This window comes from Drosophila novamexicana, unplaced genomic scaffold, assembly GCF_003285875.2.
Source record: "Drosophila novamexicana strain 15010-1031.04,08,12 unplaced genomic scaffold, DnovRS2.1 tig00001062-arrow-arrow-pilon, whole genome shotgun sequence".
Lineage (NCBI taxonomy): Eukaryota > Metazoa > Arthropoda > Insecta > Diptera > Drosophilidae > Drosophila > Drosophila novamexicana.
Window position 1 is genome coordinate 843,764 of NW_020824838.1, and position 72,089 is coordinate 915,852.

The 72,089-nt window shown below is 40.5% G+C and overlaps 1 protein-coding gene and 1 non-coding gene across 2 annotated transcripts; both read right to left on the bottom strand.

The window, feature by feature from the left end:
- Positions 1-4,248: 4,248 nt before the first annotated feature.
- LOC115766209 (dendritic arbor reduction protein 1) lies at positions 4,249-33,446 on the bottom strand. The gene is made up of 5 exons (XM_030710061.1): positions 33,050-33,446; positions 24,126-24,558; positions 16,724-16,836; positions 8,412-8,679; positions 4,249-6,277 (listed from the first exon to the last, which is right to left on the bottom strand). The coding sequence occupies exons 2-5, from the start codon at positions 24,339-24,341 to the stop codon at positions 4,886-4,888; spliced, it is 1,989 nt and encodes a 662-aa protein (XP_030565921.1). The 5' UTR covers positions 24,342-24,558; positions 33,050-33,446; the 3' UTR covers positions 4,249-4,885.
- A 34,584-nt stretch (positions 33,447-68,030) lies between these two features.
- Trnaw-cca lies at positions 68,031-68,102 on the bottom strand. The gene has a single exon. It is a non-coding gene; the product is annotated as a tRNA-Trp (tRNA).
- Between the last annotated feature and the right edge of the window lie 3,987 nt (positions 68,103-72,089).

A 72,089-nucleotide genomic window follows, 5' to 3' on the forward strand; every position in this document is an offset into this window, starting at 1 on the left:
ACATGGGCGGCTAAATGGCACCCGAGACGGCCAAAAACTTTCCGCACTCCAAACATATTTAAACTAGTGAGAGCAGCATGTGCCACGCCCACATCTACACATGGAGTGTGCCTTAACTTTATTTCAGGTGGGAACTCTTGTGCCCGTTATTTAATTAAAAACTATCGCCAGTTGTGCCAAAAAAGTTAACAAACGTGTTTTTCGGCTCATGTCTCACATGTCTTAATTATTTAATTGGGCCATGTGTGAAATTCTAATGAATAGAAGCGCTCTACCAAAAATCTATATACATATATATCTGGCACACTGGGTGCGAAAAGTTTTGATTAACTTAAAGTGGAGAAGAGCACGAAATACAACTCTGTGCAAATGTACAGAATAACTTTTGTCGAGCGATAAACGTAATTAGTTTTATAGTTGGGCAGTGCATGAAATTTCAATTAGCAATTAGATAATTTTCGAAATATCAAATGATTTTAGAACTGACTGTATATAAAAGTAAATCTACAGACACATGATTAACTATCTACATATGCTGCATTACTTTATTAATAACAGCAGAGCAGGAAATTATTTCCAAGAAATATAAGATACTTAAGAGAGTTGATAATAAAAGTGTTGTATAGTTCCCCGAACTCGCTCTGATAACATAATAATTCCGGATGATTTTATTGCGAATGTCATTAATTGTTTAAAATGTCTGACAGCAGATAAGTTCGAGGGTGGTGGCACGAGCTGAACGAATCCGTCAGCATTAAAAGCTACTCCAAAAAAAACTTATAAAATAAAAGATCTCAAGTTAAATATATTTTTTGTTGCCTTGCCACACTTTATCCATTTGCAGTTTTCCAATTTTGGAAGCCGGAGTATTAATAAGCGCTTGAAAAGCGATTTTGAAAGTTTTGGGAGCTGAAGTTTAAGGCTATTCAGTGTTAATAAATGCCGATCGACAAAAATGGACGCCGTTTTTCACGTGTTTCCAAGAGCAAAACTTGATTCGCTATCCACTTTTTTTTCCTAGGTCGGTTTTTGTTAAGTGTTTCGATATGTAAATACATGCGCAATAAAAAGCAAAATATTGAATTTAAATTGGGCAAATAATATTAAATAAAATTGAAATGTTTACCATTTGAACACCTGTCTACGTAATTGCACTATTTTGTTGTCTCTCTGTATGTATGCAGCATTTTCTGCTCTCCGGCTGCTGACTGTCTATCTATGTATGTATGTACAGATGTGCACTGTGTGCGTTTGCTTATATGTACTCAAGGCACCGCAAAGTGCCTAAGTTTTCTTTATGTTTTTTTTTTTTTGTTTGCATACATTTGCGCGCAGTCATAAGGAAATTGAAAGCTGCTCACTAATTGGCATACTTGATAACACCCCTACACACGCTCACTCAGGCACACACACAGACGCCGACTTGCCAAAAGTAAGTGTGCATGTATTTAATTACTCAACAAGCTTTGATGCTTTCATTAACAGCTCACCTTGGAGTTAAGAGTCCTGCAACTGTAACTTGCTCAAGTGCATATCTCGTGCTCTCGTTTGCCTAGCTCTAGCCGCAGCAGAGTGCGAAGGCACACTCACTCACGCACACACGCACCCACTTTGGCACAACCTAGGAAAATAATTAAGTTGTTTATCTTAATGCGAGCATTTCTCTTGCTGCAAGTAACTGTTAATTACACTCAGGGCGCTTTATGCAAAAGGAGAAAATAGAAGAAAAAACATGTGGCAGAAGCGCAATGCAAACTTTCTATTAAAAGGAAACTACCATCAGACGCACACACATACACACACACACGCACGCACGCAGACATATGAGCCTTGTTTCTCGTACCTCCAACTCTGATATAATTTTGTGGGCTCTGCCAGCTCAAGTGCGCATTGCGCAAGCCAATTTAAATTTTAAAATAAGCACATTAACTGCATCGCATCGCATCGCTCTCACTCACTCACTTGTTCACACATTCACTCTCTCTCTCTCTCTCTCTCTCTCACACACGCGCACATATTTATTATGCTGCAGATTTATGTCTGTTGCTAGCTTCCTATTCTTACGCTGTGCAGGTCCCGTTCACAACTCAAGCAGCACAAGCTTACATTATGTTATTAACATACTGTTTAACAGAGTCTCCATCGAGCCTGCTGCTAATACCCTCTTTATTCCAGTTATTAAGTTTGCTGCCTTGTTTTGAATTCATAATTTGATTTTAATTATTATCCATATCTGCTTATAGAGAGGGAAACTAATTGTTAATTGGTTTTACAAAAAATTTATAAACTAACTATATTTGGCATAATTGCTAATAATTTAATTTAATTGATATTAATGTACGATTAACTGGCGTTTAACATTATAAATTCGATTAAATCGTTTTCGCGTTTTCATATAAAGTCAAATAGAATACAGAGCCTCCTTATTATTTTAGTTATACAAAAATTAGTTTCGGTATACTTAGGATCTTGTATAGACCCAATGCTGATATGCTGTCAAAGTTATCATAACAAAATAAAAGTTAACAAAAACAAATTTATTTACAAATCATTTCCTTGTTTTTATGTAAACACAAATGCTTAAAAAGTTATCGATTAACAGTAGAGTTGTATTCCTTATTTATTTTCAATTTAGTTTTCTTTCTTTTCTTTTTTTTTTTTTTTTGGAAGAACTACAGCATTTTGTTTTACGATTTATTATTGACTTGTCATATGTACAGGAGATGTCGATAAAAGTATTTCTGAGTTTAAGGATAGTTTAATTTACGCACAGTAAAACTTGTTTTTGTACTGATATTGATAGTATCGGAAACCAGGTGTGCTATATTACATAAATGCGGGTCTCTAAGCCCAAATCCCAAATTGATATGTAATATTCAAAATCAAGCGATGGGCGGGAAATTAAAAGACTAGAATGTTTGAAGCAGAGCTCAAATATAAGAAGTCTAAGTGTTATATATGTGTATGTGGTTATATTTCTAGTTTGAATATATGTATGTTTACATTTATATGGTTATCTGGCTGCTCGAATTCGATAGCTTTTTTTTGTCACTCGTTCAATGATTGTGCTTCTGCATAATTTTCAATACTTCAACTATTTAGCTTTAGCTTTAGCTCATTACGTTTTTTATTAATTTTTTATTTTTTAGTTAGGGTATTCGGTATGTAGATATCCAAAAATCACAACGACTTGAACTGTTGGAGAAGCATATTCTATGGCAAGGACAGGAATGCTTAGCTGATGAGGGGAATGAGATGTATGCTAATCCTAACTCTTAGTTTTATGGTTCAGATATTTCTATGTACAGCATTGTTATGCTCAAGTTCTAGTTTTATTTTATATATATATATATATATATATATATATATATATGTATATATATATGTATATATATATATGTATAGACTACTAATTATAGGATACATTGCATTGTGCTCATAGTATATGAAAATTTAACATTCGCATCGTACAGTTCCTTAGCATGTCCTAAACTAATGGGTGTGGAGCTCTTATTTGTCTTATTGGTTATCGCATGCTATTTACAGATCTGATACAACCTAGCAAGTGATTCAATGGGCGGGGGCCATTAACATTTGGGTAGCCCCTCACTTAATACTGTGGCTTCACTCGGTATACCTAATGGGTGTTTAGTTTCACACAATTTACAAGTGTGTAATAAACTATGTTAGTTCATATATAATACAGTTTATTGATTTTGCATTAAGTAAATATGTTGTATTATTTAATTTAGTTTTAATATGTAAACAGTCTTGTAAGAGCCTTTTAACAGAGCAAAGGCTACATGAAATGCAATTTCTTAGCTGTAAAACATAAAAAGGGCTGAAAAATATTCGAATGTCAAAAAATAAAATATAAATAAATTAGTATATATGTTAAGAAAATGTAAAATTTACCATTAACATATTGTTAACATTTTGCACCGCCTAAGAAAGCGCTTTAACGCTCTGTTAACTTTTCGCTTTAAGATGCGATCCTAAAAGCATGCTACTTTTTATTGGCAGCAGCGGCAATTCGAAGAAACGGCACTTAAAAGTATGCAACAGTTCTTGAAATGCCATATATATAGAATAGAAGTCTTTAAAAACAACACAAAATGTTAAAATCAAAAGTATTGCTCTAATGAGGTTTGCGAGATTCTTCAGAGAGAGCTTTTGACATCGACGCACTAGCTTAAAGCCCAACCAAAAGCAGACACACTGTAACATGGTGTGCTTTTTACAAGAAATAAAATTTTGCAAACTGAAAATTCGCAAGGGTATAAAAAGCCAATTGAGTTTCAATTTTGTGATATCTTTTAATATTTTGGTATTGTTTTTTTTTTAAGTTTTCATCAACGTTCGTTTTTTTGTTCGGTTTGTTCTTTTGCTTAAAAACTAAAATAACAAACAAAAGCTTATAAAATGCAGTTAAAATTACATAAACTGGACAATAAAAAAGATTAGTTTCTTCATAATTTACGTTATAAATTAGTTTGCTTTCAGTTATTTTCATTATATTAAATTGTAGAATTTGGCAATCACATTGGAAAAACACTTAGGCGCTATAAGTTCTTTGCTTTCTAGAAGTTAAACTGACTTTTAACTTATGGCAGCCCCCAAATAGGATATATATATATATGTAGGGGGCGGGGTTCCTAACTTAGCATATCTAAAACATATGTCTATTGCTTTCACGATGTACACGCAGCGGCGAGAGAACAGTAGAGAGGGTAGAACTACACTTAGTTACATCTCAAATACATGAGCTTAACATCTAGGCTAACTACAAGCTAACTGTACACGTATATTAAGAGAGGAAGAGAGCCTTACGCTCCCAGTTTATATACACGCACGAATGGCTCGGGTCTGGTAATACCTTTCAGATCTACGCCGGGGATAAGCTGGCCGCATTGTTGTTGTCCAGCTGCGAGGTGACCGTGGAGCAGGCGCTGTTGTTGCTGTTGTTGTTGGGGCTGGTCGCCTCGTTGTTGCTGTTACTATTGCTGCTGCTGCTAATAGATGCAATGGGCGTGGCAGTTGTTTTTCTAGCCCGATGCCAGCCAAAGCTCAAGGCGGCGCTCAGCTTGCTGGGCTTAGGTTGCATCTGCGGCTCGGCTAGATCATAATCTTGGCGGCCAATCGAGCTAGCCGGCGTGTGGTGACTGTAGCCTGAGTCGGAGCCAAAGCTCGAGTCGCCGTAGGGTTGCCTGTAATCTGCCGCAGCAGCTGTTGTGGTTGTTGTTGTTGTGGGCAGCAGTGTGGAGGCATAGGGACGAGCCGATCCACTTGCACCGGCACCGGCACCGACGCTATCATAATAATAGTTGGCATTGTACATGGGCTCCGCATAGCCGTAGGCGGGCTCCGTTGCCAGCGGCGCCGCATGGATGCGGTGATGCTGATGCTGATGCGCCGCCAGACGGCGATCCACGAGCCGCGGCTGGGTGCGCGCCCGCATGGTGGCAGCCAGCAGGCCGTTGGCACTGTTTGGCGCATACTGCTGGACGCTGGGATAGCGTATGCGCTCCCGATAGATGGTCGCCAGCGGCGGAACCGGCGCCCGGCTTAGCTGTGCATTGATGCGATTCCGGCGCTCCACCTCGTGCTCGAGCGTGTTATAGAATTGCGGCGCAGTCGAGCGCGCCAAATAGCCGAGGGACATCATGTTGCTGCGATTATCGTAGAGTGGCGCCAGATCCGCAATCTCCGCCGTGGAGCTGCTGTTGTTCAATTCGTCCTGCGCACGCTGCTGGCGGCTGCGGGGAGTGCGGCGCAGCGGGCCGCCGCTTGCCAGCTCGTGGCTGTTGCTGTTGTTATTGTTGATGTTGTTGTTGTGGCTGCTGCTGGCGGATGCACTGGCCGTGGAGGCATCCTGTGCCGTCGAGGAGCCAGAGCTCAGCCCGCTGTGCCGCTCCTGCGGCGGTGGCGGCACCTGCATGCCTGCAGCTCCGACTGCTGCACTACTGCCGCTGCTGCCGGAGGCGCGTTCGTGGTAGGGCGTGGACGCAGGCGCGGTGCTTGTCAGCGGTATGCTGTTGGCCTCCTTGTGGAAGCTGCACTCGCCGGGCAGCGACAGCTCGTCCTCGGCAAAATCATCGTCCGAGTGCAGCGGCGGCTCCGACTCGCCGTCGGAGTCCACGCGTCCGGGTCCCAGCTCCTCGTAGACATTGTCATTTGAGCGATACGGATCCGGGCCGGGTGAGGAGCTGACAAGAAAGGGCGGTGAGCGCGTCATCGGATAACCGCTCGGATAATGTATGCTCTTGCCCTGCAGCAGCTATAAAAGAAAGAGAGAGAGAAAAGGAGAGAGAGTGAGTTAGTGAGAACTTTCATTCGGCTTGTGGGAAGCGTTTTACAGAATAGAACAGAACTGACAAAGCCTCGGGAAAAACTTTAAGACAAGGCGAAATGTGTCGAGACACAGCAGAAGCCATATCACAGTTAAAAAACATGTTCGACTGGCACCCTGTTAGACGATAAGTAACTAAAGGGAAACATTTGATATTTACCAGTCAGAAGCTCACGCTTTAAATTTATCTACCCACTACTGTTCAATGGGGTGGGGTTTAATGGACCGATGTAGAAGGGCATGCTGCGTATTTCGTAAATCATTAGTCAAGTCGACTCGAAGGCACATTGTGCCCCACATATAATTATTAGTGGCCTCCTCGCGGTGACCCTGGGTGATTGTCCGAGGTATATTCGGACAACCAGCTAATTCGAGCGGCGAAAACAATAAGACGACCCATTCTTAGGCCGGTGGAGGCCAAACTGGGTAGTATACATCTACGGCAGTCGACCAAAACTGTAAGTAAATTTGGTACCACGGGTAGCCAGGAGCCCACGGAACTTGTTCCGTCCTGACTTTTTGGTTGCGGCCCTTCGGGGAGTATCGTGGTGGCTGTGGTTTATACCCAAAGCGGGTAGAGCTTGCTCGACGTGGAGTTGCGTTTCAACCAATACATAGCTTTTTTTTATGAGGTTTTAGACCGGCCTCACCTCCCACCAATGAGGGAATGTATTGCCTCCGCCCGGCATTCATTCAATTGGTACCGAAGGGATACTGTTCGAGCAGGGACAGTGTCCTGGAGGGGCGATAGTCCGACGCATTGTTTCGGCTCGTTGTATTTTCGAATACCGTGAGATTAAGCCAACATGGCAGGTGCTCACGTTAAGCCCACTGACTTTTCTGTTCAATGGGGTCTTACAGGGTATTTAAGGGTCAACATATGCAGGGTATAAGTCAATATAATATTGAAAGTCAGAAACCCCAAATATTTGGTTGAGACAACGTCGACCGTATCATGCGTATATCCAACGCTCGCATATGCCTTCACAGGGTATTTGACAGAAAGCAAAGCAAACCGTAAGCAGTTGTTGAAACAGCGCTCAAAGCCGAACAAAGGCGAAAGGCAAAAGGCAAAAACAAATGCCACGAGAAATGAATAATAAATATGCAGAGCAAAACGGAACATAAACAGGACGAAACAGGACAAAAACACGCTTGAAGTAGGTCACTTAAAAAAAAAAATTAGCACGTGCATGTAAAATTATAAGCGGAGGAATTATGTTTAAACACAGGATGTCAGTTGAGTTCAGTAAAAGAATAACAATTAGAGCGCCAAATTATTGAGATTTGGAGCTCAGAACTTGCAGATTACCCCGTTGGAAAGCAAAGTAGAGGACTTGAACGGTTTCATGGCCTAAAGGAGCTGTTTATCAGACAATAAAATAAATACGCACTTCATTTTAAGCGCACACAGGACGAAGATAAGTGGACCATAAAGCGGTATCAAGAAATATGAAGATATGAAAAGCAAGAAGACAAAGAAAATAAAAAGGGACAAGCACGTCATGCCCACCAGCTCCCTTTACTTTACACATAACCAAAGGCGTCGAGAGTCGCAAAAATGGCACAAAAGGCGCACGAATCAGGCCGAAAGGCAAAGCAGATAATGCAGCAGGATAAATATGTTATATATAGTATATACACATATACATATCTGTCTATGAATATGAATATGAATTTGATATGTGCGGCTGTCAAGTTCAAGTGTAAATTGAGTTAAGGAAGGAGCACAAAGCAATAGAACAATCAATGAATACGAAGCAAGGATCAAAGTAGGCACTAAGGAAAAGAGGTATCATATAACACCGTTTTAACAATTGAATTAATGTGCATGTGTGCGAGTGTGCGTGTGTCTTGTGTGTGTGACAAGTTGACAATGACAGTGCAATGTTTTGACAGGAATTGTCGTAATGTTAGGCCCAGCACGGAACCTGACAACGACTCGAAAAAAACACAAAACTTCCTGTACGACAATTAAACAGCTTGCCGAACAAAAAGACATCAGACTGGATGGGTCGAGGTGGGAGAGGGGAGGGGGGGTTGGCATTAACACAATACTAACCTCTGCATGCGGATGCTGCTGATAATGATGATGATGGTGATGATGATGATGCGGATGCTGATGATGCGGATGCTGCTGATATTGATGATGCCGCATCACCAGCGGTCGATGATGACCCAAATGCGCATCAGGATCCTCGTACATGGCATGATGATGATGCTGCCCACCGTGCGATCCACCCCCACCGCCACCCAATGGCAGCGTGCTGCTGAGGGCGCCACGAGTGGGCGTCTTGCAGGGCAGTAGATTCTGTACCTTTCGTTTGTTTCTGTAAGCATAGAAAGAGAACGAGAAATTGTTCATTAATACGTATTTTTGAATACTTATCAAATACTTAAAGCGCAACAAAAACTTAAAGCTATGTTGTGGGAGCCGAAAAAAGAGAAAGAAAATAAACGGACTCGCAACAAACGTATAAAAGTTTAAGATAGATAAGAGAGCGCCAAGGAAAACATGAACTAAATATTTGCATAGAAGGCCGACACCAAAAGAATTCTGCCTGATTTAACACCAACAGCAGAGAGTCAAGCTCAAGTCAAAAGTGACTGAGTTAAAGAGATCCTGGTTAAAAGCTTACGTAAAAACAGGTCCTTCAGCAAAAGCTTAAGACTGTGCTAGAGCAGACTCAAGCAAAGTAAAAAGCTCAGCTGGCTTTAAGTGTCAATCAGCTTAAATGAAAAGAGAGGGAAAGCGGAAATGTTATACAAGAGAGAGTGAGAGAGAAAGGAAGAGAGAAGGATGGGGCGGCTAGTAAAGACTTAAAGCTTAACTTAAAGCTGTTTCGTAAATAAAAGTGAGCCTTGGCAACAGGAGAGAGAAATTGAAAGAGAGAGAGAGAGAGAGAGAGAGCGACGGCATGAGGTCATTTGAATAAATTTGGCAAAGCAGCTTAAGAGAAGAGACTCAAAAGCAGCGAAGCGGAGGTGAAGAGAACCAGAGCAGACTTGACAAGAGCCACGTTGATGACGTTGTTCGAGCTGCGTTTCGCTTAATAGAGCTATAAGTTTTCGGTCAGCAGCAGCAGACGACGAGGACGCGGACGAGGACGAGGCAAGACAAATCGATTTGTAATGGCTGCAAAATGGCAGGCTCAGACATGGGCGTATGGCCTGTTGGGCGTGGCTGGCCATGATAAATGCCAAGTGGCGAATGGGCCCGGGCTTTGGCCAGGTAAACACGCATCAAGCAAAACATCAGCAAATATTTCATTTAGTCTTTGGCAAATAGCACAAGCTGCTTTACTACCAAAGAATGCGACAAAGGCAAGGCAAAAAACAAACCAAAAACAGGAAAAAACATGGAATGTCACTAAAAAGTGTGCCACATAAAATTCAATTTAAATAAGCAGCTAGCTACAGAGAGGAAGAGGAAGAAGGAGAAACACGCTAAGCACACAAGGACAAAGACACAAGGAAGGATGCCAAAACAAAGTCGATGGCGTTTGGGAACCGCGTGCCATGAAAATAATGAACATAATTAAGTGTTGCCCATGGCAAAGACAACATCAGCTAACAGCTAAAAACCACCACCCACCCCCTCTTCTGCATCCCTCCCACAATCCGACGAGCGGCAACCTCTTACAGCTGCCATATGGCAAACTCTCAGTTCCCAAGCGCGCTCAGCATAAGCATAATGAAAAATGTGGAATTAAATTGACGCCGCGCCACGTAGCATGCCCCAGGGCCAGGTATACAAAATGTATGAGTAGTGGTTAGGGGCAGCGGTTGGGAAAGGAGCGAGGTTGGAGGGGGAGAGGGAGGGGGAGAGTTGTCGTCCTTGTAATGTCTTGTAGGTAAACATGTTGCGTTGTCAAACGGAAGTCGCTCGTAAAAACTCGCATGCACAAGCCCCACTCGACCCACAAAATAGAAAGCGAAAGCCAACCATCAGCGCATCTGATTGTCGGAATGGGGCATATATACGTAATATACGCACATATATAATAAATATGCTAGCCTACTTTCGGGCAGCAGGCACGTTTTAAAACAAAGAACCGAAACATGAATGCGCTTTGGCTAAGAAAATAGGAATTCAATTTTATACAAACAAACGTTTACGAATACCGCACAAAGAGGACTTCATAAATTATTAAGAGCATGTCATGCGAATGCCGCATAAAGAAGAGATTATAAAACTGCCAGCTGTATGTTTACGAATGAAGAGCAGAAGATAATCAAAAAGCTTTGAAGGGAATAAATTATTGTGTAACTTCTTGAGCTTGACAGCCAGTTAAAACTTTAAGAAAGACTCGCACGACGGTAAAAGAAGAAACTAATTTAAATACACTCAAGAGAGAGCAAGAGCTCGCTTAAGAGAAAGCGTTTATGTCAAGTTATATAGTTGACTGTCTACATATTTAAAAGCAAATATTAATGAAAATGTCTGCCAGCTGACAAAATCTACAGAGAGCAGATAAAACTCGCACAAAAGCCATCAACTTGCAAATTAACCCCGCTCGAGAAGAGAGCATAGTGCGTGTGTGTGTGTATGTGTGTGTGTGCTGAGGTTAAGAGTCGCTGCTTGAGCCAGTCTGAGGCTGAGGCTGCCTGTTTGCCTTTCGTTTAGCGCGTGAGCGAGGACTGTCAGGCTGTCAGGCTGTCTGCGTGCCTTGTAAAATATTCTTAAAAGTAAATTAAATAATGTGGCATGCCACAATATGACGCACAAGCCAAAGGAGGCGAAACAAAAGCGCAAGCACAGAAGGACAGGGCCTTGCTTTGCTTTCTTCCTTCAGCTTATTTCATTTCATTTCACTTACGAGGCGTAAAAATGAAATCAACGCATGCGAGTTTAAACGCAGCCTCGAGACTGTGCGTGTGTGGGTGTGTATGTGAGCGGGTGTGTGTGTGCTTTAACCCCTTAAGCATCATGTTTGATTTCTCTCAGCATTATGGCCAAAGCTTTTGCAATGGACGCAGCGTCCCAGGAGTGTCGTATAATTTGGCCAGCGCGTACAAGAAGAGTCCAAAGAAACTAAATCTATATATATATTTATATACAAAAGGGGTGAGGGGGTATCCCGTAAGCAGCTGCCCCATGCGGCATACCTTTGGGGCAAGCATCAAGGGTTGCCTCGTGGCATAAGCAATTTACAATAAAATGTAGCCGAGGCAACAATGCGATTGTACGTGAGGGCGGAACTAAGATGGAGTCTGCTTTCGAAGGGGTTGCACAGGGGTAACACGGTATGTGGGGAAGGGGGGGGGGGGGGGGTGGTTACGATGCCCAATTCTTATAATATGCAAGCGTATCTTTTATTTATGAACTACACTCCGTCTTGAGGGTGGCACGTGAAGCAGCCGCAAATATAGTTCGAGGAAAGCAACAACAACAACAAAAAAAGACCAAAAGACAAAGTCTTTGACTTTGATATGCAAATGGGCTGAGTGGGGATTGTTGCGGCTGCCATGAAATCTAATTGTCTGTATCTATTACTAAACACATGTATGTATCTGTAGATATATGTATATGCTTATATGCGAATGTCTGTTAAGTCGTTTGTGGTATGTTCGCGCTTTGATCCTTGCATCAACTGCAGCTGCCACACGCTAAGCCGCAAACCACATTTGCGGCCAACATGCAACAGTGGACATCGAACTGCATGGGTGGGTGAAAAGGGGCGGGGGGCAGGGGTATGGAAAGGCTTTATTAGAGTGCATAGCAGAAAGCCGCAGCAACAAGTCAAATCACTGTACGCGAGACCTGAGGAAAAGCCCGTTCCCAATTTCAAATTTAGCTCATTTTCGCGATTTTCGATTTTCAATATGGACGTGAATAAAAAACATTAAAGCTGTGCCAAATGCAGAATTGAATATATGTATATATGTGAATTTCTTAAGCAGTGTCCACGCAAAAATTTTCCAAATTGCAATATTAACTAAATAAGTTTAACTAAATGTTGATTGCGATTTATGTCTAAAAGTTGCTGCAAGCGTATTCGAAATTCTCGTTTCGTTCTCAGCTGTAAATGAAATTGAGAACATGCTGAAAAGGCTGTTCCCAAGCTCAGATTTAACGCGATTTCATAAAAATAATATATATAATAATGATAATGAAATTGAGAGCATGACAACCCCAAACAAATAAGTTTGCCTGCCTGTTTAAACGTGTATTCTTTAGGGTCTGCACTTGATTAAAAATTGCCAGGGCAACCCTGGCCAACGAGAGGCAATATGTAGACAATTTTGTAGCATGGCCATAAAGCGAAAATAAAAGTAGATGCGGCTCGAAAGTAGCGCAAATTGTGATTGTGTTATTGCACACTGCGTGACAGGGTTGTCATACTTTTGTTGAGAGCGACAAGGGACGAAAAGGGACGCGGCAGGCAAGTGAAATTGCAAGCAAGCGAAATTGATTTTATTTATTTAGCAGTCAACATTAATGGCAAGACACACATACACACACGCATGCAGATACCGCAGCAGCCCATGGGCCATAACTTTTTGGGGGGCCTGTTGCCAGGGTTGCCAGCGCCCGTATCTATTTAATATGCATGAGCGCGCGAGCAAGTGGCATCTCACTTGACTTTAACATGCTTCAGTTGGGCGTGCAGAAAAAAACAACAAAATTAAATTTTAAAAAATCACACGGAAAAAAAACCTTTAACATTGCTCTTCATTTGTAATTATTTGCATAAAATTAAGCTTATTTATTGAGATATTATTAACTGGCGACAATGTTAACAGTTTGCACGACAAGCGCTTCAGATTTTTTCAACTCTTGCCAACAATTCTACCCCCACCCTCTCTCCCTTCACCCAATTGCAGCACATGTTGCATACTTTTTGGTGGCACAGCTCACATTTTATGCAATTAATAAAGTTCAATGTGCAAACATTTGCAAAAAGTTGGTCAGTTGCCGTGTGAAGCGGCAGATTGGAACGGGTGACGAGGGGAGGGGGGTCGGTAGTGTGAGGTTTCAACACACTCTGGCGGTTTATTAAAATAATTAAGGTAATTATGAACAGGCGACTCCATGGACTCGTAATAAATTCCATTTATGATTTTAACAAAAAAAAAAATACTAAATGTTTCGGTATTTCACTTTAAAAAAAACTGTATGTGAAAATGCGACGTATGAGTAAATTGAAAAAGTGGTGTAATTATGAGGGTTTTTCGAGAGAGAAAAAACAATTAGGAAATCCCTGAAGAGTATGTATATTAAAAGCTGGCAGCTACAAAGCCAATTCCAAAAGGTAATAAGCTACAAAATAAAGGTGGGCTTATTGACAGGCACATACAAGTGGACGAATCGGAGGGAACTTCCTGGCTAAGGCTGAATTATGACTGTCGGTAAAGAAAAGTTGCCTTCCCATGGCAGCTATAGATGTGATATTGTGTCGAATTTTAATAGATTTTTGAACATATTTAAGGATATAATATCCTTTACAAGGGCATACAAAAATCCGTTTTTACTAATAATAAACCTTGAATCTTCCTTAATGATTCTCGTTTTACAACACTATCGACTATCGAATGCTGCTACTTTAGCTCCTTTTGCAACACACTTTTATTGGCGTTAACCAAAAAGCAAATTAAATTAACTTGGCTTTAAGCAACTGTCTATTGCCACTCCAACTCCTACTGTATCTGAAATTGTTTTTTTTTCACGCCCCAAAACAACAATACAAAAACAAGAACAACTTTCGGCTTTTATGTGTTGACATTACGATTATTTTATTTCTATTATATGAGACGAAAATCGAAAGAGAAAAAAAATAAAATAAATAAAATTAGTTGCTATTTTATTTATAGGTTTTCTATGTCGCTTTGTTGTCGGCACACGCAACGCGATAACCCAAACGCACATCCACACACACACACACATATACGAGCACACAAATATACATATGCAGAAATGTATATGTATTCACATTCATATTCATATTTATTTGTTGTTGGCGCCCATAAAGGCAAAAGTAATGTGCCACATCATAAATGCCACAAAAATGGCGCTAGACTCAAGTTGTTGTTGTTGTTGTTGTTGTTGTTATTATTGTTATTGTTGTAGATCTACTTTTTTTGCCTGCTTTTTTCCGTTGGACATTCATAGTCATTCACACACACACACACACACACACACACGCGATGAGCAACACGCACATGCAGATAGCAAATGGGGCAAGTTTTCGGGGCAACACTTAAAGCAGCAGCTTTTGCAATGCTGTGAGCGTATGTGTGTGTGTGTGCGTATAATAAAGATGCTCGTCTGCTTTTTCTATGTGTTTGTGTGTGTGTGTGTGTGTGTGTGTGCGTGTGTGTGTGTGTGTGTGCGAGCTTGTGCGTGTCCTGGTCATGGCCATAACCTCAAAAATGATGAAGCACAACAGCACCAGCAGCGACAACAGCAACAACAACATTTGCGTGTGTTTGGTTTGCTCTGTTTGCCTTGCCACACCCCCCTTACCTCCTCCTCCGCTCGCTTCACGACCGCCTCTTTATCCGGCCTGTGTGTTCGTGCGGTCAGCAAACTTTAATGAATATGTATGAAAAGCGCTTGTGGCAACTGCTCAGCAGGCGTCCGCCCACCCCGCCGCCCGACTCTGACGCGCACCCTGCTTGATTTCAGTGCCATGAATATTGCCCACTTTTAGGCGTTACAGCCAAATCGAATGTTGCTGTTGTTGTTGTTGCTATTCCTTTCTAACATGTTACTTCAACACTTGTTGATGCTGGCGAGAAGAAGCAGCACGGGCAACTTGCGTTGAGCGAAAGAGCAAAGCTTTAAGAGCAGCAGCAAAGCCGATGTATATTGTTGCACATAACTTGGGGCGACCTTAAAGGAAATTGTATTTTTAAGAGCGCACAAAGATCTTTCAGCCTATTTCTCTTGGGATTCATTTCCTGCACACTCTAAAGCTCTTAGTCCCGCCATAAAGTTCGCAAACTCATGAAATCAAATAAATGTTTAGCTATAATTCATATGCGCAAAGCTAAATGAAAAAAAAAAAAACACCCAAATTTGGTTAAACCATTAAAACGTACAAACACACGCCGTTCACACTCTCTTACATGCATGCACTCATACACACACACACGCACACACACACACACACACACATACACACAGAGACCGACCACAGGCGAACTTTATGTTAAAGCATGCAAAGAGTTGAGCGGCTACTAACGCTACTCTGTCCCTGTCCCCTCTCCGCTCTTTAGCCACACAAGGGCACTCTATGATGTGCGTGCAAAAGTCTTTGGCTCTGCTCTCCCACACATATGCACTACATACATATGTAAATTAAAGCCAAGCACCGTTACGTGAGCCAAGTTGTTTTTTTCCAGTTTTCCTCACCCTCCCTTTCTCTATCTCTCTTAGTTTGCTTTAGCTGCGGTTATTTGGCTGCAGATTTCATTTGTTTTTTTTTTTTGCAGCTTTTTGTTGGTCAAATTGTTTTATTTTTTCTCTGAGCTCTCTCAAAAAGTTGATGTAACTGTGTGCATGTGTGGGTGTATGGCGACCATTACTAGTGTTTTTTTGCCTTGTGTATTTAAAATTTCAATTTAATTTAGTTTTGGTTTTTAGAGTGAGCGCGCACCCACACACATGTAGGTCAGTGTTGGAAAGTAGACTACATTAATTCTCGTTTGGTCGCCATTGCGTTTTACGTGCTTTTGCTGTTGTTGTTGTTGCGGGGTTTAGTTGTTTGTTTTTGTGACTTTAGCAAATGGGTTTTTACAGTTATAAATGTATGTATGTGTACGTACAGTTGCATAGTTTATATTGTTGCACATTTGACGCATTGCTTGCATTTTTCATGTGGCGCTAAATTGCTGGCTGCCCAACACTTTTATGGCTTATGCATTTTTTTTCTTGTTGCTACTGTGCAACACTTATTTATAGAAAATTAATGCAGTCGACGCTGTGTGGTCCCATCGTTGGCTCAGTGACGCCCCATATCTTGGTTGGCTGGCATATATCAAAAAGAATAGAGAGCGCAACAGCAGCATGCCACATGCAACATGTTGCAACGCCCTCTGCGGTATAAGTTGCCCAGAAGGCGCTCAAAACCGCGATCAAAGCCAAGACAAAACCAGACAAGCAGCCACACAAGGCGTGTGTGTGAGTGAGTGTGAGTGTAGTTCTGCAATCGAGTTATCTTGAGCCACAGGCCACAAATGGTAGCAGCATAGTTTAAGCATAGACACACACCCGCACTCATATCACAGCCCAGACAAGCACCCGCGTTAGTCAATGCAGAACAGAAATAGGAAGCAAAGCAAGCTGCACTTAATTAGTCAAAGAATGAGCAATGCACGCTCAACAAATATCTATGTTGCTTCTGCTATTCTTATTCTATTTCTACTTACTTCCAGACAAACAGCGAAGAGATGAGCACAATAAGCACCAGCAGCAGCGAGAAAACCGCTATCATCGCTGAGGTGGCCAGTGATTGGCTGCTGTACAAGCTGGCGTCCAATATCTGCAAGAGAGGCAAAAAGAAAAGAGCGTTAGTTGAAATTACTTGGCAGTGAGTGGGAAGTAAACGCAAAAGTAAAAGAGTAAAAAAATTGCTGTAGCCAATGCAAATCACGACACAACTCAAACACAAAGCCATTTTGCATGCCAATAGAAAGAAGAGGAAGCAGCGAAGCAGCCTCAAAATTTTGGTAAATATACCTAACGAATAGCAAACAAAAGCGCACGCGGCTGTTAACCTTTTTTTGATTCGCTCAGAATTATTGAAGTTGGCTACAAGTGGGCGTGAGTGGGAGTGAGATGGGGCTACGACGTGCTAGCAATCAACGAAATTAAGATCAAAACATGCTGAAAATTGCCTACACAGAATACAGGAGCTCCAATAAAGATGTGGCAGAGCAAAGCTAAACTGTAAAAAGTGAAGTAAATTCAATTTGGATTCTTTCAAAACTTTCAACTAACTTCCAGCTTATCAAGCTTGCGCTGTCAAAGATAAATTGTCATTTTTATCGCAACAAACTTTTGTTTTCTATAATTGAATATTCTTTTTTTTTTTTGTTGGTCAAAAAAGTTTTCGAAAAACAATGAAAATCACAAGCACCTGTCATTGGCCCCAGCACAAATACAAACACAAAGATAAACATACACACACACGCACACACGCGCCGCACAAATCATTCAAATGCATTGGAAAAATATTTTGGTCAGCTCTAAGAGCGTGAGCGAGAGAGACGGAGAGGGGGGGGGGGGGGGGGGGGGGAGCGAGGCAAACAAAAGCTGCGCTCAAATTGAGGTCAAGCTTTGACAGCTGTGCAAATAATTTCGCCTCTGCCAGTCAGCCAGTGTGTGCACAACTGCATGCGTGCGTGTGTGTGTGTGCGTGTTCGTGTGTGTGTGTGTGTGTGTGTGTGTGTGTGTGTGTGTGTGTGGATGCGCGTATGTAGGCCGCTCTTTAATATGTAATTGCATTTTTGTGCATACACTAATTTATTAATAAATAGTTGCTCGTTGATTTATTTGCGCTGACACAGTTTCCATTGTGCCCGGAAGCGAACAGGGTCTATCGGCTCCCCCCGCCCACTGCATCGCTCACACTCTTTGGCAATTAATCATTAAATATGCCACAGCTGAGCGCATACAAAACAAACAATTACAAAGACTGAAACCCCGCTCCCAATTTCATCCTCAATGCGAGATAAGCTATAAAAATATTGACAGCGTTGCCGTATGGCAAAATTGTTTAAACTACTGAAGTTGGGGGCAAAACGGGTAGCAGCTAACCCCGCCACCACCCCCTTCCACCCATCACAAGCTGTACGCGTTATCATCAAATTTTAAAGAAATTTGTTTTCATTTCTTGTCGTAAATTGTTTTGGAAACCATTTACAGACAAATCCGAAACTGAGCCAAACAAATAAATAACAATAAATTAAACAATTATGCGAGCTGCAGGGCAAAGACAGACCTAGCTCCAGAGCAAGTGTGTGTCAAGTGAGGGGGGAGAGAGTCAAAAGTTACCATAAGAAAAAAACAATGAAAGAAACGAAAAAACTCTCAAAGCTCATTGCGCGTAATCAAATTGATTAATGAGCTGCAGCGTGGCACAGTGTTGTGAAGTGTCAGGCAGGAAGGCATGGCATGAGAGCAGAGTTGAACAACAAGTTGCGAAACTGCGAGTCGTTGGTGACCTGTTGAGTGCGCTACATCAACACTTGAACTTAAGTCGACTTGTCAATTAATGAGAAAATGAAAATTTTCGAATTGATTTGGAATCGTGGTTTCAGTTACCGAGTAGTTCTTTGTTCTATATAGCCCATATGTATTTAAATGTTATGTCCCTTTCCATACTATACTCTGCCCATATGCTCGACCACCTACTCCCCTACACTGCGCTGCTGTACATGGCTGGGTTGGGGCAGCCTGAAATCTTAAAATCTCACTTACAACATTCGATTTTGTAAAAGTAACAAGGAAAGAAGAAAATAATGAAATTTCTTTTGTCTTGTATTTGTTGTATATTCTTTGCTTATTTTACTCGCTTTTCCAACCGCAGGCGGTTCGCGTGTGTGCGTTGATAATCGATAAATCAATGTGAATGGGCGCGGGGCCTGATGTGAGTGCGTTTTACCTATTTGTAATGCTCGTTCCGGGGCAAACAAATTGGTTTCATGAGTAGCTGACAGCGTTAAGTGGGCAGTTGCGGAGGGGTCTTGCAGGGGTTTGATGTAAAAGGCACACATTGCGACAGTTCAACTGCCGCCGGCTTACAATTGCCGCTCGTCAGCTGCAAATAGGGATTAAGCCCAACTGCTCGCGAGTCAGATAAAAACTCAAATAGAATCAACTTGCCCTCACACTGAAAAAAGAGTTGTTCGTCTTATCGATAACAGTCAGCCCGTCGCAGCGCACCTTCTGTTTGCCCAGATAAGCGCATTTTCCAGTAGGAGCTGTGAGCGGGCCGCATGATTGAAGGCTTTCCATCGAGTCGAGTAGGGTCGGCTCGAGTAGAGTCAAGTCGGGCAGCCATAGGTAGCCGCAGTCGTAAATTAATAACAAGAGCCGTGGGTAAACATTGGCCACCAGATAACGATAACATTTTGAACGATTTATGTGTAGGCAAATAGCCAAAAAGTAAATAGGAAAACAAAACGGGACGCTCTTGTGCGATAAAATAATTAAGCCACAAGACATTCGGCCTAAAATGAAGCAAAAATTGTGCTCATCAGGAATTATGGCTGAAAGTTAACAGCATTAAAAGCTGTTCTGTTTAGCTACTTTGCTGCTTCAGGGTTGCCAGGGCTACGAAGTTTTTTTTAAAGAAGAAAAAATCTAGGTAGATTTTGACAGAAATCCAACGTGGCGCTTGCTGTGTTCAGGATAGCCAGGTATTGCCAGTTTGTGCAGCTCAATGGATTGTTGTGTGTTGTGCGTACACCTGCCTTCCCTTCCCGTCCAACCGCCTCCTGCTACAACCTTTAAGCCAACAACTTTGTGCGCAAAGTTGACGCACGCGTTTTCATTGTCCTGATGAAAAACACAAAACTTTTCAACACTGCCGTTTCATCCGCACTCAGAAACAATCGCAAGTGTTGCATGGAGGCAGGAGGCTTGCAGCAAGCACGTGCCACTTCCAGGCTCAGCGAGAACAACAGCAACAGCAGAAGCAGCAGCAGCAACAACAACTTGCCACACTGATAACATGGCAAAAGTTTTCTACATGCGTTGCGTGTATAACGCCTTTTTCAACACTGGCGCAGGCGGCAGCTAACTTCGATTTCATTGCACGTGCATATCGACAGTTCTTTTACAGTCCCCACAATATCCCCCTCTCTCCCACTCCAGCCCACTTTAGAGTGCGTGCCCCTTGTGTGTGTGTGTGTGTGTGTGTGTGTGTGTGTGTGTGTGTATGTTTATGTTGGCAACTTGGCGCAGTTTTGTAACCACTTGACAGTGCAATTGTTTGGAAACAACTCGTGATTGAGATGCATTCCAGTTGTTCCATCTATCTGTAAAAGTCTCCTACCCCACTTTCATGTCGCTCATTCTCGCACTTTCTTTCTGTGCTCTTGTTTAGCTACGAGAAAGCTACAGACTGCTGAAAGTTGCATGCAATGAGTTGAGAAAATTCAACTAACAGACCCCTCAACTTCAGAGTAGCAAAGTCGTAGTACAGCTAGTGCAACATTTAAGGACAGCGCTTAAAGCAAAATATAAACAACTAAACGCTGTCACAAGAAAAACTGCCGGAGAGTGAGTATGTAAGACAAAACGTTTGCGAATAGCACACAAAGCAGAATGCACGAAAACAAATTTTCACATCCGAAAACTATTATTTAATCCTCGAGCTTAGTTAGATTATAGTTGAGCTGCCGCAAAGCTCATCTGGATAAACGAATATTATTGTCTTTAGATTTTGAATGCGTAAATAAATTCATTTTTGTTATTGTCAAGGAAAAACTGCCAGACGATTTTTCATTTCGTTTTGTTGTGCCTGTCTGCAGCTGTGTCTGCTATGTGTCAACTGTAAACAACCTTAGGCCACACCCTTGATTCTCCCCCATCCGCTCTCCCTCCCCGCCTCTCATCTTTTACCATCATCATCCTCAGCTGGAGCGCGCGCCCAAAAAGCAGACTACAGAACTATGCAACATTTTGTAGACAATGGAATGTGCGACTATTTTGTATGGCATTCGCACGACATTTGATATCAATGTCAAGACATTTGCACCCCCGCAGCATGCAGCCCCACCTCCGCCCTTTGGCCCACTCCCCGATAAGCCCCTTCAGTGTTTGCTTATTTAAAGCGATTGTTCGGCAAAGTTGACATATTTTGGCTGGAGCCAAGACAAAAAACAATAAACGGAGGCAGCAGAAAGAAAATCAGAAAGGATTATTTTGCTGCCACGCCCAACTCCAATCAGTGCGAGCTGCTTTTGCTCTTGCAGCTTCTGCTTCTTCTTATTTCTTTTCTGCTTGTCAAATTGTTGTTGGTTATTTTTTTTGGTTGCTCGCGTCGCGCACCAAATTTAATTTCGCATGTTTGACGCGTCGTCCTCGTATTCCTGTTCCGGCCACGGTCCTCTCCTGGCCTCCTGCTTGGCTCTAAAGCTCAATCGGATCCTTTGCGTATTGTTGGCACTTTAAAGATTTTGGTATACCCTGTAGCCACTTGAGTGGGGTATACAGGGTGACGCACAAGATTTTTAAATGTTGCAAATAATTTCTCTATGTAAGCCAGGGTCTTAGCTTACGGTCACTTTATAAGTTTATTCTTTATAGGGTAACTAATAGTCTTGTAAGTCAAAAATTTACTTCGATTTATAGAAATTCTTCATTCTTCATTCAAATAGACCAAATACGTTGACTTAATTCTTTATAGGGTAACTAATAGTCTAGTATACTCAATCATTTCCCACAATATACAAAATTTTTAACGACTTCATGTTTCCTCTCTTTTAACTTGTTAATATTTGACTTACAGGGTAACCTCAAGGTCTAGGACGCCTAACTTTATAGTCTGCTGATTTCTTCTTCTTTGCCTTTGCCAGTTGACAATTACGCACATACACACGTACACGTACACACACATACACCCGCTCACACACACTCTGCCAAATTGGCACAATTCCCGTTAAACTTATCAATTTGATGAGAGAGAATTTCGTACACACACATACACACCACACACACGTACACACGCGATGTAGACGCTGAGACTTCCGACCTGTAGCGCCCACCCATCCCCATCCCCAGCCTCTCCCCATCCACCGTTTCCGTGAGGTTGGCATTTTTTAACGCTAATCCATTAAATTGATGCTGATGGCAATTGAATTTAAGCTGCTCCGCAGAGATTTCCAACGTATTTTACCTGGATGCCAGTTGGTGTAAGCATGAAATTGCATTTCGATAAACGATAGACGCTGTTATCGATATACGGAAAGTGGGACGTAAGTTAAAGCTGACATTAAGTTCATGTTAACATTTGATTTGTCAGCATAAAACAGCAGCTACTCGCTGTCAAGTTCAGATAGGGAGAATCGGAGAGAGCGAGAGATAGAGAGAGAGGGAGACAGTCTCAAGTGCCCACACACACACACACAAAATCCGGATCATCATATTTCGTTATCTGGCGCTCGGAAGACCACACACATTTGAGTTTGCTTTTGCTTTTGGTTTTTTATTTATTGAAATTTTTGTCTGTTACATAAATGTCCAAAATTAAGTGGAAAGCACTTGAGTTTTCCGACGTGTTGGGGCTGCCCCAAAAAGAAATATACACATGCACAAAAATGGATGGAAAATATGAAGAGAGGCAAGCGCTAACACACAGACAAATCTCTGGGCACGTGAGTCTCGTGTGCTTATCGATGTGTCCGCCCTCGGCTGATGTGTTGATGTGGAATTTGATCTTCTGTTTTGGTGTGTTTTTCTAAATTTTCGTCTGGTTTTTCCGCCTGTTGCCTAAACAAACAGTTCAGCGATTAGACCAAGTGCCGGGTTACATTTGGTTAAAGTTCTCCTTGTCCTTTCTCATTTCTCTTTTTTTTTTTGTTCAACATTTTTTATTTACTTTTTTAATAAAATAATTTGTAACATTTTCGTGTAACCGCTGACTATCTTCAAGTTGGCCTTGTGGTTGGGGCGGAGTTTGAATTCGTTACGCCTTGCATGACCATATGTTGCCACGTTACAGCCCCCTGGCCCGCCAACCCCCGCCCCCTGAGCATTACCCATGGCCCGTTGTTGTTGTCGTTGTTGTTGTTGCCAACTACTTGGGTTGTCCTTTTTGTGCCCTGACGCTTAACTTTTCATTGTTATTGTAATTTGTTGCTGTTTCCCGGCCAGCAGGCCTCGCAGCCAGGGCGAGGGGATTGGGTTGGGTTGGCTTGGCCAGCCTCATAATGATGACGTTTTTTTGTATATATATATATGTATATGTATGTATATACATATATTTTGTTTTTTTTGGCAACAGCAACAGCTGCTGTCAGGACTTCAAGAAGCAAACAGCTTTAAAGTGTTGCCTTGTGGTTGTCTGCGAGCCCAAACAAAATATAAAAACCGGAAAAATGTAACTGGAAAAGTGGGAGTCACCTTGTTTCTGGCTGTCTTTGGTTTTAAGTGGGCTGGAAATTTAAATGGCTTTAAAGAGTTCCATGGCCTTTAGTGTTTACAGAGAGTTAGTTAATAGCTTGTGCTAATACTTAAACATTTTCTGTTAAGCTTTACATCTATGTTAAGTAGTTAACTTACGAGCAAAACCTGTTTGACTGTAAATTGTTTGCGCGTGCTTTTACTCTCATCTCAACGTACTGTAACAGCATAAACTGTACCACATTTAATTGCACAATTTTAGCATAACAGTTGTGCCGCGCTCTCATTAACATGTTCACTGGTAATGTTAATTTCTGTTTAACACTTTTAACCTTTTTGGAACAGAATTTTGATCAGATGTCGTAAATCGAGGCACCCAGACAATGCACAACAATCAGCTCAAGTGTCAAACACTCAACTTTTAGCACTTGTGCCACGAATCCCCGACCCGCCCACTGGCCCAGCCCCCTCGACAGAACCAACACCCCAATTACAAGAAGAAAGGGCGCATTATTATTATTATTACTATTGTTGTTGCTCGTATGCATAATGCAATAATTCAATAAGGCAACATACATTTCTGACACCTTCAGATTGCTAAAGAAAATCTCAACAGCTGTGCACCCTAAGCAGGCCCAGCTCATTAGGCACGCGAGGGTTGCAACCCTGGTCGCATGGTAAACTACACACAATACTCACCGGCATGGCCTGGCATACATCGCTCTCCCATTGCTGTTGGGCTAGTTGCTCCTCGTTGCAGTCCTGCGGCACCACCGTGTACTCGGCGAGGGCCGGGGGTCGCGGCGGCGGCGGCATGAGGAACTGCGGCGGTGGCGCCAGCGGCATGCCAGCGCATTCATCGCAATCGAACATGAAGAGATCGGCGTCCATCATGGTATCCAACATTTTCCACATTTGTTGCAAGCTGCGACTTTTGACTTGCGTTTTCTAACTTGTTTTTTGGTTTCTGATTTTGGTTGTGTGAGTTGAGGGTGTGTGGAGTGTTGTGTGTGTTGTGTGAGTGACTGTGCGTGTGTGTGTGTGTGTGTGTGTGTATTAGAGATCTTGGGCTGCGTGTCAAATGCGTTTCCTGATCGCTGTCATTGCTGGACAGCCGTCAACGGCGGCGGCGCTGCAAAGAAAAGAAAGAAAATTCTAAGGTTAGAAGAGGATTATGAATATGTGGCCAGGACATGCAGAGGACATCAGACAACAGCTGGCGGCTGTCTTTTGTCTGGACTCAGTCTCTCTCTCCCTCTCTCACTCTCTCTTTTTTAATTGTCTCTTCCAATTATCTGGCAACTGTACTGCTTGGCACGTAACATTTGCGCTGGCTAATAACTGGCCTGATCCTGGTCACACTTCCTTTGGCACATGCAAAGAGTTTATAGGGATAAACCCCACTTTGCAACTATCAGGATATTTTTGAACTTGGTAGGGGGCTCAGCGCATACACACACCCCTAACAATTGCAACGATCCTAACGTGTCCTCGACAGAATCCACCCCAAGTTTCTAGCCACGGGGCAGCTCTGCCTGTTAATTTTTATTGATTTTGTTTAATGCGTTTCTATTTTTTACGTATTTATTTTTATTTGCTTTGGCTTTTTACTCCTCTTGCTGTTGTTGTTTTTGTTGTTGTGCGTGTGTCCTGTTTTTAGCCCTTCCAATTTTATTACTGTTCAGCTAAATATACATTTTCCTAGTCATATTTCTTTTTTCATCTACCTAAATCTGTCGACTCATTGGCAATTGTTTTAACCCCTCTGCAGTCAGTCCTTTCTGTTGTTTTTTTATTTTATGATTTTTATTATCCTTTTGGCTGCGGTTCTGTTGTTATTTTTCACACATATGCTGACAAAATAATTGAGAAATGGCGAACAGCATGATGGGAATATTCATTCATTTAGTCAGCAAAAGATCGAGTTTCGTGGATTGACTATGTCAACGATAATTGTCAGATTTACATTATGGGATAATTTTGAAGAGCTATCGAGATTCTTTACAATAAATGTTAATCGATATTAAAACTTTTACTTTTGTTAATATTTGCTAACAAATTTATCGTTTATTTCAAGAGAATACTCAAATCGATATTTTGCATTTTGAATATTCAAAGTTAAAGTCTTAAGAGTTTCTATGAATTCTGCTGCTGTTTTATCGATAGTTCCGTCGATGGGCAGTTAGTTATTTTCCTCTCTTACCACCCTCATTTGAAGTGTGATCGATATCTTCTGTTATCGACATTTATCTTTCCAGATACACTGATTTTAATGATATGTTAATTGACAGTTGAGCTGCTTTAGATTCCCTTGGACCTCAATCGATTGCCTACCAGTTATAGATAACTGCCAGCATCTGCTTGCCGTTGAACTTGACAGTCGCATTCAAATTGGTTCCATCAATGCAAAAATGCCAAAGCCGAATCTCTCTTTGCCATAGTCCATGTGGATTACGTTGCGGCTTAAGCTCTCGGCTGTCTGCCAGATACTTGACAGCCGGGAAAACTCAAGAGCTCAAGAGTCTATGTGGCTGCTGCGTGGGGTAACCAGGGAAAGGCCAAGACAAGGCAGGGGAGATATGAGAAAGAGAGAGAGAGAGAGAGAGAGAGCGAGAGAGCGAGGAGGCAAGTGGAGGCAACATATGTTGCCAGTTGGGCCATTTAATTAGCTGCACAGTGAGCTGACAGTTGTCAGAGAGTGTGGCAGAGAGAGAGAGAAAGAAAGAGAGAGAGAGGAGAGAGAGGCAGGCAGGCCAAGTCAACTGATAAGATCTCACAAAAAAAACTACAATTGTTGCTGCTGTTGTTGTTGTTGTTGTTGTTGTTGTTGCTGTTGTCTTGCAATCAAATGTAAGCCGCTGTTGACATTGGAGATTAAAAGATATTAAAAACGAAGACGACGAAGCGAATCTGACACACAATGTTGCACGGGGCAGAAGAAAGAGACTCCAACTTGAACTCGAAATAATACAATGACAGACAGCCAGACAGACAGCCGAAAGAGACAGCCATACAGAGCGACAGAGCGACTGAGAGAGCGCGAGAGGGGGAGAGAGACACACACAAAACATGTCAAAGACGAAATGTTGTAAAGAAAATTGAATTGAATTGAATAGAATTGAAATTGGAATTGGAATTGAAACGAAGTCAAACTTATAAATAACAAAAATAAAACATAAATAATAAAACAGGAAAGTGCGCAGAATGCATGACTGCTAGATACCCTGTAGTCAACGCCAAAGAGCGACAGCGCTTGATAGAATGGGGAGAGCAGTATGGGTATTCAAAAAAGTAGTTTAAATTCGTTTGTGTGTGCTATATGAGCTCTATTTAGATTTAATATACTGCGATTAGACAAAATAAATAGAGAGTTATAAAAAAAGTTAGCTTACCCCGTGCTTTAAGAACTTAAATACGAATCTTAAGGTCTCTAGTCCAGGAGCTCAATTGGTTTTAGAGAAAGGAATGGGAAAACCAATAGACGCAAAATATTTGTGTACTCCCTCTTTTACAGGGTATACAAAAAACTGCAGCATTAATGCAATATTGAATTTCCATAGCAAAATGCAGCCAAAGGCTGCATAACAATACAAAAACTTAACTTAAAGCTTTAGTTTATAGTCTTTTCTTTTGGATTTTTGAAAATCGATTGAATTGTCTCGCATCTGGCATCTGGAAACAGAGACTGCGACTGCGACTGAGACTGAGACTGAGTCTGTCTGCTGATTAGCTTTTGAAAGCGGCCCATTAAATGCGCTGCTGCAATCCCCAAGAGCTGCAAAATAATGAAATAAATCGTGTTGAAAAACTTCAACTTGGCCAAAACAGAAGAGAAAAGACAAGACAAGGTAAGGAAGGGACAAGGAGAGGAAACGAAAGCTGAGCTGGAGCAGACGAGACAACGAAATCGATTTGTTTCGAGATTAAGTCTGGGACATCGCATCCGAAGGCTCTCCAGGGACGCACTGGCAGCCCGTCGAAGCGTAAAACGGAAATGTTATGGACGCGCCAAGGAAGCGCAAATGGAAATCAAAGTCCTGTCGAGGTGAGTAGTCGGTCGGGTAATTAGCGTGCGAGGCAGGCGGTGGACAGCGGCATTCTGATAAGAGAAAATCAAAGTGAAATGCTAGCAATTAGATAATTGGCTTAAAGTTGGGCTTGGAATACATTTGTGGAGCACACTTAAAGACAGCTGCGACGCGCAGCTTGTTATGATAGCGCCAGGCAGGCACTCAAGGATTGAGAGATTGAGTGCGATTGAGAGGGGCGAGGGAAGAGAGACGAGGATTGGGCGAGTCGAAACCCCTTTCATTGATAGAGCACACCAATTAAAGCTGGCAGCCCCTTTCCCAATTAAAGTACTGCTCCATAGAACTAGTTGCACAATACACTTACTCTCCACTTACTTTCTCAGCCACTTTCACCCAAGCCTGATTTATGCCTTATGTAACTGGCGATTGGGCACTTGAAAGGAGAAAAATGACAATTGCGGCAAGACAGCGACGAAACAACAGCTGTATAGGAATATAATTGAATTGTTCTCAGCGAGAATTTCGATTGGAAATTGTCTAGGGCAATATCAAAATTAGCTGGACAATTGTCAGGGGTTGTAGTTGGTTTTCGTTTTTCTTTTATTTTTTGCCACGCATTTAAATGACTCAATCGTATGTATTCGAAAGCCAGACCACGTTTTGGGTCACAAGCCGAAACAGAAACCGGCAACAAAAACTCAGGTAACTGAATGGGAAACACATTTATTAGCTACAATGATAAATGTTCTTTCCAAGGATCGACAGTTCTATCTGTCTCTCTTTTCCGTATCTATCCAGCTCTTTCGCACAGTCGCGACGTCTGAACGTGTAATTTTAATTCGTTTTGGGCATTGCCTGGCCTACACACACACACACGCACACACACACATACACACATATATATGTAACTGATATGCAGCTCAGGTAGTCTCGCAAAAGAGAAGAAAACCCAAACTGCATTCGGCATTCGGAAAATTGAGACATTTAATGTAGTTAGTAGTCTTTGGTCTCTGGGCAAACGATAAGTGTTATGGCCACAGCGGGATAACAATTTCCAATATGTGGAACAAATGTAACAGGCCTGAGCTGGTAAACGATAGAAATATATTGGCCAATTGCTAAAGGGAATCGATAAGCCCGTTGCCAAGTAGGGGGACAGACAGGCAAGGTTGGCAGAGAGCAAAAATGGGTTTAGTACAGTATGATGATAAAGTAAGTATATAGTATATAGTATATATATATATATATATATTTATATATTATGATATTGTACATTACACTATATTCCATAAGATATCCTGTAGTATACCATATTATATCATATATAGCGTGGCAAAATATGATATATCACGGCAAGGTATATGCAGCAATTGATAATAGAACTTTTATATCTGAGCTCAAATTGATAATATAAGTAATAATTATTATATATATACAAAAGTATTATAACATTCATATATATACATATATTGCTATACATTTATATCTTATAAAAATCTTACAATAACATAAAAATATTTCATAATATGTTTACTTATAATTTATGTATTCAGATATATTTTTTAAATGAGTTCAAAATGTAAACATTTTTTCTGTGCCAAATGCGCCTTTGCAAGCCATTTGAAAATATTTTAATTTTATAATTAGGCTTTATAATTAATTTTGATTTTATTTACACATCTTACATTTTTCATATACAATTTATTAACGTTTCGCAAATCGTATTTATTAAATTGATTAATTGTTTATCGGTTTTTAGATCATATTTTTTGCAAAACATTTTAAAATGTATTCAAAAATTGTGTTAAAAAATGAATAATACTTAAACAATAAAAACCCGGATATAATTTACAGAATATAGACAGCTGGTTTTAATGCTTCCTATATATATTTATTATATTCTTAAAAATTAAAACATAGCACTATAATAGCTATAATCAGCCTTTTTGTTGTCTCTTGGCCAAAGTCTTAAAATATAAAAAAACGGCAAACTTTTTTTTTAATTGTTGTCTATTTCTTATTTGCCTGCACATGCTTAAAACATTTTAAATTCGCGTTTTTTTTTGCTGCATTCAGTAAAGTTTTTGGCAAATACTTAAATTTGTTTGTCGCAAAAACTTATCTATTCCTAAGAAACTACTTCAGCTAAGTGTCAGCAAGAACGATCTGCTTGAAAGTTGCTTTTCCAGTTTCTGCTAGCAAGAAAATAGTTCAAATTAGTTTAAGCTTAAACTTATCTATTCTCAAACCTCGCCCTGCAAGTTCTGCTTAAGACTTATTAAGAACTCGCGTACGCCCCAAAGCATGCTACAAATTACCAAAAATAAAAAAAAGAAGGAAATCTAGGCTAAAATATGCGTTAGCCAAAAACCATAAAAAAAAACGTAACAAACGGGAAGAAGTTGAGGCGGTAAGAAAAAGACCTACAGCAACTTGTGCCTTAGTTTACATATCATTTATTATTTGTTGTGCTTGTCCACTCGGACGAGGTGTTTGTGGAGGGGGGGAAGGGGAAGAGGGGCAACTAACAGCGTCACGCCCCTCGTGCAACAAACACGCCGCCCTGGCCGCTCCCTTTGGCCCTTGCTGCGGCCACATTACGCAAAACTTTTAAATAAAGCAACGCGCCTCGTTCAAGCAGGAAGAAGCAGCAGAGGCAGCAGACGAGGCAGAGGCAGCGGCAGCAGACGAGGCAGAGGCAGCGGCAGTTGACGGGCATGTCACATCAATGTCACTCAGCATTAAGAGCTTGGGAGCGTGAGGGGATGGGGTCGGAGGGGGGAATTACAGTAAGCATGTCCTGCGACGGCTGCGATAAACTTTGTTTTCTTTGCGCTCTCGCTTCTCGCTTCTCTCGGGCCGTCGCCGCCGCCGCCGCCGGGCAGCTGAGCATGAAAAAACGGCGGAATTTGCCCAGCTCTCCCCTGAACCACCGCTTCCCCTCCCATCCCCCTTGGCGGTCGTGTAAGTCCTGCCTTTTTTCACGACTTTCGCTTTCTGCGTTGCGAGAAAATTACAAGCGCATAACAAATATTTTGTTTTCAGATTTCTTTCGTTTCTTTTGTGTTTTTTTTTTTTTTTTTGTTTCTATTTTCATTTTCCGCATGCTTCAAAATTCACTGTAACAAATTTCGCGTGCGTTTTGTTTGTAATTTTTTTACTTGGTTTACTTCATCTTTTAAGTTTTCTTCTCTTCTTATTTTCTGTTCTTTGGGCCTATTTGCATAAGGTGCTTAGCGCGTGTTTTTTCTAAGCCGCTTAGCATATGCCAACAGACAATTGAACGAGCTTCAAAGCACAGTTGCAGTTGCTTCTGCTGCTTCTTCAGTTTCATCCGTTTTTTTCGACTATAATTCACAATTGGTTCTGACGTTGTCAACTATTCAATTATTAGCATGCAGTCAATTCCCACGCGGCTGACTCTAATAAAGCCATTACAAGTCACAAGTTTTGTCAACTCTTTTTAGCCACGAATTTATGTCGCAACTACGCACAAGTTGCTTTTTCTCTTTAAAATATATTTCAGCTGAACAAAAAACGCGCTCGGCATACTAATTAGACAGCGTTTGTCGGGAAGGGAGGGAGGGAGGGAGGGAATGCGAGGCGCAGGCAGCTCAAACAAATAAATTTGAAAGCAAACAGCAAACGGAAATCCTGTGAGCCTTTGCCACAAAATCAAAGAAAAAAAAAAAAAAAAAGAAGAGAAAAGGTAAACATTTGTAGCAGTCGGTGCGTGTGCACAATTAATATTCAATTTGGTCAAAATTTAATACGAATGTATCTGCAAGATACAATTTATAAGCTGAGATTTTGCACTCGGCAACATTCGGTTCATTTTCTTTTCGCGTAGGCTTTTGAGATTGAGTTATTATTTATCTGCTGTGCGGCGCGTTTAACAGCTCATTTAGCGCTTGTATCTGGCAGATACGCGCCTGTGTATCTTGCAGATACACACGAGACTCGCTCGCTGCGCGTTGCCCACTTGCCGCGACGTCATAAATTTTGTTTTGGCACAAATATATGAGTTATGTGCCTTGGCTTGTTTACCCAAAGGATTAAGCAAAGGCAAAACCGGGGGAGCCAAGAAATAACAGAAAATAATGAAGCTGCCGCCAAATGTGGCAAGCACTTGTTGCGCCTGCCTCTTGCTAATAATTTAATCAAATTTACTTAAAGCAAAAACTGTTGACACTTTGCCAGACGAGGGGGCAGAGGCAGACCCGAACTCAACCCTAGACAACAGACGACACAGCTCGCTGGGCTAGTTAAACAAAGGTGTGTGTTGTGCGTGTGTGTGTGTGTGTTGCTTAACCTCATAGATGACACAAGTGCTATGCTGTGTGTGCATTGCTTCTTCTTCATTTGTTGTTCACTTTTTCTATTTGGTTATAATTAAAGCTTTTGTCGGCACTTTTCTTGTTTTTGTTGTTGTTGTTGTTGTTGTTTTCTATGCCTTAAGAATGGACACGCGTTGTGGATTCGTCTTCTTCTTCTTCAGTTCAAAAATGATTTGTTTGCTTTTCAGCTTGTGGTTTTTTAGAGAAACTGAAGAATTAAAGCAAGAAGTTCACATGCCTTTTCCCAGTTCTAAATTTATAAAGTACTTGACAAAGTGCTTCAACAATTATTTTCTCGTGTTTTTTTGTTATGCTGTTGTATATTTATTTCAATAAATATCAAATAATACCATGGGAATACGTAATAATAACTAGGAATTTCCATATCTACATGTGTAATACACTTATTTAAAAATTCTGCATACTTTATAAAACATTTTATTGGCTGTCAAGCAAAAATGTTAAATTAAAACTTTCAGTTTAATAGATCACAAATTTTCTTTTCCCATTCGCTAATTCCCAGAAGTTTTCCGATTTTCCTATCTCACTTAGCGGTTAGCGCATTTCCTGCTTCTACTTATATCATAATCAGAAGTATTTATGAATCTTTAAACATAATGGCATATGCACATATAACTCTTATAAATTTATATGTGATTCATGTATTGGTCATGCACTTTGTGACGAGCTGCTCCGTTATTTGCACACATAAAATTTTTTTAGAGATTTTTATTTAATTTTTAAGCACTTTTTATTATTTATTAGCACAGCAAATAACTCGTCTAACTGTGTGCTGGGCCTAAACTCTCTTTTATCCCCCTTTAAAATCGAAATATTTCATAGCTAATCCTCACGGTAAAGTGCCTTCTATTAAGCTGCTGTTGCATTGCTTTGGACTTATCGATAATCCGTTATCGATTAACAAATGCAAGCAGCTTGCAACTGTTTTACAGTTAGAGCGCACTCTTAGCGTCCATCAGCTAAGTCAAAGCCAAAGCGTTAATCTGCTGCTGCTGCTGCTGCTGCAGTTGCTGCCGCTGCTGCTGCAGTTGCTGCTGATAAGCTTTTGGGTCGACCCACTCAAGAGTCGCATCCGTTCGTAGTTTTCTATCACCCACTGTTTTTAGCTTTTTTTTGCCGCTTCAAACCACTCTCGAAATCGAAAACTCTAAGTCTAGTTGAAGGTGGGCCCGCTTGTTTGTTTTTTTTTGGCAGCCTTTCAGCATTTATTCCACGCGCTGCTCGGCGAACTTACCCGCTGTTTTTTACTGTCCGCCGAAAAATAAAAAAAGCTTAAAGGACTCCAAATCAACTTTTGCTGGTGCTGTTGTTGTTGCTGGCGTTTTTTGTTGTATTGAATTTTGGGTTGTTGTGACACAGAATTGAAAAATATTTGGATACCAAAATTTTTGTAAGCACTGCTTGTTATTCGCTTTAATTTCTTGCACTTGTGTTGTGTTGATTTTGCATTTATTTGTTTGAACACTTTTCACGATTTTCATTCACATTTTTTACGTGCAGTCTTTTGCGTTTGAGATAAAGTTTCGTATTCGTTCATTCGTTTGATTTTCAAAATTTCACGCGAGGCGCACACGTCCGTTGGCGGCGACTGCGAGTCAAAAACTGAAACTGAAATCCATAGCGAGAGGCGAGTAGCAGCAACAGCAGCAGCAGCAGCAGCAGCAGTCGGCAGCGGTCGGCAGCAGCACAGCCGAATGTTGCCTGGCTGTACGCACACACACACATACAGGCGCACGAGGTGCGCTCGCATGTTGAAACACGCTCGCTTCGCATTCGTTGCTGTGCAACATTTCCTGGCTTGCGTTCATTTTGTGCACGTAAATGAACGACACCTACGCTCTCTCGCGCGCTCTCGCTCTCTCACTTGGCTTTGCAGTGCTTGCAATTGAACAGTTGAATCCGAGCGCTGCTTGTCGCATGTGTTTGTTGCTGTCCTCTGCCGCTAACAATGGCGGGCTTTTTGATTTTATATTTTTTTAGCTTATTTTATTTTGGTTAGTTTGCAATTTAAGTCCAAAACTCTTGTTTGCAAATAAATACATACATACATACATGTGAATACATATGCGTGTATGTGCATACATATGTTTATTCTTGTTTTTTGTAGTACTTGAATATCAGCTTACGACAACGCACGGGCTGCTTTGCAAAAAAAGCTGTTTTAAAATTGAAAATTTTGTAATTAAAAGAAAAACAAAAGCATATATACGAAAACAATTGAGTAAACAATTTATTTCACAGACTTTGTTCAGGTTCGGTCTCCAATTTCCAATTGACTGATAATTGCGAAATAGATAGACACAAAAACAAAATAAACATGGACGCGCACTGAACGTAAGGAATATAACAGTTATAATACGCAGCTGTTTCGTTGGTTCATTTCTAACAAATCCCCATAAGGCATTTGGCCAATGCAAAACAGACAGCAGCCAAAGCCAATGACGAATATACAACAACAACAACTCGAACAACAACAACAACGATGCTGATGATCAAGGTCAATGTCTCGCAGTGCGCTTTTCCAGCGCTTGATTTTTTGTTCAGTTTTGCTGTTTTTCTTCTTCCGTTTTGCAGCATGTAAAATTACAGCAGCAACAACAATAACAACGACCACATTTTGAGACCGGCAACAGCGGCAGCTCAATTTCGAAATTCGAACTACGAAAATGAACGTTAGCTACGCTCTCTGGCAGCACACGCTCTCTCGCTCTCTCTCTCTCTCTTTCCGTTGTTCTCTCATAGCAACTTTACGCTCTAGCAACATGTTGCTAACTGTACTGAATGTTGCTGCAAACGCATTTCTAAGTTTTTCCTCAATTTGTTTACGTATTTTCCATTTGCTGTTTACGTTTTACTTTCACCTTTAGCTTCAGTGTACGCTCCCCCACCCTCTTCCACTCATCAGCTTATTTTGTTTATCAACAGTTTCTAGGCCCGCCGTCTGTTTATTTTATATGCAATTTTATTCCCACCGGCACTTGGATCAGGTGTTGAAAGGGTGCCGAAGGGGGGTAGGGGGTTTGCAGCGGGGTGCTTCAGGAATTGTTTTCAATATTCTTAATAAATTGTTGCCCGTTGACAGCAGCAACAACAAATCGCCTGCCGCAACTTAGTCAAAGTCGCGACCCCAGCCAAGAGATAACACCCTGACCCCAACCCCGACCCCGACTCCGCCACCCTCACCCACAGCTGGAGCTGGCCCGAGGTTTGCGGCTTGCCTGAACTCATTAGGCGCGTCAAGTGAAATGTTTGTTGTTGCCGTTGTTGCCACATGTAGAGCCCTTTTGGGGCAGCCAGCACCCGAAACACATTAGCAGCTCATTTCATGCAACATGGCCGCAAATTAAAGGCGCATTAGTGGCCAGGCGGCACGGGGCGTGGCAGCGCGAAAAACTGGAAACCGCACCAGAAAACTACAAGAATTTTTCAAGAAATTTTACAAAACATACAACCAAAAATAAAACTTAAAAATGTATCTGAAAGATGCAAAAGTATTTCAACTGTCTAAATGTATCCGCTAGTTGCAAGTTACTTATTTTTCTCTTTTTTGTTTATAGGAGTGAATGATATTAGAATATCTGCAGCTCGCTTTCGAATCTGAATAAAGTATCAATAGTTTGTTAATACTTGTTGTAAATAAGTATATACAAATCTATCTGTTAGATGCAAAACAAACTCTCTTGAAAACCGAAAGATATATGAATATGTAACTTATTGTTTCTGAAAGGAATAAATGTAGGGAGGCTTATTATTTAAAGGTTGTCAAAGTAATTCAACTCATACGAGAGTATTTCGAGAAGACAAAAAGACATATTGATGCAGGTTAAAGATACAAAAGTATATATGAGATACATAAATATGCAAAGTAAAAAAAGTATCTTTAGCATGTTAGAATAAAAGTGTTTCATTGTTCCAATACTATCTTCAAGTTTTTCAAAGTATCTAATAGATGCATATTTATCGGTCAGATACTTTACTATAGACATACATATATCAAATACCAAGCTATAAAGCAGATAAAAACATTCTGCAGGCTCAAAAGCATTCTAAAGATACAAAACTTTCTGACAGATACAAAAATATCAAATAGATACAAGCTGAGTTATTTCAATCATTTAATAGATATTAAAAAGAAAAATATACATTTCTCTTCAATTTTGGCCTTTAGGAAAAAAATAAACTTTTGACATATATTCTGATGATTAAATATTGTGGATTATTGAAATAGTTGATGTTGAAAATTTATTTGGAAATTATGAAAAGTGCAAATAAACAATAGAAAGAAAATTTGAATGAAGCATGAGATAGAAATTGCTTAGTTCTTTGCGTTAATTGAAAATGTTCTATAAAAGTGGCCAATAAATCTCTAAATTTAACTGGCTGCTAAAAAAGATACAAATGTATCTTGTATCTTGCATATTGATGTGAGCACACACACGCACGTTGTTTGAGCGATAGAAAGTTTCGCTGTCTCCGAAAGTTACAAATCTCGCTCGGCTGGCTAATTAGTCATCGAGTTGTCCTTTTCATGTGGCACCACAAACACACACGCACACACACGCACACCCGCACACACATGGGCAGACAGCTGAAGCAAGCCTCGTGCTTTGCAGTTATAATAATTAATAATTCCAGGGATAATCCGCATGTTTGTCAAAGTGATATGACCCAAAAATGTTTGCGAACCTCATACACAAAACACCTAGCAAAAGATACACACACACACACACACACATACACACTCACACACACTTTGATAGGCTGATACATTCATATTTGAAATGTGTGAGTGTCGCCTGGCCCAAAAATAAACCAAATATTTTTGCCCGCTGGCAGCTCGAACAGCAACAAAAACAATTCCGAAATGGTCGCACATCTGCATAAATACTTATGAGTCCAGGTTGTTGTTGCTGCTGCTGCTGTTGTTGTTGTTGTTGTTGCTGTTGTTGTTAGGGGCTGTTGTTAGGGGCTGTCTGTAGGGGCGGGGGTAAAGTTCCAATGTTTGCACAGGAGCTGGACACGGAATGCACATATGAAGTAGGCTACGTTGTGTCTTATTGTTAACACACACAAGCACACACACACACACACACACTCACAAATATACAACTAAATAGTTGTAGATACATCTTTATACATGCGTGTTTTCTATATTATAATCTCTCCAAGTCCTATTGTCACATTTCAGCTGTTTGTGTTTGCTTCGGCTGCTAATTAATAAATCATTTTTCGATCTTTTTTTTAGTGGTTTTTTATGAGAAGCAAAAAGATTAAAATTATTAAAGCAGTTAAATATATTTGTATTCTGCATACTTAATAGAATTGACAGCACATCTTTAGCTACATTATATATCTCCAGCCTCGTCGATCTGTAGGAGAACATAAATGAAATATTTTAAGTATTTTAATTAACTGACACTCTAACAATAGCTAGAGCCTTCCAAAGTGTTTAATATTAAACAGACTATGTAGATACACAGAATTCAACTTGAAATAAACACAGCTGACAATATTAGAGAGAAAGGTGTCAAGGATCAAAATAACGAAAATTCTTTACTGTACAGAATGTATCTGCAATTATCTTAGAAGTTCTTTGAGGCCACTTTCCATATTCAAAATGTATATTCCGGTCTTCAGGTCTATAATTTTCCCTGCATGATATGCAGGTCTCTAATTTTCTAAAATCCATCCACATGAAATACAAAAAAAAAACATAGCTCAAAGAATAAAGTTTCCTACAGCTGAATCATAAATAGAAATTTCTGGGATGTCACAAATATTTGGGACATGTCACAAATTATATAAATTCGTGCTATATTCAATTTATATACAAATGAATTTGTATATTGAACAGTTTGTTGTTCTTTAATCGTATACACAGATTGCCCAATTTGACTTAAGATATTCGCAATACTCTAAATATATAGATATTTTCCTAAAATGTCTCTGCGCTTGTCATCATTAACTACACAATGAAGAAACACATTCATCATCATGAAATCAGTTCATTTATCTTGATAATACACACAGTTGGCCACCTTGAGCTGCCCCCCAATGCAATGCAAGGCTATCTATAAGAAATTGAGCTCAAGTTCAAGCCTTAAGTAACTGAATAACTGAAGTTAATATCTTTAATGTGGAGTCCCTGCCGCAGCTACATTTGCTGGCAGATAACAATTGTCATGCTGCACAAACACACTCGCCCCTGCCTCAGGAAACCATGTGCCAATTTCAAGTGCAATTATAATTTTTGTTTGTCATGCAAAAACCAACAAAAACAACAACAGCGACAAAAATGAAAATACACAGCAAATATTAGAGATGGGCTCGGGCTGGGGCTGGGGTTGGGGTTGGGGATGGCTGGCAGGTAGGCAGCAGGTGTGCGTGTGTGTGTAACAATACGTTACGCCCGCAAACAAAGTGGGTCACACGCAGACAGACAGAGGGACAGACAGACCGCAGCGACTGTTACAATTTGCATATGCACGACTGTGTGCGTGTGTTGGTGTGTGTGTGTGTGTGTGCGGGTGGGTGTGTGTAGTACATGCTGCTGATGTCCTGCTGGGCGGCAAGCCACCCCCCCTTCAGCCTCCACCCACTCTTTACCGGCATGACTTACATTTTTTGCCCGGCAATTCTAATAAATTTGCGTTGAGGGCAAGAAACGGCCAGCAAATCGCCAGCCAGAGATATATGCAAAGTCACAAGGCGAGCAGCAGGATATATGCTAGGATATACATATATATATACTGTAAACATATATATATATATATGCCAGATATATATATGCATTGCTCATAAATCAGCGCCCAGTTGTGTGAGCCGAGAGCCAAGAGTTGAGCGTCGAGTCGAGTGAGCTTTGTGCTCCTGACTTCCTTCATGTCCTGCTGCTTGTCCTCCGCCTCCTCATCCTCTGCATGGCGCACATTTTCAGCACATTTGCCAATGTGGCTTCTCGTTTTCACTTTGTTCCGTATTGCATTTGCATGCATATACATATATCCTTGATATAGCCTTTGTCATTCTGGCATTATTCTAATATCCATGTGCCGCATTTTCCCAGCTTTGACTCTTGCAATCGAGTTCTATTTTTTTTCGATCTGGCGACCTCGAGATATGGTCGAGTGTGTGTGTGTGTACTCATTTGCATATTGTGTTCTACCTGCTGACCCCCACCCGCCCCTCTCAACACAGCCACACACACACTTGACACACATTCGCTCGCTGCAGTCGCTTTGTGGCTGTAATTAAAGGTGTTAATGCCGTTGATAATTACACACGCCCCTGCCGCCTGCTGCCCTGCCCCCACGCACAACACAATGCCAAGCGCCAAACTTTCCGCCCGCTCCAGCCGCTAGGTCCAAGGACTTGCCTCCACACACACCGTCACCTGGCCCAACCTGCAACTATCGCGTTGACCATAAATTTGTGGGCTAGCCAAAGCGCATGCAGGCATATTTTATGCCCGTAAGTAGTCGCTATTTATGGGTCTTGCCAGGGACAATAATGGGCCTCATTTCACTAGGTCACCCGGAGGGAAGATGACACTGAGAACGGGTGGGTTAATAATGATAGAGAAAGTGGTTGAGAACGACTGGTTGGCATACATATAGACAGATATATATATTATTTTGTATATATACATCTATATACATAAATATAGTTTATATATCTCAGGAATATATCGTAGTTGCTGTGCCTAAAAATAGACATGTCTTTAAATAACTTTGTCAATCGATTTTACATAAGAATACATAGAATTTCATTACTTCATTAAAATCCCTTTGCGTTGGAAGTCGCAACGTGTTTTAGCTGCGAGATACTGGTAAGGCTGGACTTGTTACCTATTCCTTGTATTTGCCTCAAATCAAGATGATAGCAACGAGTATTAGATATATGTCCCCGAATATTATTGAGACTTATAAAAGAAGCAACAACTTTAGCAAAAAACTTTATTTTTATTCGCGCGAATTCCGAAGCAATGTAATGCCATCCCACCTCCAGCCCAACCGATTTGCCTTTAGAAGATTATGTAAATGAAATTCAAAACTTGTCCATATAAATTCCTAACTAACTCATATCTCTTCAATTCTTTCTCTTTGAATATTGGAAATATCAATACATAATGTTCAATTTGCAAAAGACTTGGCTAAGCTACCTGTTTATTTGCTCTGGAATTACACGAATCGCTCGGGGCATTATTCTTGTTTATATGCATACCATAACCTACGCCCCCCCAACCAACCCCCCCTCTTACACGCATGGCAACAGCGACTGGCACTTGCCCAGAAAACTATTTACAGTTCATTGGACTTGGATGGAAATTGTGTGGACCGCCTGTGGCTGCAGCATATGAAATTACATGCGAAAACAGAGTTGCCCTTGGACCCCGCTAAAAACAGCAACAAAGGGCGAGCGAGAGGGAGAGGGGAGGGGGGGGGGGGGGGGGGAGCGGGGAAAACCCATTACACGCAGTCATGTAAACTAATTTAAAAGGCCCACAAAATCACCACCAAAAATAACAAAAGACGCTGATGTGGGGGGGTACAGGGTTGCCAACACTTTGCGCGTTCCCTGCCGGCCCGCCAGAACGAAAAAAAAAAACTGTCAGGGTTGACTTTGCTAATGAAGAAAAAGCAGCTGTCAGCTGTGCATTACAAGGCTCGGCCAAAGAAATTGCAAAAACTACGAAATTCAATCATTCTCCCCCCCGGGCCGGCTCCCACACCCGCACCCGTACCCCTTCCCGAGGTGGCCAGTGCAATGGCCCAGTCTTGGGCTCAAATCCACCACCGCCTGCATGACCCCTGGCCGATTCCCCCTCTGGCTGCGCCCACTGCAGGTCAAAGGCGTTAATGCACATTTGTCGAACTCGGACTCGCACTCGGACTCGGACGGGGCGGGAGTCGGAAAATGAGCAGGCAGGGGTAGCTGCTTCTGGTATGGAATTGGCATCGTTCTGTAACAAGTGTCAGACTTTAGCAAAAAAGTGTGAGAAGGACAATTTATGAAACGCTCCGTCGTGCAACAACAACAACAGCAATAAAAGGGGGCTGTAAAATCAATGAAGAAAAATGTTGCATGAAAACACAGATGTAGGAAAAGTTACTTAGCCTAAACCGAAGCCTTAATACACTAGCACAGCTATTAAATAAATACAAATTGGCTCAATCAGAGTTAATACTTGGGCTATTGATAATGCAGGCTTCAATAAAGCTACGATCAAAGATTTTACAATAGCTAAAATATGCAGAAAGACCGACCTAAGCTGAGAGAGAAGTTCGCACAGAAACGGACAGACAGTCAGACGGACGGATATCAACCCGCGCGGTATATACTTTTCGAGATCGGAGAAATCTTTTGCTATGCCTTACACATTGCATGACAAAATTAAAATGCCCTCTGCAAGGGCATAAAAAGGGAGTCGATTGTTTGGCAGTGGGTGTGGCACACGACAACAAAGTCACCGTAAAATCAATTGAAAGCAAATTATAGTTGCTGCAGTTAGATAAGCAACGGAGCAGTTGAACAAACCCAACCCCAACCCCAACCCCAACCCCAGCCCCAACTACAAGCCCAGGCCGAGCCCCATCAATGCCAACCCCAACGACAAGTCAACTGAGTTATGGGCCAAGTGTGAAATGGAAGCCGGACAAGTTCTTTTTCTTCTACTTTTTTTTTAGCTGCCAGATAAAGTGACGGCCCGAGGCGGCAGAACAATTTAGCTGAGCAAAGGACAACAACTTTTTGGGTCAATTTGCCAGTGCAATGAGAAATCTGAGTCTGCCCGCAAGCCAAAGGCGAGCACAAAGGCGAACTCAAGGCGGGTCACGGCAGCTGCGGCAGGAAATCTAAGAAATTGAGCTGAAATCTGACAATGAGCTGCATTTGTAATTATGCCAGGCAATTAAACGATTATGCCAAGCGCCAAATGGAGCACGAGCTGCGAACCCCGCACAGCTTAGAACGGGCGGAGAGCTGGGCGAAAACGTGTCCAGGAATTATAAGGTGGAAACCTGTAACTAATTGAAGAAAGGAAAAGTTGGCATAGAAAAAAAAATGCAAGTGGAGCATAGAAATAACGTGTAGTGAAAAGAGCGGAGCGCAAAAAAAATGCGGCTGAAGAAGAAAGAAAAATCTATATGAATCCCTCTGGACTTGGCATAAGTTTATATATAGATTATAAAAGGCGGAAAAGCAGAATGAAAGCTATGATAACTATTAAAAGTGATCAATTAGACAACTTCAGGCTTCATTAGGATTTTTTTTAAAATTGTGTAAGTCCTGTGAAATCAATACGAGAAGGAAAAATAAAGTGCGGAGAAGTTGAAATAAAAAATGTATGCTAACGAGTTGAATATTTGAATGCAAACTAGTAAGAAGCAGCATGTGTAATGGACATAGGAAATCAACACTATAATAAAGGCTCTTTGATTTGAGGTCTAGCCACAATTGTTTAAAGTTTAAGCTTGTGGTCGACTCAAGAATCCTTTCGACAACAGAAATTGCTTTGTTATGCGTGTGGTAAATAGTTACACACTACCCTCAATAATCCCCAGTAGCCCAGGCGATGCTCTGGCTTTAGTTAACCGCCCTCCCCCCGCTCCTGTCCGACCGATTCGCAGCAGAACCGAAGAGAGGAGAGGCGGCAGGAGTACAGGCAGCAGGCAGGACACTATGACAGCAAACATTACAAGCTGAAAGTCCAGCGTTTCGTGAAGGATCAAGCAAAAACTTTCATTTATGTGCAAGGCACAGCCATAAAACTTTTTCAGGGTTGGGGGACAGACCAAAAAAGTCGGAAGTTCGGAAAGTGCGAGTGTTTGTTGCTCTCCGACCGGACTAGGGTATGCACGGTGTGGTCTGCCCCAGGAGGAGGGTAGCGGCTGTGGGCTGTCGTGTGTCCCTTGTACTGTTGCAGAGCTGCAGCTGGCAAACATATTTGGCAATGCGGAAACGGAAATATTCGCACCATGCCGAGACAACAACAGGCAGCAACAACAATAAGAACTTTGGGCCATTTCAACGTCTGGCAAGAGTGTTCAAGTCCCATCCCCCTGTCACCCCCTTAGATCCCCTCAATCACAAACTCAATGCTCGACCACTCACAGTTTGTCAGTACTTTTGCAGGTTTGTCAGTTCCCTGTCTGTCCAGCTTCTTTCTCACTCTCCCTCTCTTTCTCTCTTTCTCACTCACTTACTCTCTCACTCTCTCTCTCTCTTGCCTGGCGTTGCCTTTCTCTGCTTCGAATATTGCACTTCACGCTTCGCTTCCTATCTCAACGCCAACCCAACTCATCTCATCTCAACTCATCTCGTATCATTTCTCCCTTCTTTTTTTTTAATACATATAACTAAATGCATTTTTGTTGTTCAATTTCAAACTGCGTCTGCAATTTTATTTGCAGTTTCCCCTTGGAACCACCCAGTGCCCAGTTCTGGCGTTTCTTTACGTTTATACTTTTTGCTGGTGTGTGTATACCCTCTGATCATGATATGGGTGTCAAAGAGTATCATCATTTTGGCAACATGCTTTTTTTGACACCCCAAGAAATCTTGGCTTTCTTTAATACAATATTGCTAGACTACTCGAGACACCATGTAATCTCATTGATCTCAAGAACTATCAGAGCTAAAGATATGAAAAAAGCTAGAATTAAATAAATTGATATATATTTTATTGAGTTTATACCCATATTGTGTTTGGAAGTTATTTAATTAAAGAGTACTTTATGGTTGAGTTCGTAATTCGGATAAGAGAGAATCTACTAGTCGTGCATCATGTCTAACTTTTTGATACCAGCTTCACATCTATCTCATTATCATAAATCAAGTTTAATTAGATAAAATAAAAAAACAAAAATTGAGCAACATAAACTCAACTGAGAGGTAGCTGGTAGTCGAGCAATTTCTATTTGAATATGCCCACTTGGTTTTTGCTTGTTTCTTTGACCGCATTGGCAATGCGATAAGCAAAGTTTTCAGGCACGGCTTGCGGTTGGGATTGTTAGATATTTGAATCTAATTAGGATATAATGACACTTTTTTAGTCTCTCTCTCTCTCTCTATCTATCTATCTCTATTTCTCTCCCTCTGTATCTCCCTCTTTTTCTCTCTGTGCAGTTTATCTCAATTTCTGAGCAACTGCAAGTTTTTAGTCGCAAGTTTTCTGCTTCGGACTTCTCTATAAAGAGGTAACGCATTTTAATTTCTTTTTCGAACACATTGTGAAACTGCGATTTTCTATTTGGAGTTTTTCGCATTGTCATGCAAATTTCTTCTTCTTCTTTTTTTGAGGAAAAAGTTTTTATTTGCCCAACAATTACATATTTTTGAGCAACCTTTTGCTAAAAGAAAGGACTGCCATCAATAAAATGCAAAAACTTGGCCCACAACTTGGCTGTCGCCTTCTGCGAGGCGTGGCGAAATGCATAAAGGGTGCCGCCTGCTGTGCCAGGCTTGCCAAGTGCCTGGCTGAGCAGGGCAGAGGAACAGGGGCGGCAAAAAAAAATTGAATAATTTAATTAGAAATTGCCAGTGCTGTCGCATTGGACAACAAAAGCGCGCCAAATTGGCTGCCAAGCACTGACAGAGAGCGAGTCAAGTGGAGACACTGCGTCCAAAAAGAGTTGCCCCCTGTCGCAAGTTTTTCTTGTTGTTGTTGCTGTTGTTGCTCGTGTTGCTGCTGTGACTGACGCATGCAAAAATTTCCGCATTGCCAGAGTTGTGGGGGAAATGCGGGCTGGAAAAAAGTGACAGCTGCTCCGACGGCCTTCAAAGCAGAAGGAGTCGAGCGCAGGGTTAAAACTGTGTGTTAGTTGAGTGGGGGTCTATGGGGCAGTCGGGGTTAATGCAAACACTTTTCGCGCATAGCGTAATTTAATTAAATTTGGTACATTTTCAGCAAAAGCACTTACAACATGGCAAAGCAGCAAATGATTCAATTGAAAAATTAAAATGGAAAGCAGAAGGAAAAATGTGAAATCAATTAGATCTTGCATTTCGAATTATAAATTATTTATTGTAAAATTCTAAGACAATTATCGGGTGTTCTTTCTTTGCAATCAAAATATAAAGCACCATCAAATAATTAATAAAAATATATTTAAAATGTATTTGACTATAACTAAGAATTTAATTTACTTACAAAAATACATCACGCATCTTAAAAGATGTAACACTCGGAATTGATTTTCTGATTGTCTCAAGCTATTCAGGGAAAATTCTAAGGCACAAAAGTTGACTTTAACTCGGGAAAAGGGTTTCAGGTCTTTGAGGCATTTGTCTTTCGATACACATGGATGTCAATACTAACTTGTTTTAAAAGCGAAATTATAAATATTTATAATTTATATAAATATGACTGTATGAAAGGAAAAAATGCAACATATATAATAAAATGAATATATTTTAATCGGATTTTGTCGGTTTCTCCCTCAAATCCCAAATGTGATAATAATGGAAGCAACTTGTATGACACTTAAGTCCCCATAAGGAAACAAATGAGTTCGGTTTCATCCTTCTGGTGTGAACATATAATTATTTTCCTCAGGTTGAGTCGCCGATAATCAACTGTTCAGACATAATGAAGACATTTTCGGCATTTGAAACATTAACAAATGTGTCTCATTAGGGGGCCTTATCAGGACAGGCACTTGCCTGTATCCGCTGTCTGGCTGCCTGGCTAGATCCCAGCAACTAATCCTTTTGATAAGTAGAAAAGCAGCCCATTAAACGGCAGTCGTCAGTCGGCTGGGCTCAAAAGGTCAATAAACAATCAACTTGCATTGATTTCAGCCTTTCAAGCCGAGTCAGCCAAACAATTAAACCAACAATTCGGTGTTGGCCAAGAAATTATGGTGTCACCACGACCCAAGGTGACACGCACACAATACAGACCCCTGCCCCGATTCCCAGTTCCTCACTTAGCTGCTTAGCTTGGTGACAAATGATAGGCCCGAAAAGAACAGAAGAAGAAAAAACTGCTGACTTGGTAGCTGGCTGGACTAATGCCTTGTGTGTAATCCTTTAACCTACCGCCAGAGACAACTCAATATTTTGGGTCAAAGCGCGCCGCCACATGAGTCGCCAGTTGGCCAAGAAGAATGAAACGCCCGATTGAAACCTAGTACAGATTTCGAACCTGGGCTGCTGGCGGCGTTTATCACAGGTGACAACAGTTGCCGGGCATGGCAATGTGCAGGTAGCCAAACAGCCCACCACACAAAGCAACCTCAAAGGACATTTTTACGTCTCAATGCACAAAAGGGACCTTAAGTAAAAAGTTAAAAAAAAATCGACTATTGTGCAATTGGCACAATTAAACACTGCGGCGGCGGCGGCGGCATTTGCACCAACCTTTTGAGATTTCTGGCAAAATGTGGGGCAACTTTTTGGCTGGGCCGCAAAACTTCAAAGCGAAATTTGTTGCCAATTGTTTGATTGTTTGGCACAAATGTTTATGCTTGACTGCGAGACAAACAAGAGAAAAGAAAAGAAACTAGTCCCAAGCAACGGCATTGGTTCAATCCACACATAACAACTCTCAAGCCAGGAGTTTGTCCTGGCCTGAGAGACTCAACCTGCTCGACACAGTGCGGTATTTTTGCCAGGCACAAAAATTTTCAGCCTGGCGGAAAAACCGCGGAAAACACATCAAGCCCAAGCCCGGCGAATAGCGAATGGCGACCGGAGACCGGAGACCAGGTCCGAGGCTCGCGTCATTTCATGCCGCGCGGTGTCGTGTGAAATGCAAAATTCGCGTCAAAAATGCGCCAAGAAATAATTAAAATTGATATGCCCGCGTTGGCCGTAGAGAGCTGCCTCTCCTCGATGGAGTCCGTTGCTCGCACAGTAGCCACGGCAAATATTTTGACAGACATTTTCAAAACTAAAATGCCGTACGCCAGGCACAGAACCCGAAGCTGAACCCAAACCCAAACCCAATCTCGTACTCAGAAGCTCAAAGCCCCACGCCCAACTCGAGCTATAGCATGAAGAGTTCCTCTTTCCTTGTAGCATAATTTGATTAAAATTGCCACGGAAAGACCAGCAGCAACAACAAAAGTGAGTATAACAACAACAACAACAACAATATGCGCATAGCCGTGCAGGCTCCGGCATCGGGTTTATACATTGGTTCGGGTTTGGGTTTGCATCGCGTTTTCAGATGTGGCCTCGACATATTCCTTTGCCGCCTTTGAGAATTTTACACTTTTTGGCAACGCCAACGGCGGGCAGCCAAATTCATGCGCTGTTTTGATTTCAGGTACGTTAGATATACGAAGGATGTGCAGAAACTATTTTAACAAAATACTACACAGCTCTTAAAAGCTGATGATAGAAAAAAGTGAAAGTGGGCATAATTTCGGTATGCCGAAGATTTAATGCCCTTGTACACATTCGCCTTACGGCTTTGCAGATATGTGAGAAATGTGCAACTTGTAAATTCAGAGTTATATTAAAATATGTTGGAAAACACAATATTATCTGTCGGTTCCGACATATGTACTGTCTGGAACACAAGGTCGGACCTAAGCAATATTTCAAGATGATAGCTTTAAAACTGAGACACTAGCTTGCATAGAAACAGACGGACATGGACTATATAAACTAGGTTGTTTATGTCGATCTGGAATATATATACTTTATGGGGTCGGAGATGTCTCCCTCTACGCGTTACACATATCAAGACAAAATCATAATGGGTATGTCATATGATGTGAAAATAATAGAGGGCCCCATGTAGGAATAAACAGCAGGTAGATTTGTGTTTTAGCAGTATTCGATATACATTTTGTTAATTTTAAAATATTAAATTTATTTAAGCTGCTTAAGCATGGGCTACATTTAAGATTTCCTGATTACAATTTATGTGTCGTTAGTAAACAAAACTTAAACTTTCGTATGTCAAATGCTTCGATTTATGTTATTTAACTTGTTTTGTTTAAGTGAACATTTCTGTAATAATTATTTTTTAATACACGTCACAATTTATGTTATGTGGTCAAGTGGCTTCAATATTGTCAAATCATTACAAATTTAATTAAAAACTTTAAACCTGAAAATGAAGTTAATATTAAACGATATGTGGGAGGAATACATCAAAAGCCAACAGAAAATTGGATTTGAGGTTAGTTAAATATAAGTAGCTTTGAGGCTAAATGACATCACATTTGCCCTTATACCATATTGTATTCTAATTAAATGTTATTTATATTAACCACTCAGCTAAAACTAAGATAAATATCTTATTATAACTAAGGTTATTTGATAGTTAACTTCACTTCACTTCCACTCATACAGTAGTAGAGGGTATCTGAAAGTCTGCCTGCACTCATATGCGCATTTTTAATTTTATGGTGCATAATTATACCCTTCTGGCTGAATCAGTTAAGGCGGCCCGGCCCGGCCATAAACATAGCTCCCGCGAGCGCTGCCAGTGTGTGTCATAAAAATGCTATGGATTTAGTTTGATTTTAATAGGTTCTTGTTTAAATATATCTTTTATAACATAAGTGATTCTGGGAGTAGCCAGTGCTTGTGCAGCTGTCACAGCTGAGACCTTGCTGACTGTGGCAGTGCCACGCCCACGTCTGCGACCTTGTCACCTCAGCGGCAACGCAACGGTACCGCAACAAATGAATGGCCAAAATCGAATTTTATGCACCACTCGAATTGGACATAAATTGTACACAACTAGCCCAAGCATTGAGCTGCTCAGCCGCAGCAGGATACTTGAGCTCTGGGTTCCGGTTGAGGAATATGCTAAACGTCCTTGGCTTACCTGTAAAGCGCACAGTTTACACTTCATTATCGCAGGTCAACCAATGCCATTAGCAGCAAATTAGACGCGCAGCGAGTCCAGCAACTGCACCACAGGATTACACCCTAAAGCCTAACCTCAAGACTTGGCTTATACGGGACATGGCGAATTCTTAAGAGCTGTGGGCACAGCTCAGCTTCATTTAGCATTGTGGTGTAAGTGTGTAAGTATTGGTGGGCCCTAAAAACAAGAGCCAGACCCTGTCCAAGCCCACAAATACTCAGGACTTAGCTGGAAACTGTAACCCTTAAATGCTAATCGGTTCCATTAGGAACAAATGAACCAAATCTGCACTCTTTTTCTTGTATGTACAACAAAATATTTTCTTGTATTTCAACATCTTAAAGGAGTTTACTGAAATACTCCTAAGCTATGTGCCTGCTCTTCTAGATATATAAGATCAATGTTTGGCCAAATCTGATCTAGCGGTACGGCTGGATAAATCGTATGTTGGCCAATTTCCCATCATTATCTTGCTCAGTATTATATCCTGCGTTTTATTCACACTCCAAACAAATAACTAACCTCAAGTTGAACTTCTTCCGCTGTAAATACTCTTAGAAGGCGCCTCCATATATCTGTGTGCCATGCGAACAGAACTAACAAAACGGCAGCTAATTGAGCTGTAAGGAATGTAAACTATGTTGGTAGCATAGCTAACTAAACACGCAACATAAGGTTAGCTAAGGTTAGTTGGGCTTACAGCACGCAAACATAAACTCGGATAAATGAAAGGAAACTGAAATGCAGCCCCCATTGCAGCATATGACAACTGAGAAATTGAGTTGAGATATTAAGTAAGAGATTCCAGGAAAATGACTTACACAAAAAGCAAACCGATCAACGGAACTCGATTTTCTTTTGACACGAACAACAACAACGATCGTATCGTAAGATCTTGAATCCGCATAGATCTCGCTCCGATCAACAATGCACGCTTTAATGACTAATTATAGACTTTATGGGACTCCATGCCACATCGCTTGCTGCGTGTCACGCTATGATGAGTTGTCATAAAATCGTCAGGGAGTAGAGTAGAGTAGAGTAGAGTAGAGATCCGAGATCCGAGAGACATCTACGGAATTGTGAAAACCATTCGCTGTTCTCTGGCTTGTCTGTGGCCGTGTCAAAGTTGAGGGACAGACGTGTCGTAATTGATTTTTATGGTCTTTGTCATTGTTTCGACTCGTTGGAAAAATTCTTCAAAGATCGTAAATCCACAAGACACGATGCCCAGTACGAGATGTGAGTGTGTGTGTGAGTGTTGGCTGTAAGTTACAGTAAGGTCAGTTAGTTGCCAATTCGTATGTCTTGACTCTGGTTCTATCGGCACATTTATGACCTTGAGCTAGGGCCTTGAAAATCACAGTAGGGAGCTGCTCGCCAGTTGCTTGGATAATCGAGCATAAGCAAATTATCGACGGTTTGTCAGACCGAAACTTTATTTATTTTTCTTTTTTTAGAGTATGATATCATATGGCGTTGCTGTCAGCTGGACACCTACTGACACACCTAAGGTGTCAAGGGTAACCCACATTGTTGAACGGTTAGCCAAATTGATGTGGTATTCGCAACTGAAAGTTAGTTACGCTGTTCGACATGGAATTTACGTGAATTTGAAATCTTTTTTGCAATTTCTGGGCATACCAAATAATTATTTATAGTGTTACAGAAGACCTCAAAATTTGTTTAATAAAATAGCTTTAAGCTATTTAGCATTCTAGGCACAATTTTCCTTTTCCTCGGCGATTTTGGGAAATAGACAATAGAAGTAGATATACTAGATTCCAGTCTAGATAGTGTTTTCAACTTATAGTATCATTCACTCTTACAGTTTCTCTTGCTCCCACATTTAATTTTGAGTTATTGCAATATTAAGCCGGCATTAATATCAATTCTATCACAGAACCCACACAATAAGCTCTATAAAACCCACAAGCAGACAAGACCATTAATTGTCTTAATTGCAATCCAAGCACCCCACTTCCCCTCCTAACGCCAACCCACCCTACAGCCAGAATAAATAAGTTAACAAAACAAAGCAAAAGTTCAACAAACAATAGACCAAAATTGAAAGAGATGGCAATAGAATAGCTGCGACTGAAGAGCGTGTATCAGAGAAATATTAAAAATTAACAACAAAAAATAATTTCCCATAAATTCTCGTTAACGTTTGCCTCCACCCTCCACCACCCCGCTCTACGTCCTACCTAGGCACACCGCCATGCAATTTTTGTTGTTCACGCAGCCTAATTAAAGGCAAACAGCATGTCGTCCATAGCAGGAGGCGGATGATCATCAGCGCGGTTGAGGATGAGAGCCCATAACTGGCGACATTACTGATAAGCAGCTACTGGCCTCGAAGCCCCCTCCTCAAATCCCTCCATCTAGACGCCCATGTCGATCTGGCGCGTCTGTCGGCGCATCACACAATTTGTCTCATAATCAAATATCATTTGTAAATGTCAGGGCTGCGGGCGGGAGGGCTGCAGTCTAGCAGGAGGGTGATAGTTCTAAATGTTATTATATAGATAAACGGGCTATCTCTCGCGCTCGCTCTCTCTCTCAGTCTCTCTCTATCTCTCTCTCGCGCTCTTCCACTGTAACTTAATATGCATTTTAAATGCATGCGTAAACATTGATAGCATATTGATGTTGATGAGCTTGAGGCTGTTGATCATAATGATTATGATGCTGATCATAATGATGATCATGTTGCTGCTGCTGCTGCTGACGATGAGGATGATGATGATGATGATGATGATGATGATGATGATGATGATGATGACGATAATTATGATGATGATGATGATGATGCAATTGCCACTGACCGCTGATAAGCAGCAACCGCAGTCCCTATCCCAAAAAAGTGATGATGAAAACAAATGAAATGCAACGCCCTTAATTAAATTTGTTTTTGTTTTTATTTGCGCTCGTGCTGCCGCCGGTGCTTGGCCCTTGTGGCCCCTACGTTTCCTGCTGTTCCTCTGGCTGCACGTAAGATCAACGTGAGGCGCGGGGCAAGCTTGGCGTTTTTAATGTCTCAATTTCGGCGGCGTGCAAGTGGGCAAAATGTCTTCATAAAAACCACGCTGCAACAGACAGAGAAACGCGTTAAATGAGCGGATCGTTAAGGGGAATTGCGAATCGAGGGGCCCAGTGTGCGAACGGGGGGAGATGTGGCATGCATCGCCCTGCTTGCGGCAAGCTAAAGTTCGGGTTTTCTGTTTGGGCTGGTTTTATCTTGGCTCTGGCTACTGCACAGTGGTACAGAGTTTTGGAATCAAGTGTCAATAGTCAGGCACATGTAATTTATATATTATTGATATATAAAAAATAAGTTAGCAAAAAGAAGACACATTAAATCCACGTGGGTCGCAGGGAGTAATAGATAAATGGAACAAGTAAGTATGATTGAGTGTGATTGACTACAAAGTGCACTGTATAATAATAATTGGGTTTATAGCACCTCGTTTTTTAAACATTCATTTCAAAAGGTGAGCGGGGACGTATTTATAAAATAATATATTCCTAATATGTGTATACTAAACGAGAGCCTACATATCAAATTTGTTGCATCTAGCTCTTGAGACTTAGAATCTTGTATCCATATTTCGGAAATGTATCGAGATGTCGACAAAAAAGGATAAGCTCGCTTAGTGTATGGTACAGGATCGTATCATCAACTCTATAGCTTTTGAGTTCAACGAGTTCAATCAGTCTAGAGGAATATATACCTTATGGCGTCGAACATGCCTCCTTTTGTTTTCGTTACAACACAAGTGCTCACGCAATTTCAATGGGTACATAGCATAATGAAAGCAACTATGTGCATTTTAGCTGTTTAAGCCCATGGGAAAGCCATTGGTTAGAGTAATACGGAAAGGAAAGCTGATTAATTGCAATAGGGTATATATGAAGTAAATCACATCATTAGGCTGAACATGTTTTTATCGAATTCTACTTTACAGAAGCTAATAGGCTCATATATACATATTGTTGCATTATTCGACCACCTTAGCCTTATGTTATGTATCTTAACCAATTATTGTCTTACAGAGAAAATTAAAAACTATTCGAGCTGCACTTAAATCAGTTTTATTTAACTTTCTTAAGCATGGAGCTCAATATAATCACTTTTGAAATTCATCGCTTTGCTGCTGTAATGCAAATCTAGTACAAATCAATTTTCAACCACAGTGCGTAACATTCATCATTGCTCGGATGCAACAAGCACTGCAAAATAAGCGGCAAAGCCAGCTCCAACGAGACTTCAAAATGCGCAACGGTGTGCGGCAGGCGAGGTAATAAACGTAGCCCCCACACAGCACACGACGCCAACGAAGACGTCACGAGGCAGCCAACAACAACAACAACTACAAAAGCAACAACTCTCATCACATTGCTTCAGCAAGTTTTTTGACTGTTGCAGCAGTTGCTGCCGCTTGTTGCTTGCCCCATAGCCCCAGCTCTGCCCTGCTTTGCCGCTGATCTTATCGGCAATTTGTCATGCAAAAATTTACTGCCGCAGAGTCACGGCCAAGAGCGCGGGGTTGCAGACTGGAAGCGGGGCTAAGGAGGGTGCCCAGTTGCGTTTGTTTATTTTATAATAAACAAAAACAAAAAAACAAGAACAAGAATAACAACAAAAAAATTGTTGTTCGTGTGGCTGCTGATTTTATTGGGCGGCTTCAAAGCGCTCGTACAGGATGTGCGTTGCGGCTGCTTCTTCTTCTTTTTTTGTGGGGCACAGCCCGCCCCCGCCAAAGGGGCACAGTCTCTCTTGGGGCAAGAGCCGCCTGATCAGCACAGAAAAAAAAAAACAAACACACACAGAAAATGTGTCGATTAATGCGCTCCAGATGCTGCGGTCGCGGTCTTCAGAGACAGAGACTGGGAGAGGGAGTGGAAGCGGGCTTGGGACAGAGATGACGACGTTGGAGATGACTGGAATGTGCCTTTGATTTGTTGGCGTCGCAACTTGCCCCAAGTTCCAATTTTTTTTTTTTTAGGCCATATAGGGGCATATGGCCGGAGGAAGGGAGTTGGGCGCATTGGAAGCGGGTGGCTGACACTGATGAATGTCAGTCGTTTGTCAAAACTCAATGGAAAACTGACTCAACTGCAGCAGGGTGGTGGGCGGCGTAGGGGAAGGAGCAGGTTGTGGCATGTTGTGGTCTTGCAGCAAGCTGAAAGCGAAGTGAAAACAGTCACAAAAACCTAAATGAATGGAAGTGCGACCTCCGCTTGCGCCCAGTTTCCAGCAGCCAAACAGCAGCTGCCCCCCCCCACTCTCTCTCTCTCTCTCTCTCTCTCTCGAGGGAATCTCTGGGTCTGCGTCTCGTGTCAATGAATGACGCCAGCGGCGACGGCGGCGGCGCCGCCAGCATCGCCGGACACCTTTGGGGCTTGTCAGTGCTCGTAATTGTGCAACAGTTGAGGTGTTGTGGGCGCTTTGAAGTGAGCGACCCCTACCTGGCAATTGGGTGTACTCCCCGCACAGTGTGTGTGTGGCATTCAATCTAATTTGTGCCACAGTCACAATGAAATATTGTTCAATGCTGCAAGTGGCTGCAAGCACTTCCCGGTGGGCGCTTCAGCTCTCGAAATTAAGTTGAGATAAACATAATAGAGATGTACAGAAGAGCAACTCACAAAATTGGTGTCTGCCCAAATAGGTTAAAAATGTCCAAAATATATTATTTGAATTTCTAGAGAATAAAAAAAAATAAATATTATTTATACAAGTAAACTATTTATTTTCTAAATTGAAATTAAGCCACGATTTATTTCGAAGATTTATTAAAGTGAAATCAAAACCTCATTTTAATGCCAGATTTAAAATTAAATTTAATTTAAAACGAAAACTCTTGTCAATGGTGAACAATTTTTTAAGTTTTATTATTGTTTTATTATTAGGGAAATCTAAGAACTCATTATAATATAATGACTAATTATAATCATAATCAGGAAATTCAATCTCTGCCAAAACTATAAGTTTTAAATTCTAACAACTAAAAAAATTAGCACACCTTGAGTAAATCAAAGCAAGTTTTAACTAACTCTGAAAACAATATGAAAGATCCCCTGCAGTTGAATCCTCAATCCAAAACCACTCGACTTGAGTCCGAGTCGAGGCAACTACCTGACGGCTGTTAAAAACCACAAAATAAGAAACACATTATGGTATTGGATTATAAGAGAAAGCAAACACTCGGCAGTTAGCCAAAGCGCACATCCTGATGAAAACCCAGTGAAAATGCGAAACACTTGAGTTTTCATTTCAAGAACATCGGCCAAGTGGAAAATGGAGCAACAATAGAACAGAAACCAAAGACGAAAAACAATTTTGTCGACAACAGTTGTCGAAATGAAATTGAAAATATTTAAAATACAATAAAACTTCTTTACCCAAAAAAGAAGGTATATAGTCATTAAGATAACAATCTGTTGCTGAAAAACAAGATGAAAAGTGTAACAGAAATTGTCATTAAAAATGTGTGTGCGTGAAAAAACAAAACACAATAAAACAGAAATTAAATGGACAACATGTGTGCGCAGGATAACAGCGAGAGAGAGAGAGAGGTAAAGAAAGGGACATAAAGACAGGACAACAGTTGTGTTGATGTGTTTATGTTTGAAAGAATTTTAGTAAACCCGACCTTATTTTGAAAACTAAACAAACCCTCCATGAAAGTCTCGAAACACTAAACTAAAAAATATTGGAAAAATTTGCTTAAAATAAGAAATAAAAAATAAATATTATTTTGTTATTATAATATTTTTTGCTGGCCTGTAAAAACCGCAACAAAGGCCATGACGAACTGAAAATTTGCCGATTGAGTAGCAAGTGGCAAGCATCAGGTAGCAGATAGCCAAATGGTGGCTAGTGGCAGTTGCAGGTAACCTGCAGCGATTTGCTTGAACTATGCCTCGTCGTTCTGCTGACTGTATGATTGAGCGTTTCACCCTCAAGGCCCAACATTTAGAGCCAAAAGCGAACAGTTAGCCACTTAGGTTACGGTTAATATAAGGCCGCAATTAGTTGCGCGCCTTAAAGAGCCATACACTTAGAAAAAATCAAGGTACAATATTAGCTTCAACTTTTCTTTCCATTTTAGGATTTTCGGAATTCTTAAAATTCTTAAAAAACAAAAGTTGAACTAATCTAGATTCTTTATTTTTACTTTACGCAAATAGAGAAACACATTTTTAATATTTTTAATTTTACGAGTAGTTCCTTTATGAATATGCAATACTGAATTCTACAAGCATTTTCTTTCAGTGTACAGAACTTTCAGCTGGAACTAAATGCATTTTAGGCCAGGCGCGCAAATTGCATTTGCAACACTCAAGAACTTTGGTCATAGAGGTAATACTGTGGGCAGTTCTGGGAGGTCCCCGCTGCGTGTCGGACCGTTGACAACCGCTGCTGAAACTCAAGACGCAAAACGCAAACGTCTGTCAACACAAGAGGGGGCACAAGTAGGGAGAACGAACGTTCAGATTGATGGCTGTCACAGAAATTTTGACATAACAAGAGCCGAGTTTCCTGTAGAGATAAAGAGACAAAGGGAGAGTTAGAGAGATAGCGAGAGCGAGAAAGGGCATACTAAAATCTAGAGTGGAAGAGCTATATCCAGAAATTGTTTTTAGTTTACTCAATGTAATGCAACTAATGTTTGTTTTCATAGATTTTTGTCAACTTGTTTGCCCAAAAACCGAGAAAAATACAAACGGACCCCATAAGACCAATAGATTGTATTTTTTTTCTTATATTTTGGGGTTGTTAAGACATGTGTCACTCGCCCAGCAAAGTTCTTGAGAAATGAGGCTGCCTTCAGTTGTTCTTTTTAACAAATTACACAGAATGTAACAGATTTTTAATGTAAATATAATTGTATAATTATATAATCTGCAGCAGATGCGCAGCTTCTGACAAGGGGCAAGAGGAAAATAATACAGAGCTGGGGGTAAATGAGGCGCAAGATGTGGGCAAAGGGAAGTGCATTAAGAAAAGTGTCTTAAGACAGCAAATTGCTGCCACCAAGGAATGTGACAGTCTGTGAGGTATGAAGGATCAAAATGTCGAGGATTTAAGACTTGGGCTTATTTTGAGATGAACAATATTTAAGAGTTATCAAAAACAGAAGAAAAAGTACAGCTGGCTGGAATGCAAGGGGACTGCGGCAGCAATACGAGAGAGACATATATTGTGTGTGAAATAATAAATTACATGTATCTAAAATGTAGTATAACTTGTAGTTCTCTGTTTTACTTATGGGCAAGAGTATATACATACCAATTTTGGTAACTATATCCTCTCCTATTTACCTTCATAACAAGAGGGGTATTGCAGATTTCAGCTCCAATTCTATCAATACTCATCTCAGTATATATCTTGTGGCTATTGGGAGTAAGGCAGACGTTGCATATTTTAATTTTTTTTATTTATAATTTTTAATGTTGAGCATATCAAAAATTCAATATTTTCGTAACAAAATTATATTAAATAATAATTTAAAAATGCACACAGAACCCATTCGTATTTTAAGACAACCTTTTAAGCAATATATATAACATTCCTTTTCGTGAATTTCATTCTAGCTCACACCTCAATTCCCTCCTAAGTACATATAAGTATCATATCATATACGCACACATGATACCATTCACATTCGCTCTGATCTCATACAGCATTTTGATACAGGTCGTGCCGTCATCTTTTACCCAAAAAAAAAAAAAAAAACAAAAAATAGATATATATATATATATTCATATGTGGCAGCAGCTGCCAAGCAACAAACAGCGCTGGCCACGCCCACTCATAACGCCCCACCGACCAATATCTCAATATCCCATTCGTGTGCTAATCACGAGAAATTCAAAGGAAAACCACAGCCAAATATGGAGAAAACTGAGGGGGAGAGACAGAAAAGGTGAAGCAGTCGAATCACGCGCCGTTGAGCTGGGCCACAAACAAAAGGATCAGCCCAAAAAATTGGAAGTTGGTTAGCTGAGACATCCCCCTGCACACCCGCGCCTCAGCGGGGTAGCAGTTCGTACGACTGACGATCGGAATTAATTTTGAAACAGTCCGCACGCTCCGCAACGGGGATCACTTGAAATAAATTAATTAAATATGCCCAGGCACAGGCATAGGCAGAAGTCCGGACCGAGGCCGAGAGTTGTTGCGCTGTGGCAGGCTCCCTGGAGGCAGCAGGCAGACAGGCTGCAACTTTCAACATTGTTTGCGTCAAATTTTCAAATTTAGTTGTTAAACCCGAAAAACGAGACAGTCGGGCCCAGAAGTACACTGAAACCAGGCCAAACAAAAGGCGTCGGAGCACATCAGTCAGCACCCAAAAGGCACACACAGTCCACCATCCACCGTCCATCGTCCTCCGTCCTCCGTCCCCCGTCCACTGCCCACAGTCAACAGTGCTCTGCTCAGTCCATAATTATGGGTTATGCCATGCCCCGAAAATGGCAACTCAAAAGGTTCCGTTTCCAAGCAGCAACTGAATTTAGACATTAGACGCCTCAACCACATTGCCACTTATTGGCAATCGAGACAAGACTCCTGCTCCTACAGATTCTTCTGCCTGTGCCCAAAATTGTAGCTGCCGCTGCTGCTGCTACTGCTGCTGTTAGCAGGTAGCTCGGGATCATGCACTGTTACCAGTTTTTGCATCTTTGCGGATAACCTGTCATTAGCCTGGCCAGCAGCGGGATGCAACGGCAGCCTTCTGATTGCTGCTGCTGCTGCAGGCGTTGCTTGTTGCTTGCTTTGAAATTGAGACATTTGCAACACACACTTATCCCAACACAACCGGACACACTCACACACACACACACACACTTTGCATGACACCAGCGGGCATTGCGACTGCCACAATGTTTGCAACAACATCGTGTGTGTGTAGAGTATAAGAATCTTTCTTATTCTGCAGTAGCTGACAGTTCCTTCAACTATTTATACCCTCTAGTCTGTAACATATGATAAATACTCCGATATATTTATAAGACTCTTTAATTTAACCGGGCAGTGTGCTTAACATTAAAAATAATTTAAATTATTATTTTAAAATATTTTTCAATCATTTTAAATATACATAATTTAAACATATTTATTTTTGATAAAATTTATTAATCAATTAGGGCGTATTTGTAAATTATTTATGCCTTCAAGAAGACTTTTGGAGGCGCTCGAAATATATTAGCAAAAGTAAAAATAATTGCGTTTACATTTGACAAAAAACCCGAACTCGAGGTAGCTCGACACTCAGCTACATAGTAAATAAATAAATAAATAAAAAATATAAAGCTACTTATTATGAGGCCGATCGGATTGTAAAGAAATAGTTTCAGTCAGCTATTCAGGATAACTAGGATGACAATAAAAATTAACTCATGAGTCTTTTTTTATAGATCGGTTAAAAAACGTCAAAAAACGGTTCGAAATCTGTAATCTAGAAATCTGCTCATTTGTAAAAAACATATTAAGTGAAATATTACAAAAAAAAATATATTTTACTTTATAATTCAAGATATCTCTATAAATAAATGTGTTTGTCCTGATTTACTGACTGCTTGGTAATCAACCGTAAGTGCTAGTAAATATATATGATTACAGATTTAGTTTCTACAAAAACATAGTAAATAAAAATAATATAAATTTAATGAAAATGCTTTAAAAGCTATTTAATTAATTATTAGAGCATTGAAAACATTTAAAAAGTTACAATTATTAGAAAGATTAGGATTTTTTAAGCCGTTTATTATATATAATATCATAAATAAAAACTTAAAACTTGTAAAAAGCTAATCTTATTTAACCTAAAATGTGATTCAATTGGTTTCAAGTCAACTTCTACTTTATTGGTTGCAAGTCTAAGTCTCAGGAAATTCAGGCTGTTGTTGGAAAAACTAGTTGGGAATTTGTACATAAATGCATAAATTGTGGGCGCATTGAAAGCAAATTGTCAAACAGCTTCAAAGCGATGGAATATTCAAAGTACTTGCAACTATTTTGCATGACAGCGGCGTTAAAAGGCAGACATCAAATTGAATGGCCCCAGAGAGCAGGCAGCAGCAGCAGCCAACTTGCGGCAAGTTGGGGCAAGTGCAGCCAGAAGGCAAGAAGCATCAGGCAGAAGGCAGCAGGCAGGCGTAGAGACTGCTGCTGACTTTTTATGGCTGCGGCTAATAATGCAATTTGCTGTGGCTGTGGCTGTTGCAGCTACTTGAAGAAGTCGCATCATTTGACAAGACATTTATGCGGCACTTGGCGTTGCCATTGCTAAATTAGGCGCAACTGGCAGAGTGGCATCACTTGCACCATGCGGCAGGCAATTTTTTCGGAGCGCGTACGCAATTATTCAGTTATGACAAACATTACGCGATGCTCTGCTGCGATTTGATGCGGTTTCTGATGCTGATGTGATATATGCGCCATATGCATTGACAAGTTGGCTCTTGTAATATGCTGTCGCTTGTGGCATGCGGCATGCGGGATGTGGCATGTGGCATGTAGCATCTTTGGTGCTGGCTTAGCCAATTACGTGCCCATTAGACCAGCTACAGTTGCATTTCACACAATTTCCGCGGCCAACCGCAAAATATTAAGCCAATTGAAACAAATCATTTTGAAAATCAATGAACATTTTACAGCTGCAATTTAATAATAAGCCTAAAGGCGAATTAATATATTCAATTAAGCAAAAATTCCTGTAAATCCCATCGAATTATTCGAACAGGTTTCACTCACATATGCCTGATTGGGTATTTGAAGTAGCCGCAATTAGCCGCAAAATGTAATTGGAATTAATTACATTTTCCTACAAATTAACTAACCAAGTCAGCAACGAAGACTAACCAAAATTTGTGGCCTGAACGTAGTTGCAAATGTAGTAAGACTGTAATTTTTGATATATTTAAATTGTGAAGCCTGGTGAAGAGACATTGCAGCTATTTTTAATTTCATTTAATTTCATTTTTCTTATAACAATCGAGATCATAATTGTTTTTTTTAGTCAATGATAATGTTAAATTGATGTCATATCAAATTTGGATTATTGTTATTTAATGTTATAAATGTATTTAAAAACAAGTAAGAGGTTCTAGTCGGGAGCTCCCGACTAGGGGATACCCTGAACCCTCTTTTTCCAACATCAAATATATATATATTTTATTTTAGAAGCTATATGTCAAGTTTGGTGACTCTAGCTCTTATTATTTACCAAAATTGCTTAATAAACAGGATATCGATATAGATTTTTATCGATTGCTTGGAAACGGAGTAAGTTATCGATTATCGGAAACAAACTCGATCTGCGTGGAAATTTCAAGTCTCTAGCTCTTAGAGGTTCTGAGATCCTTGCGTTCATACATACGGACGGACAGACGGACAGACAGACAGACAGACGGACATGGCTAGATCGACTCGGCTATTGATGCTGATCAAGAATATATATACTTTATGGGGTCGGAGATGCTTCCTTCTGCCTGTTACATACATTTGGATTTTGCACAAATACAATATACCCTTACACCCATTGTCAATGGGTTCAGGGTATAAAAACATATTTTTCGTAAATCAAGTACATCAACTTTAACCTGCTTAGTGCAGGTCTTTTCAATGAATATACTGTCCTCTAGTCAGATATTTGTACAGTGAAAACTTACTTGGGCGGACCGCGATCGTCGGCTAATTATTATATTATTATATCTGCATCTGCTGCGTCAAAGCTAACATCCAGCTCAAAACTCGCACATGAATTTGTAGTTACCTTCAAATTTAATTACTCAGTGCTTCCTCTTTTCAAGCAAGCATGTTGCCAACATCCCAGGGGGATATCAATATTGATCCTAAAAAGCCGTAGCAATATCTACCCTCCATTTGCCCAATCAATAATTCGGGTCTGGTATTATATATTTACAACTGAAATCGATTATCTGCTTTTCCCTCTGTACTTTTAGTATCATCTGTTCCCAAATCAGCTTGTTAGCTGAAGTAGGGATTTCAAATATCTCAAGTTGACATTCCCAGCTATATTATGTTATAGATATAGTAATCAGCTGGAATTAATCCAAAAAAAATAAACGTATATAAACCCAATCGTCGAACCCTTCTTTTTCACATTTTGCTTAGATTTCTCCCCAAGTTGTTTATAGACAGACCCCACAATTATATGTCTTAGCTTATCACAAGCAACATGATTGTATAAAATTAACTCCGAATTATACTTACTTTCTTCTTTAACCGATTAGCTGGACCTTGTACAACCTGCAACCCCTTTTTGTTGGAATTTGTTTTCGTTCAATTTTTATAGACTATTTTAACAAGCGCCTTACCTAGGCTGTATTTCCCTTCTCATAGACAGGAGTACTACCAGCTAACCCCACACTCTTCATACGGATATTGATCTATTGGCATCGGTCCCAGACATTACTCATATCTTCGCCCGAGCAGGGCATTTATCTTGCTGTCGCTGGATCTACGGCCAAGTTTCCCACTGCTGACTGCAACTTGTTTACAGTATCCAATTACCCCCGAAAGAGCTGGGGCCCCCCGAAGCGAGAGCGCACTGTACACATGCATATATGGTTGTGATATGTATGTATGTATAAGCACAGAGAGAAGACAACTGTAACGACATGTCAACAAGTCTCTTGACTGCATTTCAAGGTAATTGCCAGGAGTTGAGACAAGACTTCACCTGACTACCTTCTATAAATTATTGAAAGTGAGTTACGTTTCATGTGGAGCCATCGGTGGCAACTCTCGCATCGCGTGTCTCCCTCTCTTTTCTCTTGCTGTCTGTCTGTGTATTGGGTTTTTGTTTTTGTACCGGCGATCTCACTTATCTGATCATATGAACTGGAACTGAAGCCAAACTGAATTGGGCCGTCTTTAAAGAGCTCTCGGTTTTATCAGCGCACATCTGGGCATCAATAATGTCTTTGTTTAGCCAGATGTCTGGGCTTCGCGGCGGGGTAGTGGGGCTGAGCGAGATCGAAGAGCGATCTGAAAAATTCAGTGTTGACACTTGCCATAAAACCTGGCCAAGACAGCGAGTTTAGGGTTTCTGGGAATGCCTGCTATGGCAAGCTACTTGGCAGGTGCTCCCACTCCTTAAAGGGTGGTCAACATGTCAGCCATAATTTATGTACTCCACTCTACTCCCTATTTGAAGCCCAATCCCAATCCCAATCGCAATCCCAATTACAATCCCTCGACCGATCTCATTTGCTTTCTTATTCGTGTTGACATGTTTGTTTACACGCGCTAATTTCGGGTCCACATATATATAGATCCATCTGCATCTGTATATTTGTCTTATTTCTGAATGTATCTACAGCTAATAATGGCTGCCTCCAGTCCCCCCGCTCATAAGGAGCAACCGCACAACTGTCAGCTTTTTACTCATTGCCCAATCGCGTGTTGTTATTCGTGCTGTTTGGAATGTTTCTCGTAGTACTCTGCTTTATTAATTCGGGGATTTGGGGAATTAGCTGATAGCTTTGAGCGCCGCCACCCGGCCTCATGCCACCCACCTTCCCCTCCCACGCAGTTCCTTCTGCTTGTTATTTGTTTGCATTTGAAATGGACACGAAATGAATTCGCTTATAAATATGCATAAATTTATGCCGCAAAACAAATTCTGTATTTATTTCCTTTTATATACAAGTATATATATGTATATCTATATATATGTTTTTTTTTGTGCGCACATCTAGAGAAATGTCGAAAAAACCATGTTCTGTTTATGACGCCTGCACTCATGGGAAGCTGCAGAGATGAAGCCGAAAAAAATATATTAATAGGTTCAGGGATTTGACATGAAAAACAAGCGGAAAAACAAAAACCTTACCAAATAATCAAATACAATAAAAAACGTGAAATGAAGAAAAGTAATCAACGGAAATTGGGCGGAGATATTTGGTTATTCAGTAGGCATTTGCTCCATAAACCAAGTTCTAGTTAAAGTGAAAGCATGACTAACCCAAGACGCATAACAATTTTTGTATAATTTCCAAAAATTCTCAATGCACTGACAACTTTATAACCGCGCACTTCCTGTTAACACGGCGCCAAATAATATATATATTTCAAATATGAAAAGGGAACGTAACAAAAAAAAAACACTGTCTAAATTAAATAAACAAAGGATGTGACCAAGTGACAGGGCTACCGATCGATGTGACCAATCGAAAACGTAGCAAACATAATGCTGATCGGTCAGATAAGAGCCCAAACAGAAACTGAAACCCAGACCAGCCCAGCCCAAGACTGAGTCAATTTCATTCAGTTTAAATTGTCAACGTTAAGTAGAAACGTTTGGAGGTAGGGGAAGGGGCAGCGGGGAGAGAGCAGAGGATCTCTCCAGTCAGTTGGCGGACACAAAAGGAATTTATGACTTGTGTCACTTTCAGCACCATCAACTCGTAACTCAGACGCGCCGGGCTCAAGCATTCCCAACGTGAATTCCACGTATGCGCGCTTGAAAATTAAGATACAAACATGCCCAAGGAGCAGCAGCAGCAGGCAAAAGGAAGATCGCATCGCAGAGCCCAAACACACATAGATGATTGTTTCAAGGCAGGCGATGCAGGCAGCACCAAGAGCGAGAAAGAGAGAGAGAGCAAAGAAGAGAGAGAGTGATAGAGGCAGAGAAGTCCCAGCTCAACTGCCTGGCGACACTTGTGTGTGAGCTCGCAATCGCTCAAGCGTTCAGGCCAGCCCCCGCCTACGTTTCGCCTTCTGCACCGCCAGAGCTCCTACAGTGCCTACAGTTCCTCCGGCTGCTGCCAGGTCTTTGAGATAAGTGCGTGGCGATAAGCGCGACAGACGACAAGCGACAAACGACAAACGTTTCATTGGACTGCGCCTGCGCCTGCGCAAAATGCTTGAGCACAGGAGCTGCAGAGGCACTCGCATACAGCCCGAGGGACTGGTCAGGGGCACAGTCCGCCAGCCGTCCTCAGCTCGAGCCATGCCAAGAAGCTTAAACAATTGCACACTTAAATGGCTGCGTGTAACGCACTTGGCCAACAACATGCCGAAGGCGCCTACTGCAAAATAAGACAGGCGTAGTCTGACAAGGGGTCTCTTTTTACTGCAGAGACATACCACAATTTGTATAACCCAGATAATTATATATATTCTTGAACAGCCTAGTCGGTCAGTCTCTTTCTATGCAAACTAGTCCCTCAGTTGAGGGCTAACGTAATGAAACATTGCATAGGTTCGCCTTTCTGTTGACCTGATTACTATATCCTATAATTGCTTTTTTTGTTTAATAACTTGAGCATGTTTGGCCCCGCTCCTCATCCTCATCCTATATTAAGATATAGGGAATATCATCGGAAAAATCTGTTAAACGATGACTTATGGAGTTAATATGGATAAAATAAATGGTTTGCAAAAAAAAAAAAAAATTTAATTATCTAGATTGTCAAAGGACTACAAGTATTGGATAGATATACAAATTAAAAAAAAAATACAAGTAAGAGGTTCTAGTCGGCAGCTCGCGACTAGTGGATACCCTGAACCCTCTTCTTCCAACACCAAATGCAAATATATATACTATTCTAGAAGCTACATGTCAACTTTGGTGACTCTAGCTCTTATTATTTAACAAAATTGCCCAAAAAACCGGATTTCGATATAGATTTTTATCGATTACTTGGAAACGGGGCAAGCTATCGATTATCGGAAACAAACTCGATCTGCGCGGGAACTAGGAGCATCTACATCTACAATTTCAGCTCTTATGGGCTCTGAGATCCTTGCGTTCATACATACGGACACACGGCAGACGGACAGACAGACAGACGGACATGGCTAGATCGACTCGGCTATTGATGCTGATCAAGAATAAATATACTTTATGGGGTCGGAGATGCTTCGTTCTGCCTGTTAGATACATTTACATTTTGCACAAATACAATATACCCTTTTTACCCATTTTCAATGGGTTCAGATATTATATTGGCAATGGAGCTCTTGAATAAGAAATATATATTTAGACAAAGCAAATTAGTTATCGTTAGGGAAATTTATCATATAACTTTGATATATATAGAAAATGTGTAAAATGACTCGGGTTTTCAAAGGGAGATTCTTACGTTTATAAAAGATACAATAGGAAGACGTATGGAAAGACTCCATTGGCAAATAATGCCTTAATTCAGCACATGTCACGAATGGCTTAAGCAAAAAGAGTTAGGGTATCTACAATTCAAAAAGGATATAAACATGAATTATTCTACCCACTCTCATGCGCCAAAGAACACAATAATTAAACCTTCGATAAAAAGCACTTGCACTTGTTGATTACTTCTTACTGCCAAAAATCCTTTTTTAATAAAAAAAAATACCCCTTAATCTAATCTTCAAAGCATGTACTATCTGTGCTCCTTTCGGCTACACCACTGCTTGTCTAGCAGCAGAGCCATTTGACACGATAAGAAAATATTTTAAAGGATTTTTAATTGCTTTCAAGTGGCCGAACGATCCACTCACTTAACGAAACACACTTTAGAAATACTTGCATTAAGTTGTAAGGCTTATGTTGACATTGCTTCTAGAGAGAGAGAGGGAGCTGCCAACCATTATGTCCAACCAGAGTTGCCAACAGCCACTTCAAGCCATATAGCCTAATGAACTCGTCATTGTCATTCGTGGCCACATTCCACTGCACCTGGCAGCGCATTCTTCAAGTTCTGCAGACAAATCGAGCACTTGGTAGTGAAATACTTTTGCTTATCTTATTTTCTAAATGATAATTATCATTACACGACTAATTGCGGCGATTATCCAACAGTTTAGCGATAATGAAGGCAGTAAGTGGATGACTTGTGTAAGTGGATTATGTCAAATATGAATGTACGCACTCGGGATATATGTGAACATCATTTATATCGATGCAATCAATTAATGTCAAACGACGCCCGCATCAGCTACTTCCTGTCTCTCACTCTCTCCCTCTCCAATAAGGCTAACATCATAAACATCAAATAGTCATCGAATTGCTGTTGTTGCAATAACGAATTCTATATGATAAGGCCCCGCCCGAAAATCAATTGTTAAGCGCCAAAAACTCGGCCTCTATTTGGGAATATTATTTGCATTAGCTCAAAATCCGTTTGATAAATATTCAATTAGGTGCAGTTCCCCGTAACCCAAAAATGTGTACGTATACTTTGTATATATTATTTCTAGCATAGATAATTATGCAAAATCAGGGAAAATTACAAAACGTGTAATGCATAATTAGTCACGTTTGAGATATGCACGAAATGGAGATGCTCTATATTATGTACATACATATGTACATAAAATAAAATAAATATTCGATTATGACTTAGAGCTTGGAGAGGTGGGGAATGGGTCTCTTAATAGTATAAAAGACTATATAAAGGATATATGAGCACGTTTATACTAAATTTATTCTAGTTCCTCAGATAAGTGGGATCATAGAATATATGTATGAGCATATCAGGATCGATTGTACTTAAATGTTTGATTGAGGGGGAAATATCTCTTGCTGCTGATTAAGAGCAAATACATCTGTTAGGATCAACAATGTCATCTATGTATATGCTTAACTTTTACAACTTAATACTACACATTTTCAATCGATTTCAGCTTCTAGGGTATATTTGCGGAAGTAAATCAGCGTGTAATATGAAGCATAGCCCATGAAATTACAAATTAATCGAAATGCGATATGCAATAAAAAATTGAACTCAAAATTTGAGCAAATATTCAAAGAGCAGAGTTCTTTCCACTCTGGGCACCCACTAGTTCCAAACACTAGAATTTTGCCATGTGGCGCCCTCTGGCGGAGCAGCATCAAAGTTGCCGCTTTTACGTCTCGGAAGACGCTAATTACCTCATGTTTAACATGCGCTTTGTTCGCGCTTCCTGTCGTTAATTCTGTTCAAAACATTTTATTGGCCATCGAAATGCAATTAAAAGCCATAAAAAAGAAGAAATGTGAAAAATATAAACAGAAAAAAACATGTTGATGTGGCGAAGACGGCGCTAAAGGTCTTTGATTTTTAACACCTTGACCCGACCCTTTCTGTGGGTAGCGGGACTCAAAAAATGTGTGAACATTTGGTGTGAACTTGTAAAGCGTTAAAATGCAATTGTAAACAAAAGCTGCAGGACTAAACGCAATTAAATTGAATGAGAAACCGTTCAAACAGCTGACAAATTAATTGGCTTAAAATTACTTTTTTACTTTACAAAAAGTCAAAGTGTGTCAAGTTTTCCGCATTGAAATATATTTTGCAGAGAGCACCTAAAAGTTGTTAGCTGTTACGAAAACAGAACACATATCATTGCAAAAAAAAAAAAAAAAAATCGTACTCAATATGACCCCGACGTGATTTGAACACGCAACCTTCTGATCTGGAGTCAGACGCGCTACCGTTGCGCCACGGAGTCAGTTGAAACTGCAAGTCAGCAGTTGTCTAGTTGAAGTACAAACCATATTGCACTTGTATTTATTAATTTATAAACTACACTATGCTGCAGAATATAATTTCACCGAAACAATAACAAATTGAACTAAATAATCTAAATTGAGGTATGAAAATAAATTATTAAGATTATTAAAGCAATTGATAAGAGAAAGGAATATATTGCTCAATGATACAATTTACTTGTCTTATCTTCAATTCATATGACTATAAATAATATAGTATATAATATGTGAGCATATTAATATAGTAGGTGGAACTCAGTTTAGAGTTTGTTCAAAGCGTTTTTATTCGAGTTAATCTATGTTCTTGGCATTGACATTGTGGGTTGATAGTTCTGACTACGCTCTGAACTTTGGAATGTCTTAGCGTTATGCCAGTGTTATATATAAAAATATTATTTTATATTATATTTTACTTAATTAAAAAATAAGAAAGATGTGTATGCACATAAACGCCCAGTTAATAATTCAGTTTAATAATTAAAAAATGTAAACTTAAAACTATTTTTAACATTAATATTTACATACTTTAATCAATAAAAAAAGTACATACAAGAGAGGATTCATAATAGTCATATAAACAAATAAACAATAATATATAAACATATAAATATATACATATATAAATATATAAATATTCAACAAAACTTTTATTTCCAAATATTCTATCTGAAGATAATTATGCATTAAATATAAAAAATGCGATGAGAGCAAATTTACAGATAAAAGTAATTATCTATTTGACACTAAAGTACCTTATTACTTTTAAAAAATACTCTCTCCGCAATATACATACGATCCAAAAGTCAAAACTGTAACAGCTTGATTGATTCCGATAAGTCTGTTAGTGTAGATTATTTAAAGATACCTTTTAGATTAGCTGTGCTGTGCAATTGTAATTACAATATTTTCATACAGCAGTAAATTTTAAACTTAACGAAGTTTTGTTAGAGTCTTCATGCTATATAGCTTATACTTCATGGCCAAACAAACATAAGAATCAAGTGCGCTATAAACTTTTAAATTTTAAAAAATTGCTGCACATCTCAAATATATTTATGATTCCCGCAACGCTTCAAGTTCATGAGCAATTTTAATGGCCATTTCAATGGCTGTAATCAAACAATCGAGAAAAACATCATAACATATAGTGAGAGAGAGGTAGAGAGAGAGAGAGAGAGAGAGAGAGAGAGAGAGAGAGAGAGAGAGAGAGAGAGAGAGAGAGCGAGATGAAGAGATTGGGTAAGTTGGAAAGCGCTTGAAATGCATTCTCTATGCAGGCAAGTACTTCTAACGATTACACATTTTATGTGCACTTTTCAATGTTTACGAGGCCCAGGGCACTTCTTTGCATACAAATACGAATAAAATCAGGCATGGAAGGGAGCTCTCATATCTTTTAACGACACTTGCTATACACAACACCAAAACAACAACAATAACAAAAACCATTTGTGCATTTTGGTTAAATGATTTTTTTTTTTGGTTCATATCTAAGTCTAATAAGTGTACGTATATGGATATTGTGGAATATATATTTTTAATTTCTTTTCGTAAGAAAAGTGGCCATAAAAGTCAAGGAGCGGTCATAAAGTCGACCAATCCCTCGTTGGCCTGCATAACCTACACCCCTCCATGTGCTGCTATCTCTGTCTTCCCTGCGCTTTTCTGCTTCTGAGTGTTGTGTTCTGTTGTGGCCAAAAGGTGTGAATTTCTTCTTCTCTGGATTCTCTGATTAATATGACTCAGAAGCAACAGACGACAAGGCAATGAAAATGAAAATGAGAAGCTAAAGAAAATGGATAATAAAATTATAAAATGAAATGTTTGTTCCATCTTTATTATATGGGGAGTATGGTATGCTGTCTTATTGTGGTTGTTGTTCCTGTCGGGGGCTGATTTGTATCGGGCACTTTCTACTCGCTGCCATTTTAACAGCTATGGACAATTTTTGTTTATCTTTTTATACCCTAACAGAGGATATTCAAAAAAGTTTAGGAAATGTGCGACGCTCCAAAGGAGCAAACTGCGAGTCTGTTAAGTAAATATACTTGAACGGGGCAAAGAGCTGAGAGTTATCTAGATGCTATCTTAAAGCAACTTTTGCTAGAAGTTGAATTCTTGTATAAAAACCGACTTTTTTCATTGAACATATTTCTAGCTAATTCCCGATTTGGCGTCAGGCTACATAAACAATTTATTATAATGTATGATAACAGTCCTTTGTTGCATTTGCCAGATGTTTGCAAGGGTATTTAAACTTCGTCCGCCCCTGGATAACTGCTCTTTCTTGTTGAATTTTATGACAATCTTCAAGTTTCTTTGGGAAAGTTTTATGTGCGCGTCCTTTACGGTTGCATTAGATGAACCAATGGAAATGAAAAATGCTCAACTTTTTTATGCCGCAACATTAATCAGACAGCTGACGTACAGAACGTACAAAAACCGTCAGTATATTCCGCGTACACTTGAGCGAATTGCAGCGAACGCATGCCAATCGACAGTTATCGATAAACGTGGCAGACATCTCTGCGCACTTCAAAGGCAGCGCCACTTGAGCTCAAGAGTTCGAATTTTGTAGATCGCATCGGAATCGTTCGCGGCATGTGGCAAGCATGTGATTGCGAGTCGAACAGAGACAGCCTAATGAAGCCATTAGCAGCGCCTTATCGCATCGGCCAGGATACCGAAGAGGCATCCTTGACAGCACCAAACGCTGAGCCTTCAAAAAGGTCTACAAATGTTCTTAGTTTTCTTTTTTATTCCGCGCTGCCTGCCTGTTTTGTTTGCCACAGTTTTGGGCAACTAATACACCCAAATTAGATCAAGATCAGCCCGGGGCCATAATAGTTGTGGCAGCTGTTCTTCCACCGAACTGAGCACCAAGCGGATTCGGTAAACCGAACGCACCATGTTATTCGCCTCGCTCCTTGCTCCTCTCTCCTCACTTCTGACTCTCAACCATTAACTTCACTCTTGAAATTCGCTTGGCTCTTTCAATATCTTCATCAGAATTGTGTGTGTTGGCCCTTTTGTGTTCGCATTGTTATTTGGCAAACTTTAAAATCATGATAGCACCTGATGCAGTTGGTCATTAAGCAATTAGAAGGCCAGAAATTCAGAAATTGGCAATTTTAGTTCATCTTATTGCAGACAGCATAATCAGATGATTGACCATAACGTGGGAATAATATGAATGTGAGAGAATTGCTTGAGGTGCCGGAAGGTTCTAAGAATATTTGCTAAATATGCAAATAGTTTAGAGGAATAACCAAACAGTCTCAAGTAACTGTAGCTAGATCATGTTATGGTATAGTATGAAGGATATTATAGTATAGTAACAGTAAGGAAATGTATGCATATATGTAATTTGCAGATGCTAAAATATTTTATTCTGTTTATAATCAAACCAGTCTCTCAGCCATTAAGCTGGGACATATCGGTAGAGGTCAGATTGAACCACTATTTCATATATCTGTAATTGGAATGATCAGTCGGAGCTCTTGTTTTTCAAGATAGATAGAGCAAGTCTTACGAGTTCTACCATGTTGCTTACATTCGAGCTAAAACTTATCTAGAACTTATCAGCACTGGTTTACTTTATCATAATATATGATATGTTTTGTAAAAAAAGCTTTTCCATTTTTCAAAGATATCTTAAAGTATGTTCGCAAGTTACCTCACATATCTGAAAAGCCGTACGCCATAGGGCAGTATATATAATCTTAGTTGGCCCGAAGACAGCCTTGGTTTTCTATTCTGTTTTGAGACATCAGTCTTTAAGCTGTTGCAAGACATAACTTTCATATTTTAACCTATACGTAGGTTCCCTTTCAGCTGTTGCCATTTATAAGCCCAGGCTGTCTCTGTTCCACATATGCGCACATAAATTAAAAAAAAAAATGTATATATATTTGCCATCCTGTGCTTTACAAATATTGCGGCACTTA

Excerpts from the sequence above, each read along its gene's own strand:
- LOC115766209 (XM_030710061.1), bottom strand. The coding sequence starts at position 24,341 with ATGTGGAAAATGTTGGATACCATGATGGACGCCGATCTCTTCATGTTC. Across the intron at positions 16,837-24,125 it reads ATGTATGCCAGGCCATGCCG|ATATTGGACGCCAGCTTGTA; the intron begins GTGAGTATTGTG and ends CCTCTCTTGCAG. Across the intron at positions 6,278-8,411 it reads AGCAGCATCCGCATGCAGAG|CTGCTGCAGGGCAAGAGCAT; the intron begins GTTAGTATTGTG and ends TTTCTTTTATAG.